We start from the raw sequence: 72089 nt of genomic DNA on the forward strand, positions 1-72089 counted from the left end.
TAGATTATATATTAAGAATTTAATAAAAATAAAGGGAAAATAATATATATATATATATATGTTTTCTCAAACAATTTACTTACACTTTGTTTGATCTATAGCTATCATGGCCCTCCATTAATCATTGTAACAAAACTTTTAGTTTAAATTTCTTTTTTATCTTGTATTCTTTGTAATTTAGTTAGAGAAGTGTCAAAATAGATTAGGTCTAGAATATTAATACCGACACAATTAAATAATGCGTTTATATAGTAACACATCACAATACAATTCGATTTATATAATCATTTTTAGAATGACAAGAGATGATTTGTAAATATGTGTGAATCATTATAACATGCCAACATTATATGAATTCATAATAATAGCTTATCACTTGACTTTTGTAGGCATTAATTGATTGCTCTTTTATTTTATTATTGTATCTAGACATGAGTTTAGTAATGCTTTATTTTAAATGATCAACTTCTTTATCTATTTATGAGAGTTTTGTTACATTATTTGTTATCACAATTTTGAGGCTTGGATCTTAGATTCAAGTTTACTCCACCTATAGTTAGATTTAGTTCTCGATACGAAGTATAAATCGATAAAAACAAAACGTGCATAGATCAACACGACCTGATCCAATTAATTAACACTACTAATAATTTAGAGTAATACTCATTTCTTCTACAAATTAATAACCTATAATTTAAAAGTGTTCACACTCTATTAGAAGATGAAGATATTAGGAATTACATAGAAACACAAATTAGATGAGTGGAAGTGAAGAGTGATCATAGTGAGACCCACAAAGTGATTTGAAAATAAGCATCAATTTTTATTTTATTTTATAACTAAACATCTGTGGTCATAATTTATCAGGGTTGTAATAATGGGGGGTAAATAATAATAATCATAATGAAACCAATAGAGCATGAAGAGAATGTGGTAGGACTATAAGGATAGAAGTTGTTGGAAAACGAAGGAGTACAGCCATATGATCAAGTTGAGAAAGAGGCCAAATAGAAGATGATGATGGTATATGGGAATAATGATAGATTTGGAGAGTAGTAGTAAATAGTAGTAGACTATAGTAGGTGGCAATTCCCATTAATGAGTAATCATGTTTGTGTTGTGTCGATGATAATGTTTAACTCAAATCCGACCCATTTATTAATCGTGTCGAAAACTAAAACACAAATCCAGCCTATTTATAAATGACCGGTTGACCCGATATGACCCATGTAACCCGTTTATATAAAGACCGTGTTAAGTTTGAGTTAACCTATCAACCAAATAACATGTTTGTGACACATTTAACATAATTATGACTTATTTAACACGTTTAATACAAACAAATTAGCATATTTTCAAATTACGCGTATATTTTAAATACATAAATATGATAAATAAAAGTGTATAATTTTAAATAAGTCATTAAGAGATCAGTTTTGTGTTAAGCATGTCGACGCGAACCCAACTCGTTTATTAAGCATGTTATTAGACGGGTCAACCCAAAAATGACCAAAACTCAAACTCGTTAACTTCATGCAAGTTTCAAGTCGTGTTATCATGTGTGACCCATTTTGCAACCCCTACACACATACATTGACGAATGGTGATGAAGCAAAACCAAGACCAAAGACCAATGTGAAATCAGCACTCAATAATAATAGCTATAGCTAAAGATATATATATATATATATTAAGGAGAAACATGAGTCAGAACAGTGGGTCATGTTTGGCATGTGGCCTGTCTGGTCGTGTAGACATTGGTCTTCTACGTACCTAACCCCTCCCACATCCCATTTTTCTAAAATCACTAACTTATTCTGATCTCCTTTGTCCTATATATGTGAACATCATGTGACACTTTCTTTGACACCAAACACTCCCTCTCATCTCACATGCAACCACACTACACACACAAACACTCTTTCGTTAACGGTCGTGCCATTTCTCCAACACACCCCCACCCCCACCCATTCAGATCTCATTATTCTGTCACTATTTTTCTCTTCATTTCTCCTACTCCAATGTTCTCAATCACATCCTCCTCTCCTAAACTTAGCTAATAATAATAATGTCCCATGCTTCATTTGAGATCAACTGAAGTCTTATCTTATGTCATATGTTTCACTTAGACTACCTTGAGTGATTGCACACTCGTATCCTCGTTTAGATCTTCTTTCACATTTTCACTCAACATGACATTGAGATTGTACTTTAGAGCGTGTCCGAGATGAGTGAGGCCGAAAACAAATAAAGAAAAAAAATGTTATTTTTCTAAAATTTTGAGACTTTTTTGTTCGTAAAAATTTGATATTTTTTCTAAAATTTATGAACCCTTTAGAGTGGGGCCCTTGGCGTGGCACAACCTCTCTAAGTGTAACGTAAGATAGTATTTTTGGCTACAAGCGGTTACTAATAAAATTTTAGTTATAATTTATTGTGTAATGAAAAAAATTATTGTAACTAATTCTTTTAGTTTTGAAGGTTTTTATAATGATGTTTTTTTTTTTAATTACAAAATGTGTTTGGGTGACTAAAAGTGAATCTTTTTGTAAAGATTATACATAAATAATTTTTATTTTAAGTAGTATAACAAAATATACATATCCATATTGTGAACTTGTTCTAGACAGTACTAATTAATAAGGCATAAATTATTGAAATTAATTTAGTGCGTATAATTGTAATTGAGTGATTCTATTTATATATGGTGCGGTGTTGTTGATTTGCAGCCGCAAAGTTCATCTCTACTCATTTTTGGTGTTAAAAAATTGATAAGATAAGTTAGCTGAAATGGCACAACGCTATGGCAGCCAAATAAATTAATAAATAAAGGGTTTAGTTAATAACTTAACATCCTATAAATCTATCTATATATATATATATATGAGTCTAGCTATGGCCTGTATTATATTCTGTTATTTTTTAATATGAAAAGTCTGAGGTCTAACTCAAGATTTCAGCCTTATTATACGAAACATGTCCCGACATTAATATTCTCTAGACTTACTCTTTAATTACCCTAACCCTAGCTAATAAAAAAACCATATAGCCATATACAAAACTCTTATATTTATAAGTGTTGTTATTTGTCATTTTAAAGTCTCCAACAACACATGAGGTGACATTCTATAATTGGTTAGCAATACCTCATAATACTTATTAAATTCAAATAAGTAGAAACCGATATTGGAATGTATCAATAGCAATATGCCACCTCCTTGTGGTGTTGGGTACCAGTGGTGCTCTTTAGAGGTGGCATACTGCTATTAGTGCATTTAAATATCGGGTCCCACTTATTTTATTTAATAAGTATTATGAGATAACGTTAACTAATCATGAGGTATCATCTAATGTGGTGTTAGACGGCGTAAGATGACAAATAGCAACAATTATTTATATATGTTATTTGCCAAAACCACGTATTTATTAGCAATTAGATTATTTTAGTGATAATAATATTTTTTTTCCTTCACGCTTTGAAAGGGACTCTAGCTATATAGCTCATATATATACTAATTCTCATTGCATTTGTTGAACTATAATTTGATATTGCAATTTTTAAATGGCAGATAATCCTTAATCATTACCATATTTGACAAGTTGATCTACCTATTTGACAATTTAATGTTTAGATTGTCTTCATGTACTTAACATATATATTATTTTAAATAATAATATATTAATTGTGCTATTGGCACACCGTGGTGATTAGTCATGCTAGGCTTGCCCTTAATACCACTAGACATATTAACTTTCCTTAATTACTAGCTATAATATTCTATTAAATAATTATAATTTTATCATTATTTTAACACACGTGATTGCTACGGCTTACCAATCTATAGTTGTTTTTTTCATTAAAAATATTGAAATTTATTTGATTACAATCCCATATAAAAATGCTAATTTTCTTTTATAAAACATCAATGATATAGATATATATGGACAATTATTGTATATGGGTACCAATAGTGCTCCTTAGAGGTGGCATACCGCTATCGACGGGGCTCTTAGTGTTCTCGACCTTTGAACAATTTTTGGCGTGATTTTTTTTATGACCGTGTATATTGTAGTTATTTAGAGCATCAGCGTGATTTTCAAAAAATTCTGAATAGTTTACAGTACCAAAAACTAGGTTTAAACATGTTATTGCACGCGTGACTAATTTTTTTTATGCGCGTGTAAAAAAACATGTTTGAACCTAGTTTTCGATACTATAAACTATTTAGAATTTACTGAAAATTTGCAAAATGCTTTAAATAACTACAATATATACTATCATAAAAAAAATCGCGCTGAAAACTGTTCACGAGTCGATAACACTGAATAGCCTCACCGATAAGACTTAAAGTGAAGCTCATATATGAGAAATCTCTTATATTTATATACACTATACTTTGATGGACTTAATTTACAAAAATATTTGTTATTAAAAGTAATATTTAATCACAAATTATCACTAATATAATTTCAGCCACATTCTATAATATATAGTATTAAAATGTGTTCTGCATTTAATTACAACAAATTATATATTTTGTGAGTAGTAATTTTAGTCACGGATTCATTAATGATAACACAGTGAAATAATATTTTTTTTAGTCACAAAATTTGTATTTTTAGAGACAAAGTAAGTTTTCTGTGGTGATGCTGGAGACAAAATGCTAAAGATGATAAATAACATTATTGATTTTTCTTTTCACACCAATATTAATACAAGAAGGTCTTTTAGTGAAAGTCTATAAACTCGGGGCTTTAGCTTTCATTGATTTTTGATTTAACATATAATGGTGATATAGTTAATTAAAAATATTCAATAGATTGTACCAATATGAAGATGAAATTATTAAAACTTCTTGTTTATATAATAATTTGTATGAAGACTGTAGGAATAATTGGTCTCACATGTGAAGTTGTTGATTCAAATTATATATATATGACAAATAAATAATGAAGAAATGAAATAATGATCCTTAAATCAAATCAATCAAAGATTGCTTTGATTTTGAGCAAAGGAGTTTTATTATATATGCATATTTTTTAATTGTCTTAATCTAAGATGCATGAGGGAAGATGACACCTAGGTCTGTTTTTGAGTTTGTATTACTTTAATTTATTTATTTAATTTTAGATTTTTGACTTAGATGAAGAAAGAAAAGTGGGAAATATGGGCCGAGCAATTGTATAATGGGCTTTATGTTGAAGCCTTGAGCCGAATGGTGGGAGCCCATTTAGTCATCCAAAGGAGGAAACAAGAAAATTAAAAGGGAAATATGAAATTACACATGATATTTTTTCTTAAGATTTTTACGGCATTTTTTTTTTTTACATATTTATGGGAGTTTTTTCCGACATATTTATAATATTTTATTTTTATAAAATTTTAATAACTAGTTTTAATATGTTTTGATGTTATTTTTATAATTTTTGTAATATTTTTTATCATTCATATTTTGTAAAACGTTTTTTTACATTATTTTTTGAAGAAAAAAAATGAAACATTCACCATGTTTTTTATTTCTATTTCTTTTTCTTTTTTTATTCTATTTTCTATCTTCTTCAACATTTTATTTGCAAAAACCGGTTACCACTATTAAAAAAAATTTGATTTTTTTTATGTGGTTGTAATAGTATGTCATTATCAACTTTTTTTAGTGATGTGTGGTAACTGGTTACCACTATTAAAATCAATTTTATTTTTTTAGTGATGTGGTAGTAACTAGTTACAACTATAAAAATAATTTTGATTTTTTTAGTAATGTACCATTATCAAAATACTAACTGAATTGTAACTGGTTACTTAGTGAGATTTGAAAAAAAAAACTGAAATTAAAAAAAAAATCAAATTGATCGTGAAGGTGACTGGTTACAGTTAGGTTTGAAACAAAAATAGATCTGAAAAAAAAAAGGAATCAGTTGCGATGGTAACCAGTTACTTAGCCAGACTTTGAAAAAAAATAGGATCCACACAAAAAATCTAAACTGATCATAATTGTAATTGGTTACTTCAAGGTTTGAAAAAACAAAAAACCATTCAGTTGTGAAAACAAAATCAGATCTAAAAAAAATCATATCAAAATCAGAACATAATCGTAACTGGTTATAGCTAGGTAAAAAAAAAAAAATCAGAAATGAATAAAAAGAATTAGTCGCCATGGTACCTTATTACTTAAAAAGGTTTGAAAAAAATCATATCCTAACAAAAAAAATCTTGGTGGTAACCAGTTACAGTTAGAGCTGGAAGAAAAAAAATCAGATCTAAAGTGTAAAATCATATGTGAAAAAGAAGAAGAACAACAAATAGAAAAAAGGATAACATTAAAACCACAAGGAAGAAGGAGATTGAATAAGGTAACTGGTTACAACTATGTCCACAAAAAACTCAAATCTGAAAACAAAACCAAATCGTGACAGTAATCGGTTACTTAGACAATTCTAGAAAAAAAAGCCAAACCTAAAAAAAAAAAAAAGACGAAGAAGAAGAATGTGAAGTAAAAGAAGAAGACGAACCGGAGATGGCGTCGGCGGTGATCGGAGGTACGACGTCCATTTTTGGTTTACGGTGTGAGAGACCTCCCATTGTTGTGAGAGAAAATAGTCCACTGCCATTGTAATGAGAAAAAAATGAAGAGAGTGAGTGAAAGATATGTGAGGGAGAGATGAAAGTAAGAGAGAGAGTGTGTGTGTGTGTATTTTTGTTTATGGTATTTTGTTTATAATATTTAGTGGGATTCTCATATTTTAAACATTTTTTTTTGCTAGAGTTACCATATTTTGTGGCATAAGTTTAATGCCCATAAATATAGAAAGTAATTTATTTTTTCCCATATTTTTGTCAAGTGCCCAAAGAGAAAAATTACATCTAAATGCACATTTTTTTAAAAAGAATTACAAGACTAAATTTTTTTACAACGAACACCGTCATATAAAAAAATTTGGTCATGACTTATTTGTTGAGATTTATTAAATATAATGGTTAAGTAGTTAACACAACGTGGTGCAAAATACTTAATGTTTTTTTTACTTAAGTTGAAGTGAAAATATGAGCATCTATAATTGACTTTTATGGGTCTAAAATGATACAATGAGGTATCAGTTTCCCCTAAAAGTTTGGAATCATTTGGAGGTGTTTTGAGTGATTTTGGGCACCCTAGGCAGTGACGACATGTCGCCACAAGGCTTACATGGCCTTATGCTGAAATGCTGAAGGCGATATGTCACAGCATTTCTAGCGACACGTCGCCTGACCATTTCAGAATTTGCTATTTTAGCTCCAAATGAAGTGTTTAAGTAGCCTATTCTTATTGGCTCATACCTTAAAAGGAGTTTGAGTGGTCTAATGATGGTGCATACACCATAAAAGGGGTGCTTTAGAGTTGTAAAGTCTTGATCACACTTTTCAACAATCCCTCTAGTCCCTAAGAACATTCATTTTCTCCAAGGAACTCATCAAGCATTGCTTGATTTGCATGAGTTACAAGGCTTGTTAAATCTCACTTCTCATTCTACCATTATAGAAGTTTCAAGAAACTTTGGGAATGATTAGAATAGAGATTTTTGACAATAATGATCCTTCATGTGCAAGGTTTAGGGTTCTACTTATAAGGGGTTTATCTTTCTAATCCTAACTTTGTTTTTTGATTAATTAATTGTGTTTTCATCTCTCATTTTGTGTATATTCATCATGTTTTATTTTACAAAGGCTAGTGCCACATCATCAATCCCTGACATGTGGCCAGATCACACCGGAACATTCATTCCCCCAAGAAGGGAGATCGGAAGGGCAAATCAGAAGGACATTTGCGTGTCGACTCCTCGAAGGGTCCGAGAAATCTCTTCAAGGGACACGTTAGTGAATTCCCCAGAAGATCGGGGACCATTTTTGGCACACCAATTCTTTGCGCAGTGTGATTCAAGCAGTGGTACCACCATCCCGTGGTCCCCCTCACCTTTTACTTAGCATGAAGGGACCACTCTTTTTCCTAAAAAAAATGTTCGTGAGGCCAGCGTCACCCATCTAGCCTTACCAAATCAAGCATTACACCTATTGGGGGAGAGTGGGATTACACCACCACAATATTATGAATCTACACAAGATTATACTTAATAGAGACTAAAGAAAGATTGAGTTAGATGATGCAAACCCTAGTTGTAGAACTAAATCCTTAAGCCTTCTTGGAGCCTTAAACCCTAGCCTTTAGAAGAGAACTTTGAACTACTTCTTCCTTTGTAAAACACAGCCAAGGCTTATACATGAGATGTATCACTATTCTAATTCTCTATTATCTGAGATACATCATCGTGGAAGAAACTTCTTCATTCTCAACTTTGAAATACTTGACACATGATTTTGTGAGACTAGATAGATTTGATGGTACTAACTTTGTCTGTTGGCAAGATAAGATTAGGTTCTTGCTAACCACTCTCAAGGTCTTCTATGTCTTGGATAAAGACCTAAAGGCTATAGAACCTGCTAAGGAAGATGACATACTAGAAGTCATCAAAGAAAGAAAGAAGTGTGAAGAAGATGAATTGATTTGTAGGGGCCATATTCTCAACGCACTCTCGGACCACTTGTATGATCTCTACACCAATACCAAGACCACTAATGAGATTTGGAAGGTTTGGAGAAAAAGTACAAAGCGAAAGAAGAAGGTACAAAAAATTTATTATTACTCAATATATGAAATTTAAATTTTATGACATAAAACCCCTTCTTCCCCAAATACCTGCGTTGCAAATAATTGTGAATACGCTATCTACCCAAAATATTGTCTTGCCAGAGCAATTTCTTGTTGGTGCCATAATAGCCAAGTTGCCTCCATCTTGGAGAGGCTATAGGAAGAAAATCGTCCCCAAGAATGAGGAGATTTCCTTGGAGGAAATTCTCAAACACTTGAGGACTGAGGAGGAATCCTGGTCTAGAGATAAGAACAAGGATGAGTCTAATGGAGAGACTTCAAAAGCCAATGTGGTGGCTAATCCTCCTAACAAGGGCACAAGAATTGGCAAGAATAAAGGCAAGGGTCAAAAATCCTTAAGGCCTAAGAAGAATGATAGACAATTCAAAAGTTCCAAGGGACCTTGCTTTGAGTGTGGCAAGAATGGCAATTTTTCTATAGATTGTAGGTTCAAGAGGAACCATAACAATGAAGCAAGAGTCAACTCAACCGAAGAAGAGTTAGTGGAAACACTAAGCGAAATCAATGCCATACATGGAAAGGTGAATGGATAATGGTATTATACTTGTGTCACCATTCATGTTATCCATGATAGGTCCTTATTCAAGACCTCTGAAACTTTAAAGGAAGGGCATGCGATTCAAATGGACAATTGGAAAAGGTCCAAGGTTGTAGGAAATGGGACTACAGACTTATTCTTCACATTCAACAAAAAGATTTTCCTCACTGATGTCTTGTATGTACCGAAAATGAGTAGAAATCTTGTGAGTGGCAATTTTCTTGGTATACTGAGAATCAAGGTTGTAATAGAATCCAACAAGCTTACTTTCCCAAAGAGAAATGTATTCCCTCTCGCCGTTGTGTGTCATGCATCCCATGCATGATCCATATCTAATCGGAGGATTAGTGTTAACCTCTTTATTTAAAATGAGTTATTTGAAAAAGATTTGAAATTTTATTTTTGAATCCCCATTGTTATCTTAGAGCAAGACTATCATCTGCACAAGTTGTAAACCATAAAAGGCTTGCGATTTCGGTGAGCCTTCATCAATTCAAGTAACTCGTGGGCTAGTTCTCATTGGCGACTAAATCACGTAAAAATCCTTCAACTCCCTTTGTTACTTTCTACAAGCTTTTCTTATTATTTTGTAGTTGACAAAAATTTGGGTCAACACATCATAATATTGATGATTCTATGTGATAAAATTATGTTATGATCTGTTGACGCTTGATTTGGTTAATGACACGAAGTCAAGTAAAACAACAGAAATGAGATGAATTTAAGCCAAAAAGATAAATGACACAAAGATTTATAGTGGTTCAGCCCCAGTGTTCTTATTGATATGATGAAAACTTGCGATCATCAAACTAGGGTTTACTGAGTTTCACAAGCTCAACAAAAGATACAATGTATTGCGTAAACACAATAATTCTCTCATCCAAGATCCAAAAGCCCCTTCTCATGAACCCTTTGAGTCTTATTTATAGGCTCATGGATCTCCTTATGGGCTGGTGGGCCTTGATTACATTTAGTACAAGCGTATCTCAAATAATAATGGAAATTACAATTATTACATAAATGCCATATCACATATCAATAGAAAGTATCTGATATACTGCGACCAGCCTGGTCGCCCATAAAATATGCCTTTTGCCAAGTGAATTCTATTCTGGTCGTTGGTCGACCAGGATGTAACTGCTTAAATGGTCACACACATCCCACGTGTGTACTGGTTTTCCCATGTCATCAGATGAATCTTTTTTGGGTAAACATTTGCCCCCCAAGTTTATTTAATGCGACCAGTATTTAATAAACTTACTCGACCAGCGATTCGTCTAACTTGTCACATTTGTTAGCGGCTTTTCGAAAAAGTAAGAAATCATGACCTTTACAGGTTCCCAAAAATATTTCGATGGCTGATACGATTTCTCATGCATCGAAATCTTACCCCCATTATTACCTCTTTATTTGCACCACGATTAGTATAAATATATCTCATTTCTCTCTTTTCACTTTTTACCGAATCCTTATTTGTCCTCAAGAACTCACAAGAACTTCACAAGAAAAACCCAAAAAGCTTCGGTAATCTGAGATGTGTTCGATCAGCTCCGAGCAACAACCTTCGTGATTTCTCTAAAAATCGCATTCCAAGTAAGTTTTGAACTCATCTTCTATGTTGTATAGCTTAGAATAAATTTCGTAAGTTTTTTTGTTTGGGTTTTTAATGTTCTTGAGAAAAAAATTTGAGTGATTGGGTTCGTATGCAGAAACATGATAGAATAGGAACTTTTAGGTAGTAGAAAACATTAGGTGAGGCTTAGAGATTAATGTGGGAAAAAGGAATACTGTTTTAGGGCCCAAAATCAAGGTAAAAATTCGATTTTACTGTTTTCAGAGAAACTGGGTTTTTCCCGCCTGTTTTCGGAGTCGAAAAGTTTTCTTGAAAAAACTTTTCACTTCCACTTTTTGATTTGTTTTTCCAAATTGCTCGCATGTTTTTAGTGTTTATGTTAGGATGCTGCGGGTCGTATAAAAACTTAACTTTTATACACGAGCAACATTATCCTTACATTTCTCCTTCTTCTATCTATTGGTCGTAGATTCTCATTTCCCCTTTACTCTTCTCAGATATTCATGCACGATCCTTGGGGAGGTGAGAGGCCAATACATGAAGATCTTCTCGTGTTTCTGTTCGAAGATCAAGAGCAACTGTCATTTCCTTTCTCTGACTTTCCATCTTCACAACGACGGACTTGGTCGCCGACAACCTGGCCTTCACACAAGGAGGTAAATTTCTCAATCTCTGGTCGTTTCTTTTTATCAGTTTTCCCTTCACCATCCTTAGAACATTGGTGTTATGTCTAGGTCCATGGTACCGACCAGACCCCATTCCAGAGATGGAGATGAGGGCTGCAGCTCTAGCCAGCATGATGAATATTGAGAAGAGCATCAAAGAGATGGTTACCGAGAACAATCTAAGACTGGTCGGCCTTTGGCACCTCACCAGGAAGTGAGGGAGTCCATCGCGGGGAGTGCCACTGGAGAGGGAATCCCCGAGCAACAAGAAGATGTGTCACAACCCCTAAGGCGGCGGGCAAAGTGAGTGACCATTCGGGAACCATCCTGCAACACTCGGGCTGCTGCTGCCCATGCCCAACATGGGAGGGGCAAGCAAAAACTACGGGAGTACACCGACCCCGTACTTGAGTCTTCTGACAAGAATGGTATAGACTTCTCACTCTTAGATAGCTTGCCCATCCCCTTGTCATTTATTTGACAAGGATGGAAACTTTAACTTTACGACCAGTAATTTTAATTGAGACTTCTTCGAGGCAGAGAGTGAGTGTAACAGTAGTTCTATTAATAATATATTGACCAGTAATAATAGGTTGGGTATATGACTTAGAATTTATCTCTCATTATTCGATTACTCCTTTGGATTACATTGTCCGATTGTTTGTTTTTGTCTTGGAGTCATGCCTTCTGAGGAAGCCTTTGACATATACACAAACGCCGAAGCTCAACAAAAAGAAAGCAAGTAGGCAACACCTTGGGGAGAGCAGTAACGATCCCTCCAAGAAAAGGGTTCAAAAAATAGATCCTCCAGCGCCCACTCCATCCAGAACTATGACACCTCCTCCTCCTCCTCGCAATAGCCCTCCCCAGAGCAGGCGAGGAGACCCACGACCAACGACCTGCTGAGTAGCGCCTACAACGCTACCCATGAGAAGCTGCAAAGGCTATCAAAGCACCGCTGTAGCCAGGAAGCTTTTTCGCACCTCCCTCTGCTACAGAACAGCCAAATCATCAGTCGCGAACTGTCTGGAGTCCTCAGTGTAACTGTGTTTCTTCTTTTTTCTTTAACCGAGCAACATTTTCTCTAATTGCCCCTGACTGGTTTACTTTTATTTTTTTGTTTGCAGGGTATCCTGTCCATAGGCCACAGCTAGCGCCGTGCTGAGAAGACCGAGGCCAGACATGCTGAGGAGTTTAAGTTGGTCGAGGCTAGAATTGCCAAGGAGATTAACGCGGCCGAGGCTAGACGTGCCGAGGAGATTAAGATGACCGATGTTAGAATTTCCAGCCTGAGCGAGGAATTAAGGAAGTGCCAAGGGTCGGTGGCCAAAGTTACTGCCGTCAATGAGAATTTTAAGGAGGCTTCAGAGATTAATTTCAAAGAGGCAACCAAACTTCAAGATGACCTGGTGATCATCCAGAAGGAAACCGTTGAGCTAGAGGGGTGAGTTAAACTGCTCGAGGAAACCAACTCTCACAATCTGGAGAAGTTCAAAGGAGCGACCTTCAACTAATTCTACTAGTTCTGGAAAAACAATCTAGAGGCAAACTTTGGCTATCTTCCAGAGCAGATAAAACAAGCTGAACTGGCGAAGTGTGTTGCTCGCCTAGAAGAAGAGAAGAAAGCTCAGGAATCTCCTGAAATCTCCCTAGCGACTGGTATCGAAGGCACCGAAGAGGATGCGGGGACCATAGTCGACCAGCAATCCCAGCCAGATCCTCCTATTGCTCAGTGATTAATATATATATATTATTTATTTTTGTAACTGGAACATACGAACTATGGTTCGTAATGTTGAGACAATTTTGCTGCTCAAGGCAGCTTTCCTTTTAATTTATTAATTACATCCGAGCAGTAACTGCTCGTGGTGTAAAACATTTCGTTTTGATATTATAATATTTGGTATTATTATAACATCTGTTTGTATGACCGAACTTAGCATAACACTTTGTTTTGATTTTACAAAACTTTAAACTAATTTTTTTTTTAAATATCCTAAGTACCGTAGTATGCTTTCCCTTATTTCGCTCGTGTGTTTACATATGCCTATTGATATGATTTTCTTGCTTGGTATCTTATATGCCCCCCAAGTGATCGAGGAGCTTAGGGTGCTCGGTCACTTTCCATGACCAAGTCCTGTTCGAACATTACTACTCGCGCACTCATAATCAATAACGATAATATAGCAAAACAACACACGTAATGAGAAAATACTTGTAATAAATACAATAATTTGGCAAGAATAACTGGCTGCACACATTTCCTTTTATTTCTCGTAATAAATAGACAAAATCGTGTTTGTACGAGTGACCAAAAATTGATCTTACACTTGTAAGCGACTATCCTTTGTTCATAAACTTGTAAAAAGTGAAATTAATACAAGTGAGTTCTTTAAAAAGAAATGTTTATTGATAATACTTGTGCAGGTGTTCTCCATTCCAAAAGTGAAGAATGAGATCTCCATTTAAGCGAGCAAGTTTATGTATGCCTGGTTAAGAATTTCTTCAATCTGATATGGACCCTCCCAGTTTGGTCCGAGCACTCTGGCAGCCTGATCGTGAGTGTTGAGAAAAGCTCTTCTAAGTACCAAATCTCCCACGTTAAACTTTCTTTCACGTACTTTAGAGTTAAAAGATCGAGCGACCTTTTGCTGGTAAGCTGCTACTCGAAGTTGGGCTTGCTCGCGCCTTTCATCGACCAAATCCAAGGACTTCATCAACAATTGATCATTAGTGCTTTGATCGTATGTCAGCCTTCCATGTGATGGTGGGTTGAGCTCAACACGAAATATGACCTCATACCCATAGGCCAATGAAAATGGAGTATGGCTTGTTGATGTTCGATGGGATGTTCTATACGACCAAATGACTTCTAGTAATTGTTCTGGCCATGCCTCTTTTGCTTCTTCGAGCCTTTTCTTCAGTGTGTCCTTTAGAGTCTTGTTGACATCTTCAACCTATCCATTTGCTTGTGGATGAGCTACTGATGAAAAACCATTTATAATCCTATGCCTTTCACATAAATTAGTGAAAAGATCACTGTCAAATTGTGTGCTATTATCCAAGACAATTTTCCTTGGGAACCCATAGCGACACACGATGTTTTTGATGACAAAGTCCCATACTTTCTTGGTCGTTATCGTTGCTAATGGCTCAGCTTCGGCCCACTTTGTAAAGTAGTCAACAACAACTACTGCATACCTGACATTCCCTTTTCTTGTAGGTAAAGACCAGATCAAATCAATCCCCCAAACTGCTAATGGGCACAGGCTTTGCATCTGTTTGAGCTCATTTAGGGTTGTTCGGTATCTTGGAGAATCTTTGACACTTATCACACTTTCGAACGAAATCCATTGAGTCCTCGTTCATGGTAGGCCAGAAATATCCTTGCCTTAAGATCTTCTTCGACAAACTCTACCCCCCAGCATGATCTCCACAGAAGCCTTCGTGGACCTCTTGCATCAATTCTTTGGCTTTCTCCTTGGAAACATATCTCAACAAAGGCATCAAGTATCCTCTTCTATACAAAATTTCACCGACCAGAATAAATTGAGCTGACTATCTCTAAAGCGTCCTCGCCTTGTTTCTATCCACTGGTAACAATCCCTACTTGAGATATTTGATGATGGGCGTCATCCACGTGTTTGTCACTTGAATCGCCAGTGAAGACTCTTTTACTTGAATGCTTGGTGCCGACAAGTGTTCAACTGGTACTATGTTCAAAGTGTCAGCATCTTTCGCGCTCGCTAACTTGGCCAAGGCATCAACATTCGAATTTTGATCGCGAGGCACTTGTTGGAGAGTATATTTCCAAATCGTGCCAATAAGCCCTTTGCTTTGTTCAAATAAGCAACCATCTTGAGACCCCTAGCCTGATATTCCCCCGTAATCTGATTAACTACTTGCTGGGAATCGCTATATATTTCGAGTGACTTTATATCTATGTCCTTAGCTAGTCTTAATCCTGTGAGCAGAGCTTCGTACTCGGCTTCATTTTTGGATGCTTTAAAGTCGAATCTAATTGCATAATGGAACCAATGTCCTTCGGGTATGATTAAGATCAAACCTGCTCCTGCATTGTGCTCATTGGAAGAGCCATTTACGAACAAATTCCAGGGAGGAGTTTGATTTTGACTTTCAGTTTTTTCCATCAGCTCACTAATTGGGATCCCGGTGAATTCTGCGACAAAATCCGCTAGAGCCTGCCCCTTCACAGCTACTTGTGGAGAATAAGAAATGTCGAACTGCCCTAGTTCGACTTCCCATTTTAATAACCGACCAGCGACTTCTAGTTTCTGCAAAACTTGCCGTAATGGTTGGTCGGTGAGTACCACGATGAGGCGAGCTTGAAAGTAAGGTCGCAACTTTCTTGAGGCCATAATCAAGAAAAAGGCTAACTTTTCAATGGGTGGATACCACAATTCTGCTCCCACTAACCTCTTGGTCACATAATATACTGCTTTTTGAGTGTTGTCTTCTTCTTTGATTAAAATAGCACTAGCAGCATATTCAGTGGCTGCCAAATAGATAAACAAAGTTTCTTTTTCGATCGGCTTAGACAAGATTGGTGGTTGTGAGATGTGGGACTTTAGCGCTTGAAAATCCTGTTCGCACTCTTCTGTCCATTCAAACTTCTTGTTACCTCTGAGTATATTAAAAAATGGAACACACCTGTCCATTAACTTGGATATGAATCTACTCAGGGTGACAATCCTCCCAGTCAGGCTTTAAACATCTTTAATCTTGGCAAGAGACTGCATCTCGATCAGTGCTTGAATATTTTCAAGATTAACTTCGATTCCTCGTGAGTTTACTATGAATCCCAAAAATTTCCTTGATCCAACACCAAAGGAACACTTGAGGTAGTTTAGCTTCATCTGATATTTGTTCATGATGTTGAAACATTTTTTAAGGTCCTCAATGTGTACTTCAGCTTTCTTTGACTTTACCAGCATGTCATTGAGATATACTTCCATGCTAACACCGATCAGTTCTTTGAACATATGGTTGACCAGTCACTGGTAAGTCGCACCAACGTTTTTCAAACCGAAGGGCATTCCTTTGTAACAATAAAGTTCTGTATCTATTCGAAAGCTAGTGTGATCCTCATCAGGTGGATGCATATTGATTTGATTGTACCCAGAGTATGTATCCATGAATGATAAAATTTCATGCCCTGATGTAGCATCGACCAGCTGGTCGATCCTTGGAAGTGGGATACGATCCTTGGAAGTGGGAAACAATCCTTCGGCTTTATTAAGGTCTGTGAAATCCATGCATGTCCTCCACTTGCCATTCAGCTTGGGAACCAGTACGGGATTAGAGACCCAAGATGGATAAAACGCTTCCCTAATGAATTTGTTTTCCTTTAGCTTCTCGACTTCATCTTTTAGGGCGCCTTCGATCTGTCTTTGTCAAGAAGCCTTCTTTTTTGTTGTATAGATGGAAAGTTTTTGTCTATATTTAAGATATGGCTGATCACCGTTGGGTCCATCCCAGCCATATCATTATGCGACAAAGCAAACATCTCCCGGTTCTCCTTCAAAAATTCCACTAGTTTGTTTTTTGTTGTTGTCTCTAAGCTTTTACCGACTTTCACAACCCTGGTCGGATCTGCTTCTTCTAGTTGGACCTCCTCGAGGTCCTCCATGGGTCCAATATTTTCTTCAAAATCCCCAAAGTGAGGATCTAAGTCTCTATCCTTACTTTGGGCAACACCCTATTTGGTGACCTATCCACCTGATTGGGCTTGTACTCCATTTGTCAACAGCAACCTTTTCTTAGCCTTTTCCCCAAATCCGCGTCTCTTTGCCTTGGTGATCGAGGAATTATAATATTCTTGCACTTCTCGTTGGTTTCCCAACACGCATCCCACTCCTGCGTCGATTGGAAACTTCATGGCCAAGTGTCAGACTGAGGTTATGGCTCGTAGGTCGACTAGAATAGGCTTTCCGATCATAGCATTATATGCAGAAGGATAGTTAGCTACTATGGAAGTAGCGAGTAATGTCCTGTTTGCAGGTGCGGCCCCTGCTGTGACTGGAAGGCTGATCGACCCGGTTGGTGCGAGCCCTTCGCCAGAAAAACCATAAATGGTTTGGTTGCTTGGTTCCAAATCTTGCTCTGACGATTTCATCCTTTCCAATGAAGGTTTATACAGAATGTTGACTGAGCTTCATGTAGCTACATACACCCACTTGACCATCATATTGGAAATCTGGACGCCCACGACCAAAGGATCTGAATGTGGGAATTGAACATGTTGAGCGTCAAGCTCGGAGAAAGTTATTGATTCTTCCTCTATTCGAGCTTTTTTGGGAGTTCGCTCCTCCACGTTCAGCATTTCAATATCCTGGTCATGACGTAAGGTTTGGGCATATCTTTCCCTCGTCTTCCCACTGTCACTTGCTATGTGTGGTCCTCCGCAGATGGTCAGCAATGTACCAGCGACTGGAGCTGACAGTAAAGGGGCGAGCATTGGTGTACAGGTGCCTACTTGTATCCTCCTTGAGCCTCTCGCTGAGAACCTCCAGCTGCTCACACATACCTCCTCAGGTGTCCTTGTCTAATAAGGAACTCAATCTAATCCTTAAGCTGGTTGCATTCGTTGGTGTCATGGCCATAGTCGTTATGAAAGCGACAAAACTTGGTAGTATCTCTCTTGGATATGTCCTTCCTAATTGGGGTTGTTCGCCGGAAGGGAACAGTTGTGTGAGTGGCTTGATACACTTCTGCTCTGCTATCGACTAGGGCTGTATAATTAGTGAACCTCGGCTCGTATCTATTTTCTTTCGGGTGCTTGTTATCAGATGTCTTTGGCTCATGATTTTCCCTTTTTCCCCCATTCTTCCCATTATTTTTGTCGTTTCTGTTGGTCTTCCCAGACTCATTGGCAGCTTTGGCGAGATATTATTTTGGGCCCCAGTCGTCTGTAGGAGACTTTCCTTCATTGGCAATGGCCTTCTCGAGCTTGATGTACCTGTATGCTCGATCTAGAAATTCTTGAGTACTCTTGACTCCATTCTTCTGCAAATTGTTCCAAATAAATGAGTGGTGTCATACCCCGGTAGTAAGAGCCATCATCTTTCCTTCATGTATAACCGTCTTAGCCCTCGCAGGTGCTCTCATGAAGCGTTGAACATACCCGTTCATGGTTTCCCCTTCCTTCTGGCATATTTCGACCAACTGATTGACCTCAGTTGGATGTACTCGACCAGCATAGAACTGTCCATAAAACTCCTTTACGAACATTTCCCAAGAAACTATACTGGTCGAAGGGAATTTGAAAAACCACTCATGAGCAGTTTCAAATAGGGTTGCGTGAAAAATTATGCACCGAGCATCGTTTGACACCTTTTGGATGTCCATCTGTATCTCAAATTTGTTAACATGAGATACATGATCTTCTAGTCCAGTAAAGTTGGGCAAGACTGACATTTTAAATATGCTTGGAGTCTTTTCCATCGCAATTCTTTGGACAAACGGAGTGCCCTTTCTCCGATCAAATTCTATATGAGATGTCTGGTTCCCAACCAGTCGCTGGACGACCTGATTTAAAATATCGAGCTGGGCCTGTACAACATCTGGGACTATTGGAGCGACCGGTACCGAGGGTAAATGCTCATCGTGTCTTTCCCTTCTATCATTGAGAACATCCCTCAGATCTTCCTCCCTACGCCTTTTCTCGCTCACGCCCAATCGATCAAAGACGTTGGGCTGTTTTGGTTGCCCCCTAGCATTTTGGCTTATTGGCCAGTTCTCCCTTGGTGGAGGGTTCTGCTCTTCACCCCTCTCTTCTGGTCGTCGACCAGCATTCCTCCTGCAAGAATCTGCCTCATTATAATCATGGCCATCTCTAAATTTTGACCGATGACGGTGTGACCTGCTGTTCGCACTATTTCCTTCTCTCCCTGCTGAAATGTCCCAATAGGTAGCTAGAGGCCTGCGTTGGTCAGTAGGTCCCCGGGCATTATTATTTCGTGGGGAATCCCTGACCGCAGAGCCTGATTCCACCTGCCTTCTACTCGTAGAAGGATGTTGTCCTTTGCTGGTGGGTTTTATTCCTCATCCGCTTAGCGTCTAGGGCTTCTAGGACGCTGCTCGGCCCTATTATGTCTTTGCTACTGGGGATTATCTCGACTAGCGCGAGATGGTGGCTGCTGCTCAAGATTCTGGAACGGACTCTCCTTTTGAGAAGCAGAGGGTTGTTTTGGCCTCTAAGGGTTTACTAGTTGTGGCGGATTGTAGTAATGCTGGGGATGATCTGATTGTGGATTTTGTTGCGGGTGAGTAGTAGGTGGCTGATTCAATTGGGAGGTAGGCGCTGGCTATCCCCGGGCCAACTGTATGGCTGCCTCCAAGGCAGCGGTGGCATCCCTCTACCCGCGGTCCATGTCAGCTTCCCGCTCATTCAGCTCTTGGCAGTGCCTATCAATTTCCCTTTGCTGTGACACCATTGTTTCAGCCACATTCTCTTGATTAGCCCTCAAATTGGCTAATTCTTCTTGCAGCACAATCAGAGTCGTTCTCAAAGTTTCAACATCCATCTCCTCCTCTTCCAATTCTACTTGTGGCTCATCCTCAGCCACCCCTTGCAGAGGAGGTTGGGTTGACGCAGTACCAGAAGTTTGCCCAGTTTTCCTAGGTTTTTTCGCCATTTTTCTTCCCGGAGGTCTTGAATTCAGCTCTCAACGAAAGCACCAAAATTTTGACCCTTGGTTTGGTCAACGACACAGAGTCAAGTAAAACGACAGAATTGAGATGAATTCAAGTCAAAAGATAAATAACACAAATATTTATAGTGGTTCGGCTCCAGATGATTGAAATGACCTACGTCCACTTAATGTTCTTATTGATATGGTGAAAACCTGCGATCAACAAACTAGAGTTTACTGAGTTTCACATACAAGGTATTGCGTAAACACAATAATTCTCTCTTTCAAGATCCAAAAGCCCATTCTCATGAACCCTTTGAGTCTTATTTATAGGCTCAAGGATCTCCTTATGGGCCGGTTGGCCTTGATTACATTTAGTACAAGTGTATCTTAAATAATAATAGAAATTATAATTATTACGTAAATGCCATATCACATATGAATAAAAAGTATCTGATATACCGCGACCAGCCTGGTCGCCCATAAAATATGTCTTCTACCAAGTGAATTCTCTTATGGTCGATGGTCGACCATGATGTAACTGCTTAAGTGGTCACGTGCATCCCACGTGCGTACTGGTCTTTCCACGTCATCAGATGAATCTTTTTTTGGTAAACATGATCACTCTATCTTTTTACCTTTAATTTTCTCAATTAATATTTGATTATCAAGATTTCTATTCAAACTTTGAGTATAGTTATTTAATTATCAAGATTTGCTTTTATACTATGAATATATCTCTTTATTAATCTTTAGGGTTTTGTATTATGTAATTAATTCATTTAGTTATTGTTGATAAATATTTATTTGAGTCTTGAATTCCCAACATTGTTCACATGTGTGAAACTGGAGTGTGCATCGTACAAAAATGTATCGTATTGTAGACATGCCCAAAATTATAATATCGGATCATATTTTTTATTTTATTGTAGAAATGTACCTTACTGTAGACATGCCCACGGGGGTTTAGAGAGAAACCGAGAGATTATATGGGTACATTTGAGGGATTTTTTTTATTCAGTTTCGGGACCGAGCGGGTGAAGGAGAGAGACAAATGCCAATGGTATTTTGGGAACAAATGAAAACAATAGGACCAATTTAATATGTGAATAGAGAGTAGCATATTTTTGAGTTAGTACCCCATATAATGCATAAATACTCAAATTTCCCTTTGATTTTCCCCTTTGTTTATTAAAATGTATTTTATTTTTATTCAGATTATATTAAATTGTTTTCATATGTTTCAAATAAAGGAAATACATTAAATAGTTAAATAATCGAATTAAAATTAAAATTAAAACATGAGGGCATTTTAGCCATATTAAATTTTTTTTTTTTTACCAAAATTGGGTTCGGGGTATTATTATAGTCTATTATGCAAAACACAGGATTCGATTTGTAATTTTTTTAAAACAGATGGGTCAATTGATAACTATTGCAAAACACAAGATCTAAATTGGTATTTTTCCTTTTTTTTTTAATTGCATTGCTTTTATTGTTTATTTTTAATAAGTTTTTGTTGCTCTATTAATTGGTATCTAGAAACTAATAAAAAAACCATTAACATTGTTAATTATCAATTAGTTTCTAATGGTTAGTGTCAACTATACACACTTTGTCTTCTTCAAAAATAACTTATTAAATGTTAACAAAAATAAAAATGCAATATGGTCTTGAGTTTTTTTTTAACTTGGTAAATGGTTTTGAAGAGACCTAATAACCACTAGTTTGAAGAGATCCCTTATATTTTATTTTTAAATACTTTACTTCCCCATAAAAAAAAGTTAAAGGAAATAAAAATCCAATATTTTTTTATTAAGATTTCTCATACCCACTAATGGACTATCGGGGCAGGCATATTTATATATTTAAAAAAAGTGAAAATTATATTTTATATGGGTTTTTTTAATAAAGTTTTAAAAAATATGGATTTTTTTTTACAAGTATTATTTTATGGCTTTCTAAAACTTTTATTCCCTTCTATGAGATTTTTTTCCCATATTTTTGTAAAAAATCATTATTATGCCATATTTTGATTTCTAATTATATCTATAAATGTAGAAGGGTAATTATGTAATTTTGTATTCATTTATTTAACTTATTTTATTATGTAGCAAAATTTATCTTTTCAGATTTTTTAATTTAATTTTATATTAGTTACAATTTACTTTTCACTTTTCCTCTTTTCGATTTCACCGAAAGGGTTTTGACCTTTCTTCTTCTCCAACAGTGGCCGAACGGCGTTGCAACATCTTGGCGAATGGCGGTCGTCGCAGGCGAACGATGCGGTGTGAAGGTGGTCGAGCTGTGGCGTGTCCCAATCTTTGTTGCAGCTTTGCAAACAGAGGCGGATGGAGGTAAGTGCGGTGGTTGGAGGCCATCGATGCAGTGGTTGTCATTTTGTGTAGTTAGTATTGTCAAATGATCGATTGATTTTACATAATGAGTAAAGTATATGTATACGATTTTCATAACAATGTTGTTTCTTATTATTAGTGTGTTAATTACTTTTTATGTTCACATTTTCTGTATATGAATATATATATATATATGTACATGCATTTGTATATTAATTTGAAACACCCAAATTTTTAACAGCCACCATTTCAATTTTTTTCTTTTTCGTAAAACAAAGGTAGACTCTCGATTGAGCTGTTTCGAGTCTCCACTATCATTACTTAGGGACCGCAAAATATTGCTTTCTGATTTAGAAAATAAAAGAAAACAAACAAAATCTTGACATATATAAATAAATAACTAAAAGATAAGAGTTTAATAAACAAGCTTTTTTATATACGATTTTCATAACAGTGTTTTTTCTTTGTTTCATAGTACAGTTTTGTTAAACGAATATGTGGCATTTGTTTGTTGTGTGCTAGTATGTGATATTCTTAATTGTTGTGTTTGAGATTGAATTAGTAATTCGTTATCAATTGAACTGACCTAAGGATATTTATGTAGCTTTGCAAGTGTCAAACTATTTTTACTGTGAAAAAGGCTATCTACAGATATGTTGCATTGCATGAATTAAGCACAAATCTTTGGTTGATATTCATTGTGAGATTATTACTTCTAATTTGATGGCTTTGCCTCTTGTCATTTAGATACCTGACAAGTGCATTGTATACGTTATTTGGGGTAAATACCAATATCACGTGTTCCTGTCTCTTTTTTTTTAACTCTTTATCAACAATTTCAATTTCTTTGTTAAATATTGTCTGCTACATTATTTGGGTTTTGGAATAATGATAATAGGTTTGACATGTTATACCCATGTAGTATGTTTTTATTTCACTTTAAGGATTGAGATTTTTCTGTGTTTTGTGTTTGTGTAGAAATGGTTCAAAAGGGAGGGGATGCTGGCTCTTCTAAGTCCTCTGACTAGGCTGGATCAGTAAAATTGTGACATTCTCCTCGAAGTCCTGGGGGAGGATTGAAGCCCTATGGACCTGTGATTATCGATGAGACAAACAATCAGGTATTTTAGTTTCTTATTTTCTCGTTTCAATGTTGTTGTTTTATTTAGTAGGGTGTTTAGTTTATTTATAGTGAACAAATTTTTATATGCTTAGTAACCGGTTACTATATTTTTGGTTTATTGTGATTTATTTGTATCTCTTTCTGTTATAGGTAATTGGTTCCTTTGAGGTTATTGATATTTTAACTGTGTTGTTTAATTGTTAAGGTAGCCGGTTACTTTGGTAAATAATTTGTTCATTTTTTTCGGTGTCTGTTTTTAAGGATTCTAAGTGATCATTTATTTGTGATTTTTAATTGTTCTTGTTTCTATATTTGATATGTTTTTGGTTTGTATAGGTTGCATTCTTTTCTCATGTGTTGTGTAATTTTATAGGTAACTGTTCTTGTTTCTATATTTGATATGTTTTTGGTTTGTATAGGTTGTATTTTTTCTCATATGTTGTGTAATTTTATAGGTAACTGTTCTTGTTTCTATATTTGATATGTTTTTTGTTCTTATGGGTTGTATTTTTTTTTCACATGTTGTGTAATTTTATAGGTAACTGGTTACTTTAGTCTGCAATTACATACCTTACTGAAAAACTTAATTGAAAAAAATGACAGTTTTTCAAGGTTTTGACGCGGTTCTTCTGCAACAGATAATTATATGAATAAGGAAAGGAATTAGTGCTAAATAATGAACCGTAATAGATGAATGATCTCAAAGGAAAAATATAACTCGAATACTTTTTTTTAGGTGGTTCAAAGGTTAAAATCCTTCTAGTCCACCAGCCAATATTATAGATATCTCTCTGATATTCTTTACAGGGTATTTCTTTACAAATTAGAAGCCAACCCTTTGCAACTCCCAGGGTCTCCATATTTATAGGGAGAGGGCACCTGGGTGTTGGCAAAGGAGGTCATCCCGTGACCTTCTTACCCATCATGTCACTTCTGTGATAGTCATGATTAATTCCTAAAACCTGACAATGAAGTGTGGTCTAATCAATAGGTAAGGGGGATAATGGGCTGCATGGCCCAACCCAGTCGTGGTTGCCTGAACACGCACATTTATGATGCGTGTCCGAGAATTCAGGAATGGAGTAGACACGTGATGTCTGATATATGCACGTTTACATTGTGTGGTTGACTTTATAAAAGGTCAGAGGTGTCATCTCAAGCTCGTATCCCGAGCTTGATATAGCCTCAGCCCGTGGTGTCCATACTGCTGATCTGACGCCTTAGTAATCTCACTAAACCTTTTGTTACCTCGAGCTAAAGAGGTAGAGCCTTGTAATCAGCAGCTCCGGGTAGGTGTCTTCCACGTGACTGATATAATTATGCCCTTTCTCAGCTCGCTAATAACCTGTGGATATTTAGGGCGTACATTTGCCCCCCAAGCCCCTGCTCGTGGCATATGACGTCACCTGGGGCCACAGTGGGGGCTTTTAGGCTTCTTTGTGGACTCTTCACATTCCGCCCATTACACTGGTATCGAATACGTGGAGCATCATGGTTGGTGACGGTCCGTCTTCCGAGAACCGCATTAAATGTCCTAGCCTATCTTCGGCCATCGTTTCTTCTTTCGAGTAGTGATCCTCGTATCCTACATCAAGACGATCGAACGGCCCTCATCCTTTGGCCTTTTACGTATATAAAAGGTTGGCTACCCTTTGCATGAGCCACCCTTTTATTTGAAAATTTTCTCATCTTCTTCTTTCTTCTCAATTTCAAAACCCTTTCTTTCCTCCGGTCACTATTCCCAACGTTCCTGAAGTTCAGACACGAGGGCTCTTTCGTGACTCCGGTACCAGCGATTCCAATAGGATTTCAACCCAGACGCTCCTTTCAGTCTCTTCATAGCAAAAAATTTCTGTAAGTCCTTCGTTTGTTGCATGCTTTAACTGTTTTCCCATTCTCTTGCTTAGGTAAACTTTCTCTTTAGTCGCATGTAGTAGGTTGCTTGTCTTTTGCTCTTTTTTACTGGTATTTTATGCGTAGGTTTTTATCCTAGGGGCATCGACCGTAGAAAAAACCACTTAGGAGCATGACTCATAGGATACAACTTTTGGGGTGATTTTTTGGGTAAAAATTTTTATGCCTGCTTGGAACAATAAGTTTTTAGGGTGCAAAAACCGGGTAGCTTAGGGGACACGCTTCACAGGCGGTTTTTCCTATTGAAACTTTCCTTCCAAGGCAAACCTTTATTCTGACCCTCCTGACACACGGATTCCGAGTAATCGGGGAGCCGTTGGGAGCACAGGCGCGTGTTCATAGAACCGCATGGTCTCACTCACCGCGGGCTAAGATTACCTCAACCCGTGTAAAGGAAACCCTTCGCGCTAGATTCTTTCTTATGCTTAGGTCGCCTTTTCTAAATTTTCTTCTTTGTTCGCTAGGCGACCAGATGGGACCCAAGAAGAGCGCACCCAAGAAGAGTGTTGGCAGTTCGTCTTCCCAGCAAACCAGTAAGGGGAAAGAGGTGGCCACGGACTCCCCGATCCCCAACTTTGGTCCCACTGTGGAGAAGGAAGTCGAGGTGGGGCCCGACGCCTTTTTCAAGGTCGAGAGGATCGCCTCGAAGGTCACCACACAAGGGAAAGTCAACAAAATTATGCTTTCCCATAACATTGAGATAGGGAGGGGTGCCTTGGATGCCCGACCTCCCCTTGAAGGCGAGCGGAGCTGCGTGCTGCTCGACGAGGAGAACGCCGCCTGGAGCGATGAGCACCTCAAGGCTAGGACCTTCCTCCCACTGGACCAGTACTTCGCGGATTTTTTAAATTACGTGAAGCTGGCCCCCTTCCAGCTCCCCCCTAACTCCTACCGTCTGTTAGCGGGGTTGAAGTATTTATTCCTGAAGCAGGAATGGGAGGTCCCCACGTCGGTGGACATCCTTTACTTCTTTTGCCTCAAAGCCAGCCCGGAGCAGTGGGGGCGAGGCGACGGGTTCTACTACCTGACCCGTTTTCCAAATTCGGCTGCGGTCATCGAGCTGCCCAGCCACCCCAATTACTTTAAGGATCAGTTCTTCATGTCAAAGGGGTTTCGCAACTGCGAATACCATTACTTCAATCGTCCTTGTAAGTTCCTTCTATCCTCAGCTCGTAAGTTGATTGCTAATTAGCCTATTTTTACTCGTTCCTGACTTAGAAATTATCATGCAACTATTTTCGCGAGGACGGCCAAGTCAGTGACCCTTGGGGGTTAATACGAAACCTTGGCGGGGCTCCCCCCAAGTGAAAAAGACTATCGCCAGCTCGTGTCTGACGAGACGATGCTGGCGTGTAAGTTGATTTCTCCGGGCCAGACTCTGGCCTTGAGGAGACCACGGACCATCCCCGCTGTTCGCGAGATGGCGCCCATCCCCGAGGAGGAGGCCGCGGGTGAGGATGAGGACAAGGAGGACGAGGTGCCCCTCGTGCAGCGGAAGCGGGCTCTGGAGGTCACCCAGGAAGCCAATGTAGAGAGGACCCAGTCCGGGGCAGCATCCAGCCCCTCCGGGCAAGGTAACCCTTATTTATTTAGGGACTTAGATAGGGCCACTGCAGACCTACGGCTTGCTAGGTTTAACCCTAGCCAACCCATTCGTCGCCACCAAAACGACCCAGACCGCGACATCACCCTACTCCAATGCGTCGAACAGCTCGTGCTGTGTTATGACATGAGCCGCGCTAGGGGTACTATAGTAGTAGATAATACCTTGACCTTTAGGTCGGCCTTTTTCGAGGAGTATGGGACCAATCTTAGGTTGTGGCCCTCCCTCCTGGAGGGTGTAGTACCTCCGGATCTTAGGCAGTACGTAGAAGAGTCCAGTCCCGAGGCGGATCCGGACCCAGAGCCTCCTCTAGCTCGTGAAGTCGTTATCTTAGACTCCCCCGCTGAAGCTCCGGGGCCGGAGGTCGTGACCATAGATTCCTCCTCTAGCTCGGAGGGTAGGACCCCTTTCAATACATACTTAAGCTTTGCTTTCTTTTTTTTGTTTCGCACAAATATTTTTACATGTATATTAATGCTTTGCTGTCTTAGTTTCAACAGAGGAGATGTCGCAGCCCGGGGGAAATGATCTTCGAGGTATGTTCCTTGGAGGAAACCCTTCCTCCGGGTCTTCCGGGCCCATGGTGAAGAGGCTCCAGATGGCAAAGGAAGCTATCGGGACTACCTCTAAGTCTCTTGCCAAGGGGAAAAACCAAGCCCCTGCTGCTCTAGAGAAAGTGCTTCCACCCCCTCCTGCAATGGAGAGGATGATGGCTCCACCTCCCCTGCGACCTCCTGTCTCTACTCGGGAACAGGAGGCGCCCACTGGGACCTTGTCAGCTCCGACCTCCGGTGTGCGCGTCCCGGTCAACCCCCAGGCCTTAGAGAAAGTCCCCGAGGCCTTTAGGGGGACGGTCTACGAAACCGCGACCTACATGGTGGACCACTGCTATAACTGTTGGTTTTTATTGATCAAATCAAAGATTATACGCAGCGAAACAACAATCAAATTGTCAATTTAATCCCAAAATATTTCTAGATCTACTTCTTCACATGCATATATATATTGAATCAAAGACAAGAATAGAAAAAATACCTCAGGTCCTTCCTTGCTGCTATCTTTTTGTATGGCTAAATCCTTGAGATCTCACACCAAGATCTTCCAAAATGTTCTCAGCACACAAAGAACGAGTGTGGGCTCGCTATACAAACAATAGACAAAAAATTATTTATCAGATGTTCTCAACACATGAGATCTGATAAAGTTTGGACCTAGGTTTTGTGAAGAACAATGACTTTTGTTTGTGTCACTGTTCTCTTTCTCTAAGAGAGATTTCTAGATATTTTTCTATCCCTGAAAAGTTACGTTCTGTAAAACTGATATCCTATATTTAATATATCCAATATATTAAAATATTTGTTATTTCAAACAATTTAAAATAACTGATCAGTTATCAGATTTTTGTTTAAATAATAATATTTTAATCATATTAAAATATCTCATTATTTATTTAATATTTAAATAACTAAAATTGTGGAACCAAGAAACTGAACACAATCTCTTATGTGTGTAGCACAGTGACTGTGCACTGTGCCACACGTGTACCACATGTCAGTGATGGCATGTGATTTTTCCCAATTTTTATTATTATTTAAATACCAAAAATCCCAAAAAATAAATTAATTAAAAATTAATTATATATATATTTTTAAATCAAATAATTAACTAATTGCACATAATTAAACAACAATTATGTTTGATACATAGAAAAATATTTTACTTATCACATAAGTCCTTTTTGCCCATTTTTGTGTTTACCTTTGTTAGTGTTTATTTGAGCCATTTTGGGGACCATGGACCTATAACATTATGCTCCAATAAATAAACTAAATAATCAAACTCTTTAATTATAATAGTTAATTTATTAATTCTGATATTACTCCACTATAAATTCATAATTGCACTCTTTATGTTATAGATATACTTTTACAGAAATCTTTTCTTAAGTCGTCCATTGATATAACCATCTTACAATAGTTCTGTTATATTATTTCATATAATATAATATTAGATTAAATAATGTGACAAAATGTGATTTGTCACACAAATGTGATTTGTCACACCTTGTAACATATTATTGAGAGTCACAAAATTGGACACATGTGTGTGCCTAAATGTGACATATTTTGGAGTTACAAAATCAGTTACAAATTTGTAACTCCCAAATATTACCCAATAATGTGTATATTATATGTTACACATTTGAGATTGGATTTCATAAAGCCATATGAGAAATGGCTGATAGAGATGTGATTTTAACTCCCATATTGTGTATGGAAGTTACAAAATCAAGTGGGAATAAATTGGAACGTTTTGGAAAAGCTGAAAAAATTTGTTGCTGAACTTGACTGCTCGCCACGGTGCTTGGAACAGGCGCCGCGACCCTAGTGGCTGAACTTGACTGAGCGCCGCGACGCCTGGAACAAGTGCCGCGACCTTAGTGGCTGACAACTTCTTTGAATTTCGGTTTTTATCCAATTTTGAATGTTTCCAACAACCAAGTAACTTCCAAATCTCTATTTTAATTCCATAAAACATCCAATTAAACATTGGTAACAGCCATGGGAGTTGGTGGAATTTGAAATTCAAAGGAGTATCTCAAACTCTATAAATAGGAGCCTAATGCTCACTTGTAAGACACACCATTTTTCATCCATAAAGCACTTGGCTGAAAAATACACCAAAAGACTTGATAATTCCAGAGAGCTATTTCCTAGAGAGATCCCTTAGTGCTTAGAGAATAGGGGGAAATAAGATTTTGGACAAAGGTCTTGAACCTTGTTCAAGTTGGTGATCCCCACTACTCTACACTTTGGTTGTGTGAGAGTTTGTTTGTGTTTTCATTCTTTTGTTCTTCTTATTTACTTGTATTGTTATAGTATTGAGTTTGTAATCTTCTTCTTCTACATCTTTTTATTTACTTGTATTTTGAGCAATTGAGTTGTAATACTTATTTAATCAATATTATCTTGTCCATTGTATTTTTGCATAGAGTTGTATTTGGTTTTTCCATAATTCCATTGAGCAATAATATATATTCTCTAGCAAGTTCAACCCTCTAATTAATTAGTTCATAAATTAGAATGGAAGAATTACCATTTTACCTTTCTAATTTACTTCTTATTCCTTAAGTATCCTTAATTCACTAGTGAATAATTAATCTATAATATAATTATAGATTTGAGCTCAAAATCATTCGGTTCCAGAATTAACCATTAAGGGAACTAATATACGATCCGTTAGGAAATATTAGATTCCGTATTGTTGATACATGTTCCCAGCCATCCATGATATTAAATCTCCAAAACAAAAGTCATTAGCCTCATTCTTTGAAGATACCTTAACGAATGAATCAAAAGATTTAATAAACATGAACAAGAGTTTATGAACACTCAGGATTTAGGTTGATCTATAAATGATCATCAGTTATGATATGAATTACAAGTCTTTATTGTTAAATGGTTTTTGGATAAAGACTTTAATTCATATCGGTCCATGTCATATATAATCATATTATATAAAGCACATTTACCGAGATGTCTTTCCACATCAATAAACCGAATCTAGATTATTTGTATCATTATGATACTTAGTAAACCGTACTTACAACTCCAATTAAAGAATTCCATAACTTTAATTTGTTGTTGTTGACTATTTTTATTCATTCATGTGATATTAATTCTCTTGTACTAATACAAGATCACATCCTCAATAATGAATATGGAAATTTTCTGATATTTACAAAATTATTCAAACAATAATTTAACAATCTAAATATAACAATAATAATAAACCGTTGTATTTATTTATTCACAAAAAAACAAATGTCTTTACATGCTTTTAGGACACACTCCTAACAACAACGCCACCTCGAGGGACTTGCGGGAGATCGAGACAAGGAGCCCCGAGAACGTGATGGAGTCTTCATTGAGGATGACCCTCACGGTAAGTTTGTCTTGCCACTGGTTCTCCTTGTTTGTTTGTATTTTTTTTTTCTAAGGCATTTGCCTCATTATCTTTTGGTCTTGCAGGCGGCTTTGGCCCTCCACCGGAGCATATCTCGGTCCAGGGCCAGGATCGAGGAGATTAGGGGCGAGCACCAGGCTGCCCAGGTCGCCCTTGCGTCTGTTCAACAACAGGAAAGGGATGCCAAGGCGGCCTAGGCAACTGCCCGAGAAAATGAAAGGGTCGCGCAAGCCACTTCAGTTGCTGCACAGACCAAGCTGGAGGCATCTCAGACCAAGCTGCAGGAGGTTGAGGCCACCAAGGTCTCCCTAGACGCTGCGAAGATCAAGCTTGAGGAGGCCAAGGCTGCCCGGGCCGCACTAGATGTTGCGAAGGTCGAGGTCGAGGAGGCCAAGGCTGCTCTGGCGGCGGAGAGGGCAGCTTCCAGCTCCTCCATGGAGGCCATGCTGTACCACTGCTGGGTCTTCAACCCGGATGGTGACTTCTCCTTCTTGGGGCTGGACGTGTGGGAGTCCTTCTTGGAGAAGTTCAAAGCTCGCCTTCAACAAGAGGCGCCCTCCGAAACCGGGGAGACTTCCACCGCGGCCGAGGAGGATGCTAAGGGGGTGACCTCATCAAAGCGGCCTGGCAGGGCTTAGGATTTTTCTCCTTTCCTTTTATCGTTTATATATATTTTTTTTTTGTAATTTTTCATCACGAGGTTTTTATCCTCGAAACAATTGGTATCCCCAACTTTATTTCAATTTATTTGCATATTTTTGCCTCGACCTTATGGTTACTTTTCTTTAATGCATTTGCTAACAATCTTAGTTTCTGTTGGTGTTGTGATTGACATCTTATGCTTTTCTAGGAAAAAGCATCTGATAATCAACCTGAACCAACTTCTAAGACTTAAGCCCTGGTTGTATCCAGGACATTAATTTAAAAACTTAGTTCGTGTTAATCCTTTATCGATATCTCGTGCTTTTTAAGAAAAATATCGATTAACCAATTTGAACTAACTTCTAAATTTTAGGACCTGGTTAAATCCAGGACATTATTTGAAAACTTAGTTCGTGTTAATCCTTTATCGGTATCTCGTGCTTTTTAAGAAAAACATCGATCAATCAATTTGAATTAACTTCTAAGTTTTTAGGACCTGGTTGAATCCAGAACATTAATTTGAAAACTTAGTTCATGTTAATCCTTTATCGATATCTCGTGCTTTTTAAAAAAAACAACGATCAATCAATTTGAATTAACTTCTATATTTTTAGGACCTGGTTGAATCCAGGACATTAATTTGAAAACTTAGTTCGTGTTAATTCTATATCGATATCTCGTGCTTTTTAAGAAAAACATCGATCAACCAATTTGAATTAACTTCTAAGTTTTTAGGACCTGGTTGAATCCAGGACATTAATTTGAAAACTTAGTTCATGTTAATCCTTTATCGATATCTCGTGCTTTTTAAGAAAAACATCGATCAACCAATCTGAACTAACTTCTAAGTTTTTAGGACGACCTGGTTATATCCAGGATACAACTTAGTTTGCGTTGATCCTTTATCGATATCTCGTGCTTTTTAAGAAAAACATCGATCAACCAATTTGAACTAACTTCTAAGTTTTTTGGACGACCTGGTTATATCCAGGATACAACTTAATTCTCGTTAATCCTTTATCGATATCTCGTGCTTTTTAAGAAAACATCGATCAACCAATTTGAACTAACTTCTAAGTTTTTAGGACGACCTGGTTATATCCAGGAGACAACTTAGTTCGCGTTAATCCTTTATCGATATATCGTGCTTTTTAAGAAAAACATCGATCAACCAATTTGAACTAACTTCTAAGTTTTTAGGACGACCTGGTTATATCCAGGATACAACTTAGTTCACGTTAATCCTTTATTGATATCTCGTGCTTTTTAAGAAAAACATCGATCAATCAATTTGAATTAACTTCTAAGTTTTGGGACCTGGTTGTATCCAGGACATATGCCCCCCAAGTAATTAGGAAAGGGTCTTTCGTGGTTACTTGACTTTACATCCACAAATATACACAATAATGTAAAAAGATTTAATTCTCATTACTTAATAAACAAAAGATGGCTTTTCTGGTTAAGCCTCACAAAGATATCATTGATAATATTTCTTCAAATGGATAGCGTTCCAAGTTCGTGGGACTGCTTCTCCATTTAGCCGAGCTAACTTGTAGGTTCCTTCTTTAATGACCTCGGTTATTTAGTAGGACCCTTCCCAGTTCAGTCCCAATACTCCGTCCTTGGGATCCTTACTGGCTAGGAAGACTCTTTTGAGGACCAGGTCGCCAACGCTAAAGGCGCGTTTTCTGACCTTTGAGTTGAAATAACGAGTGATCTTCTCGTCTGTGAATCTTCTCGTCTTTCATCAATCAGGTCGAGGGACGCGCAGAGTAATTTGTCATTGCGGTCTTGGTCAAATGCCTGGACTCTATGCGAGGCTACCTTTACTTCGACAGGAAGGACTGCCTCACTCCCGAAAGCCAAGGAGAAAGGAGTATGACTCGTTGGTGTTCGATGCAAGGTCCGGTTTGCCCACAACACCTGGGGGAGCTATTCTGGCCAGACTCCCTTGGCTTCATCCAGTCTTTTCTTATGGCTTGCCTTTAGCATCTTATTGATGGCCTCGACTTGCCCATTGGCCTGGGGGTAGGCCATGGAGGAGAAGCTCTTAGCAATGTCGTGCCTCTCACAGAATTCGGTGAAGAGGTCGCTATCGAACTGTGTTCCATTATCCGATACGATCTTCTTTGGCAGCCCGAATCGGCAGATAATGCTCTTGACCAAGAAGTCGATGACTTTTTTTGAAGTGACTGTTGCCAGGGGCTCTGCTTCTGCCCACTTTGTGAAGTAGTCGATAGCCACCATCGCGTAACGAACTCCTCCCTTTCCAGTAGGGAGGGCACCAACCTAGTCAATCCCCCAGACTGCGTGTAGAGTCCAAAGAACTTTACTTAGCTAAGTTAGATAGTAGTATAATAGTAATTATAGTATTATTTTTATCACTGTGGATTTTTGGTTCAGACCGGGATTTATTTGGACACTCATAATAGTACTTGTAGATTTTCTAAGTTTAACCTATAGTTTAGGAATATTAATTTTAACCTAAGGTTTGATTAATTTGACTGATATTGAGGATAATATTTAATATACTATAAGGTTTAGATAAGAACCAATTAGATAATAGCATATGTTATGTATAGGTTTATTAATGATTAAGTATTTTGGGGATTAAGTTTATTAAGGTTAAAATTTGAATACTCTAAGGTCAGTCAGCAGCTTTGAAAGCGTTAGAGGGCTTAGTCAAGGTTGTTTACTCAATTCAAATTAAGCTAAAAATGTGTAATTTCGTGTTTAAATATTCAGCGTATGCCGATATATCGCAGCTATAGGGGGCGATATATCGCAGTACGAAGATACGGAAAATACGAAACGTTGCACGATTGCCTCGAGCATAATGGCCCAGGCGATATATCGCCTATAGGGGGCGATATATCGCCTCTCTCAGCATATTTTGAAAGTTTTCAAAAACGTTCTCCATTCAAACCTTCAACCTCTTGATAAGTCCAGCACCTTTCTAAACGAGTCTTCAGCCTCTGCTGAACGATAATTCAAATTATTTTCACTTAAAAAGCCATTATTTTATTCAAGTTAAATGAAGATCTTTTCATTCCTAAACTCTATAAATAGGACCTAGTACCCAACCATTTATTCATCTATTACTCTAAGTTCAGAGGCTGCAAGTTGCTAGGTGAGTGTGAGAGTGTAAACACTTGGGTTGGGAATTATAAGCTTATCAAACACTTGGGGAAGTAAGGTTTATTCACATTTCAGTTCAAGGTTTAGATTGGTCATATAAGTCTTCAAGGTATTTCCAAACTCTAGTCCATTTCTGTATTATGTTCTTTAAAAATTCTCATAGTCTTCTACTCATTCTAACCTTATTCTTATTCTTGGTTAGGAAATCCAAGTTCTTAAGCACAAGGTTTTTAGTAAGTATATTTTGATAGCATAGTTCCTTTTTCACTTTCATCCATTTTCTTCAATATACTCACCATTTTATAAATGGTTTTTAGGAGTGTTCCAAGGTCCCAAATCAGTTCTCATATCCCGGTTATTTTGGTAAGGAAAATAGGATAGGATTTATGTGTTATATGCTTTTATATGTTATCTTATGATTTTATGTTATGTTAAGTATGATTGTAGACTTGGGCATATGACCTATATGACTAATAAGCCCCAAATAGATTATGGGAATATGACTTGCTTAGCTAGCAAGACCCTACTAATCTAATGGGCATATGACTTGTTTAGTTTATGGGACCCCAAGTAATAATGGCCATTATAGTATGTATGTGACATAAGTGTTATAGTATGTTTTTATGTTGCATTATGAATTTGTATGTATATGGCTATATGTTAGTGTTGCGAAAATTATAGCAATTAAAATACGCAAGTATACGTAGCCGCACAAGTAATATAATGTAAAGTGAGATCATCTCCACAGGGATTTTAAACTAAATTATTGTAAAATCAACTAAGAACAATTTAAAAATATAAGAACAAAATTTAAAGGAATAATTGGGATATGAATATGAAATTTAGTGTGTATATGTAATTTCAATTAAAATAAAATAAAAAAAAAACAGTAGAAATTAGTTTGAGAGAAGATCTATGTGAACAAGTAGATCTGGGTAGTTAATCCCCCTATAATTTCTTTCCAGTTGTTATAGCAAAGATTCAGCAATGGTTCAGCAATCGAGCCCAGAGTTAACAGATTTCACAAATGCCCAGTAAGCTTTTTCCAAAACCAACTGATAAACATTTACAACTCAACTCAACACATTCTTGTATTAAATCAGGTTGTACACAGTCATTTAAACACCAAATCTCATGTTACACAAGGCAGCAAAACATCCCTATTTTACCACTAAGATTTACCTAAAAACAAGGTATTTCTCTTGCATCAATTAAGTGGGTTCAACTAGCCTAATTCCTTCCAAAATTAGATCTAGTTAATTAATTGTTACTCATGGCCAGTAAACAAAAATTAGTTAACATTAACAACACTTAATTGAACAATGGCACAATTACTACATCCATGCATCAAAATATTACTTCATTATATAGGGTTCATAACCACCCAAATCCTTAGAATATTAGTTCATGTCTGAAATTAGAGGTACAAAACCAGCAGCAATTAAAGTATCCATGAATTTTGTTCACAACTTAGATAAAGAGAAAATACAATACAAAATGAAGAAGGGAGAAGAAAAAGTTAGAAGGAATTGTTGTGCTCAATCCCCCTAGTCGTCAGCTCGTGGTCCTCTTCCTCTTCTGTATTCTCTCTGTTTTCTTGCTCTTTTTTTCTCAGTACTTCTCTTTTCTCCCAAAATGGTGCTCAGAATCAGCCATCTTCCAAGAATGGGGTCCTCCTCCTATTTCGGCTCCTCCCTCCTCTTTTTTTTAGGGTACTTTCTTTTACCCTAATAGGAAAGTCATTTCCTACTTTGTCCTTCACACGCCACCTCACCCAGCTGACTTAATCCATTAAAATAATTGCCATATAGGCGCTGATGTAATTCATTAAGTCCAGCTGGCTTCTCTCCCCGTCATCTGCCTTTTTCCCTTGGAATGCTATGTGGTTAGCTTACAGCATCAAGATAGCAGCACGCCCAGTTCAGATCTCGTTTCCTTTTTCTCCCAAAATTTCCCTTTTATATTTTTCAGTTTCCTTTCCTGATGAACACAGAACACCAAATTACATAAAACACTTAATAATAATACATTAACATGACTGACTTCTAACATAGACTCACTACCTAGAAGATAAGGATAAAAACTAACAAATTCACATTAAACATGGTTTCATTACTCTTTTTAACTCAAAAAGCAAGCTCAAAGATTATAAAAATAACTCTAAATCCTAGAGTTATCAGTTAGATTTTCCTTGCTGGGCATTAGGCTCATTCCTTTTATGTTTATATGTGCAGGAAAATAGCTATAGTGGCGGGAAAGGTTCTTGGATGCTTGGGGAATGTGTATTGAGGCGGAATGGATTCAAAGAGCCGAGAGTTTTGATTCAAGGATGTAGTTTTTTTTTTTTTTTGTTTCTTATGGTTTTTATATGTATTTTTCCGCATTTTATTATGTAATCTCTTTTTAATTATCATTATGTCATGTTTTGATTTTAAAACAATGGGATCCCATATCCTGCTTTGAGTTTATGTAAGTTTAACATTTGTTTTTACAAGTTTTTAATAAAGTATGATTATTTCACTTGTAAGTATTATTAGGGATTAGTGTCTATGCTTAAGTTTTCATTAATGGTCCATAGTCTAGAGTAGTTGGGTCATTACACTGCGAATGGCCACGGGGACGAGATCATCTTCAGCTCGACCGAGGGAGCTCGGGCAACTGTGGCAAATCGCTGGCACTTGTCACATTTTTTGATGTAGGAGATCGAGTCCTTTGATAGAGTGGGCCAGTAATATCCTTGCCTTAATATCTTCAGGGCCAAGCTTTGCCCCCCAGTGTGATCTCCGCAAAAACCCTCGTGCACTTTCTGCAAAATGGTCTTCGATTCGCTTGGCAGAACACACCGTAGGAGAGGTAAAAAGTGTCCACGCCGGTATAATATCCCATCTACCACTGTATACATTGGAGCCTGGTAAAGCACCCGCCTTGCGTCATTTCGCTCTTCAGGTAACTTTCCTGCTATGAGATATTCGAGGATAGAGGTCATCCAAGTCGGCCTGGCGTCAATCATCTCGACCTCCGCTCTGACTTCCTCTAAGCTTGGTTTCTCTAACAACTCCACCGGCACTAACCCCAAAGTCTCCGTCTCCCCAGAGGTAGAGAGCTTTGCTAGGGCGTCCGCATTTGCATTCTGCTCCCGCGGTATCTGCTCAATTGAGCCATGCTCAAATGCAGACAGCTCGCTTTTTACCTTGGCCAGGTAAGTAGCCATCTTGGTTCCCCGTGCTTGGTATTCCCCTAACACTTGGTTTACCACGAGTTGGGAATCGCTGTAACACTGGACGGAGCTGGCCTTGAGCCCCTGGGCCACCCTTAGCCCGGCCAGTAAAACTTCATATTCGACCTCGTTGTTGGACGCTTTGAATCCGAATCGCAATGTCGAGTGGAATCTATATCCTTATGGGGATATCAATATGATTCCAGCCCCGGATCCATTCTCGTTAGACGAGCCATCTACGAAGACCTTCCATGAGGCCTGGGGTAAGGAGGCCTCGGAATCCCGTGCACTCTGCCACAAAATCAGCCAGGGCCTGGCTTTTTATTGCAGTTTGCGATATGTACAAAATCTCGAATTGACTGAGCTCAATAGCCCACTTCAACAGATGTCCCGATGCTTCAGGTTTTTGCCAAACCTGCCTTAAAGGCTGATCGGTTATGACATGTATTGAATGGGACTGAAAATACGGACTGAGCTTTCGGGAGGCCGTAATGAGACAGAAAGCCATCTTCTTCATCAATGGATACAGGGATTCAGCTCTGAGAAGCCTCTTGCTAATGTAATAGACTGGCTTTTGAGATCAGTCCTCCTCTCGGACCAAGACGGTGTTAGCTGCATCTTCCGTGACAGCTAGGTAAAGGAAAAGAGGCTCTCCTGCCGTTGGTTTGGATAATACGGGGGGCTCGGCTAAATGTGCTTTCAAGTCGAGGAAGGCACATTCACATTCCTCGGTCCACTCAAATTTCTTATTCCGCCGGAGCAGGTTGTAGAATGGCAGACACTTGTCGGTAGATTTTGAAATAAACCGATTAAGAGCTGCCACCCTTCCTGTTAGACTTCAAATGTCCTTTCGCGACCGGGGTGAGGGCATCTTGAGTAGCGACCTGATCTTATCGGGGTTTGCTTCTATTCCCCTGGTATTGATAATGAAACCCAAGAATTTTCCTGCCACGACCCTGAAAGTGCATTTTTGTGGGTTAAGCCTCATGCCGTATTCTCTCAGTATCTTAAAACATTCCTCCAGATCGGAAACATGGTTATCGACAGTTTTCGACTTGACCAGCATGTCGTCAACATATACTTCCATGTTCTTCCCGATCTGGTTGGAAAACATCCTATTTACCAACCTCTGGTACGTAGCTCCGGCGTTCTTCAACCCAAAGGGCATGACCTTATAACAATAAACATTAGTTGGGGTCATGAAGCTAGTGTGCTCCTGATCCGCTGGATTCATGGCGATCTGATTATAGCCCGAGTATGCATCCATAAAGGACATGAGCTCGTGTCCCGCCGTGGAGTCTACCAATTGGTCGATCCTCGGCAAGGGGAAGCAATCTTTGGGGCAAGCTTTGTTCAGATCGGAGAAGTCGATGCAGGTCCGCCATTTCCCGTTGGGCTTCGGGACCAACACAGGATTGGCGACCCAGATCAGGAACTCCGCCTCACGGATAGAGCCGCACTTTAAGAGCTGGGCTACTTCTTCTTCTAGGGCCTCAGCTCGGATTGTTCCTAGGCGCCTTTGTTTCTGGGATTTCGCAGGCACCCTTTTATCCAAGTGGAGGGTGTGCATGATGACGCTCGGACTGATCCCCACCATGTCTTCATGAGACCATGCGAACACGTTCAGGTTCTCCTGCAGAAACTTAATCAGCTCCACCTTCCTTTCGCCACATAGATTTTTCCCGAGCTTTACCATCCGCAAGGGATCTTGTGGATTGATATTTACCTCCTCAAGCTCTTCGATGGCTTGGTGCTCGGATTTATCCTCGCCTATTCTGGGGTGGATATCATCACTTAAGATGATATTCTCCCATTCGGCGTTCTGAGGATTTTCAATCTCACGACTAGGCACAAGTTCCTGAGATTCCTCATTCCCGCTCTGGACGGTCATCGTTAACTGCCCGGGTTTTAATTTTCCCTTCATAGAAATGTTGTAGCATTCCCTGGCAACAAGTTGATCGCCACGGACCATGCATATCCCTGAGGAAGAGGGGAATTTTAGCGCGAGGTGGCGGATGAAGGTAATGGCTTCAAACGCTATCAATGTAGGTCGGCCCAAAATAGCATTGTACGTGGCGAGACAATTGATGACCACAAACTCGAGGAGTTTCGAGACTGTCCGAGGTCCCTCTCCCAAGGTGATCACCAGCTCGATCGTTCCTATTGCCGCCGATCCTTCTCCAGAGAATCCACATAGCATCATGGAGGTGGCTTTCAGCTCAATGACAGATAAACCCATCTTTTCCAGCGTAGACTGAAATAGTAGGTTTACCGAGCTCCCATTATCGACCAGTAATCTCCTAACCCTCCAGTTAGCAAGCTGAACAGCTACGACCAGAGGGTCGTTATGAGGGAACTGGACGTGGATGGCATCTTCTTCAGTAAATATGATTGGTTGCCTCTCCAATCGTTGCTGCTTTGGTAGATGCTGCTCAGGGATGAACTCCACTCCATTATGAGCCTTAAGTTTGTTGACGTATCTCTTTCGAGCACCTCTGCTCGTGCCAGCCAGATGGGGGGCATCGGAGATAGTGGAGATCTCTCCTCCTATCACGGGAGGAGGGACGTCCTGATCTATCCGAGACCCGGGCTGACTTATCGGGACTTCCGGAACTGGATGGCCGGTGGGAACTCTATTCCGCGCGTACTGAGCCAAGGGTCCGGCTCTGATGAGAGTCTCGATCTCATCCTTCAGGTGCCTACAATCATCGGTGTTGTGGCCAATGTCGTTGTGGAACCAACAAAATTTGGAAGGGTCTCGCTTACCCTTCTGGTGCTTCAACGGCTCCAGGTTCTTCCAGGGGAGGCGAGCGGAATTTGCTAGGAAAATGTTCACCCTAGTGTGTGTGAGCTCAGTATAAGTCGCATAGACCGGCTTAAATTTTTCTACGGACTTATTCTTCTTTGGGCCGTGTTGGCCGCCCTTTCTGCTCCCTTTTCTCTTTCCCCCGCCAAACTGGTTATTCTGTGTAACGGTTTGTGTCGCTATCACGACATCCGCTCCCACTCAAGCGGGCTGTTCAGGGGCATGGCTGGTTCCCGCGGCTGATGCTTGCGCCTCCTCCAGGTTGATCAATCCCTGGGCCCTATTTAGGAATTTGTTTACGGTGCTAACTCCCTTTCTTTGTATTTCTTCCCAGAGTCCGCCTCCGACGAGGATCCCAGTCCTCAAGGCCATGAGCTTGGAGCTGTCATCAGCGTCTCTAGCTCGAGCAACGACGTTCGCAAATCTGCTCAGGTAAGCCTTCAGAGCTCGTCGGGCTGCTGCCTTACGTTCGCTAGGGTGTCGGCCTTGACGCAGGTAGCCTGAGAAGCTCGGAATGCTCTCTTGAAGTCAGCAGAGAAGGTTTTCCATGAGCTGATTGATTGCTTCTTACTCTGTTTGAACCATTGCCTGGCCGGCCCAGTCAAGGTGGAAGGAAATATTAAACATCTCAGCTTGGGACCAACGTTGTGGGCCATCATCAAGGTGTTGAACATACCCAGATGATCTGACGGGTCCCCGTCTCCGTTGAATTTTGACAAGTGAGGCATGCGGAAACCAGGTGGATACGCCGTTGCTGCTATGCTGGGGGCGAAGAGCTCGAGTTCGTCCCCTGAATCATACTCATCTTTTTCTTTTTCCGACAAGAGCTTCCTCATCAGCTCCTCCATCTGAGCCAGACGCTCAAGGGTTTTGTCGTGACTTCCTTGGTTTTTCTGGGGCTGTTCAACAGCTCTGGATCCATTGTACGCGTTAGGCGGGTTATTGTCCCTCCTATCTCGAGATAGGTTATATGGGAATTCCCGTTGTCACATACTTCGGACAGGTCTTCCCTTTGGCGAGCACGGCTGCCGTTTCCAACCGGGTCTCCTCTCTGAGCGTTTAGGCGATCTCGGAGGTCGCCCCTCGGGGCGGCCTGAGGACTTTGCGCCGAGCTTAAGCATTGGCGCAGGTCTCCGCCGAAGATGTCACTTCGACGAATCCCAGTCCAGTAGCTTCCATTTGAGAAGCTCGGAGCCCGCCGCTGGGGATGAGGATCCGGGACTTCTCTGGGCGCCCGGCTACGATGGGAAGGTCTGACGGAAGGAGGATTTCTCCTGCTGCTCCCATGAGCTAGAATGTCTCGGACTGGATGGGTAGGAGACGGGTATCTTATCAGTGAGGGAGGATGCCTGATCGGGGATGCGATCCTAGTCCCGTCAGGGCGGATCAAGTTAGGTCGCAGCTGCTCTGCTCTACCATCCTCCGCGTCCTGTGCTCGGTGGTCTGAGCGGGACGCAAGACGGTTGGCCGGGGCAGGCTGTCATCACGAGCCCTCCCTGGATATCCTTCGCGAGCTTCCTCGAGCCCTCCTGGATGCACTCGAGGGCAGAAGTGAGCTGGGAGTTGAGGTCCAGACCGATCGGCTGAACTGCTGCTCGGCCCTAGGAAGTTCCTCAAATGTGGTCTCCCGATGGTGTGACGTGGGAGTAGAATTTGATGTTGGGGGTCTGAACGATCGATTGGGTCTGGACCGATTCCCCCAGCAGGACTTATGAGTCTCACCTTGCCTCTTTCCGACGTTAGCGTCGGTTGTAAGAGGGGGTAGTCGGGCCAACACCTCTTGAATCTGATGGTTTGCTTTTGCCAGCTGGCTCCTCAACTGTGCATTTTCCATTTCTACTGTCGTGTAGAAATCCAGGTTCGGATTGGGCGGCCGAGGAGCCGAACTTCCAGTGTCGTCTTGGCCCACTAGCTGCTTGCTTGGCCACTGCTGAACCTTAGGGTTCTGATCATCGGACATGGCTGCATGGTGGGCCTCATGCCCATCACGTTGGTCTGCCTCGTCACCATGCCTTGAGCGAGTGCCTACCATGGTTGGTTATTTGCGATAGCCCCAATCTAACAGCTCTCAATGAAAGCACCAAACTATTGACGCGGTTTTTCGGCAACAGATAATTATATGAATAAGGAGAGGGATTAGTGCTAAATAATGAACTGTAATAGATGAATCATCTCAAAGGAAAAATATAACTCGAATACTTTTTTTTAGGTGGTTCAAAGGTTAAAATCGTTCTGGTCCACCAGCCAATATTATTGATATCTCTCTGATATTCTTTACAGGGTATTTCTTTACAAATTAGAAGCCAACCCTTTGCAACTCCCAGGGTTTCCATATTTATAGGGAGAGGGCACCTGGGTGTTGGCAAAGAAGGTCATCCCGTGACCTTCTCACCCATCATGTCACTTCTGTGACATTCATGATTAATTCTTAAAACCTGACAATGAAGTGTGGTCTAATCAATAGGTAAGAGGGATAATGGGCCGCATGGCCCAACCCAGTCGTGGGTGCCTGAACACGCACGTTTATGCTGCGTGTCCAAGAATTCAGGAATGGAGTAGACACGTGATATATGATATATGTACGTTTACATTGCGTGGTTGACTTTATAAAAGGTCAGAGGTGTCATCTCAAGCTCTTATCCCGAGCTTGATATAGCCTCAGCCCGTGGTGTCCATACTGCTGACCCGACGCCTTAGTAATCTCACTAAACCTTTTGTTACCTCGAGCTAAAGAGGTAGAGCCTTGTAATGAGCAGCTCCGGGTAGGTGTCTTCCACGTGGCTAATATAATTATGCCCTTTCTCAGCTCGCTAATAACCCGTGGATATTTTGGGCGTACACAAGGTAACTGGTTACTTTGTTGTTACTGAATGCTTTGATATTTAGAATTCAGATCAATATCAAATGATTTTTTATTGAAAAGATAAATTAGAATCTAAAATAATCATAGTTCTTGTTTTTTGTCTATTTTTGGTCAATGAATGTAACCATATTAGTAGGTTTAAATATTTTTTTTTCAAATTTCAAGTTAATAAAAAAAATTTAAAAAAATGCACATCATGAACTTCATCATTATCATTATAATCAGTAAAATAGCTATGAGAAATGTTGACGCGGTTCTTCGCCAACAGGTAATTAAGAAAATAAGAGGAAGGGATTAGTGCTTAACTATGAACCGAAATAGATGAATGATCTTTTGGAGATGGACTGGTGACACAATTACGTTTTTTAGGTGGTTCAAAGGTTAAAATCCTTCTACTTCACCAGTCAATATTATTGCTATATGCTTGGTATTCTTTTACAGAGTATTTCTTTACACCATAGAATCCAACCCTTTGTAACTCCCAGGGTCTCCATATTTATAGGAGAGGGCACTTGGGAGTTGGTAAGAAGGTCATCCCGTGACCTTCTTACCTATCATTTCACTTCTGTGACATTCATGATTAATTCCTAAAACTTGACACATGAAGTGTGGTCTAATCAATAGGTAAGGGGGATAATGGGCCGCACGGCCCAACCTAGTCGTGGGTGCTTGAATACACACGTTCATGCTGCGTGTCCGAGAAGTCAGGGATATATCAGACACATGATGTCTGATATATGCACGTTTACCTTGTGTGGTTGACTTTACAAAAGGTCACAGCCTCCAACTCTAGCTCGTACCATGAGCTGGATGCTTCTCTCGACATGTGGCCTTCAGAGTCCAGACAGTCAAGTAATCTTGGGGAACCCTTCGGATACCCGAGCTAACAAGGTAGGACCTGACGATAGCAGCTCCGGTCATGGGTGATCCACGTGGCTGATATGATTTAGGTCGTATCTCAGCTCGCTAATAGCCCGTGGGAAAATTAGGGCGTACATTGGCCCCCCAAGCCCCTACTCGTGGTACACGACGTCGTATAGGGGTACAGTAGGGGCTTTTAGGCTTCTCCACGAACTCTTCATATTCCACATTTTATGCAGGCGCCAAATATGTGGAACATCGTGGTTGGTGACGGTACGTCTTCCGAGAACCGCATTAAATGGCCTAGCCTACATTCAACCGTCGTTTCGTCTTTCGAGTGGAGGGCCTTGGATCCCACATCAGGGCAATCCAATGGCCCCTCTCACATGGCCTTTCATGTATATAAAAGGGGTGGCCACCTTACGCATGGGCCACCCGTTCATTTGAAATTTTCCAGAAATTTCCCTCTTCTTCTCTCTTCTTCATCCTCAAAAGAGAAACCCTCTTCTTTCCGGCTGCCTCTCCCAGTGCTCCAGAAGTTCAGGTGTAAAGGCTCCCTTGAAGCTTTGGAGTCAATTATTCCGAAGAAGCCCCAACCCAGGCGATCCCTTCATCCCCTTCTCAACCAGAACACTCCGTAAGTCCCCTGACTGTGCATGTCTTGAAATTATTTTTTACTGTAGTCGCATGCAAGGTTTTGTTGGTTTTTTGTGGGCATGAAGGGTGAAAGCCTTTTAGGTTAAGGTATCGCTTGTAGTAGAAAACCATTTTGGGGCACGGTTTATAGGGTGCATTTTCTGGGGAAATTTTATGGGTAGGATTTTTTGTATGCTTGTTTAAAATGTCCAGTATTTTGGGTGCAAAACCGGGTAGCTTAGGGGACACGCTTCACAGGCGGTTTTGCCTCTCTTGCCTACTAAAACTTTCCTTCCAAGGAAAATTTCTATCCTGACCCTCCTGACACAAGAATTCTGAGTAATCGGGGATCTGTTGGGAGCACAGGCGCGTGTTCATAGAACCGCGTGGTCTCACTTTCCACGGGCTGAGATTACCTCAGCTCGTGCAAAGGAAACACCCCTTTTGATTCTCCCTTATGCTTAGGTCGCCTTTTCTGAAAATCTTTTCTTTTGTTCGCTAGGCGACCAGATGGCACCCAAGAAGAATGCTCCAAAGAGGATCGCCGGCAGCTCGGCCTCCCAACAATCCAAGGGAGAAGAGGTGATGACGGACTCCCCAATTCCTGTCTTCGGGCCGGCCGTGGAGCAGGAGCTTGAGGTGGCGCCCGACGCTTTCTTCGAGTCCGAGAGGATCATTTCGAAGATCACCAATCAGGGGAAAGTGAATAAGATATTCCTTTCCCATGGCATTGGACTGGGGAGGGGCGCCCTGATCGCCCGACCTCCCGCAGAAGGTGAGCGGAGCTACGCGCCACTCGACGAGGAGTTTGCGGCCTGGAGTGATGAGCACTTCAAAGCCGGGGCTTTCCTCCCGTTGGATCAGTACTTTGCCGACTTCCTCAACTACGCGAGGTTGGCTCCTTTCCAGCTCCCCCCCAACTCCTATCGTTTGTTGGCGGGGTTGAGATATCTGTTCCTGAAACAGGAGTGGGAGGTCCCCACTCTGGCAGATATCTTATACTTCTTCTGCCTCAAGGCCAGCCCGGAGCAGCGGGGGCGAGGCGACAGGTTCTATTACTTAACCCGGTTTCCAAATACGGCTGCAATCATCGAGTGCTTCAGTGACTCCCAGCTCGTGGCCAGCTGGCTCACCGGCTGTTTGCCCGGCCGCTACCGGACCTCAGGAATTTGTTCGCCGGAGATGGCCTCATGATGAGCCTCCTGCCCATCATGTTGCTCCGCCTCGTTAACGTGTCTTGATCGAGTGGTCACCATAGTTGGATGTTTGCAATAGCACCAATCTCACTAGCTCTCAGGAGCTGAGGGCGTCACTGAAGCGCTCGATGACCGCAGCTGTATTTGGAAACCGGGTTAAGTAATAGAACCCGTCGCCTCGCCCCCACTGCTCCAGGCTGGCCTTAAGGCAGAAGAAGTATAAGATATCTGTCAGAGTGGGGACCTCCCACTCTTGTTTCAGGAACAGATATCTCAACCCCGCCAACAAACGATAAGAGTTGGGGGGGAGCTGGAAAGGAGCCAACTTCACGTAGTTGAGGAAGTCGGCGAAGTACTGATCCAGCGGGAGGAAAGCCCCGGCTTTGAAGTGCTCGTCACTCCAGGCCGCAAACTCCTCGTCGAGCGGCGCATAGCTCCGCTCACCCTCTGCGGGAGGTCGGGCGATCAGGGCGCCCCTCCCCAGTCCAATGCCATGGGAAAGGAATATCTTATTCACTTTCCCCTGATTGGTGATCTTCGAAATGATCCTCTCGGCCTCGAAGAAAGCGTCGGGCGCCACCTCGAGCTCCTGCTCCACGGCCGGCCCGAAGACAGGAATTGGGGAGTCCGTCATCACCTCTTTTCCCTTGGATTATTGGGAGGCCGAGCTGCCAGCGATCCTCTTTGGAGCATTCTTCTTGGGTGCCATCTGGTCGCCTAGCGAACAAAAGAAAAGATTTTCAGAAAAGGTGACCTAAGCATAAGGGAGAATCAAAAGGGGTGTTTCCTTTGCACGAGCTGAGGTAATCTCAGCCCGTGGAGAGTGAGACCACGCGGTTCTATGAACACGCGCCTGTGCTCCCAACAGATCCCCGATTACTCGGAATTCGTGTGTCAAGAGGGTCAGGATAGAAATTTTCCTTGGAATGAAAGTTTCAGTAGGCAAGAGAGGCAAAACCGCCTGTGAAGCGTGTCCCCTAAGCTACCCAGTTTTGCACCCAAAATACTGGACATTTTAAACAAGCATAACAAAAATCCTACCCAGAAAATTTCCCCAGAAAATGCACCCTATAAATCATGCCCCTAAATGGTTTTCTACTACAAGCGATACCCTAACCTAAAAGGCTTTCACCCTTCATGCCCACAAAAAACCAACAAAACCTTGCATGCGACTACAGTAAAAAATAATTTCAAGACATGCACAGTTAGGGGACTTACGGAGTGTCCTGGTTGAGAAGGGGATGAATGGATCGCCTGGGTTGGGGCTTCGTCGGAGTAATTGACTCCAAAGCTTCAAGGGAGCCTTTACACCTGAACTTCTAGAGCGCTGGGAGTGGCAGCCGGAAAGAAGAGGGTTTTTCTTTTGAAGATGAAGAAGAGAGAAGAAGAGGGAAAATTCTGGAAAATTTCAAATGAACGGGTGGCCCATGCGTAAGGTGGCCACCCCTTTTATATACATGAAAGGCCACGTGAGAGGGGCCGTTGGATTGCCCTGATGTGGGATCCAAGGCTCTCCACTCGAAAGACGAAACGACGGCTGAATGTAGGCTAGGCCATTTAATGCGGTTCTCGGAAGATGTACCGTCACCAACCATGATGTTCCACATATTCGGCGCCTGCATAAAATGTGGAATATGAAGAGTTCGTGGGGAAGCCTAAAAGCCCCTACAATAGCCCTATACGACGTCGTGTATCACGAGCAGGGGCTTGGGGGGCCAATGTACGCCCTAATTTTCCCACGGGCTATTAGCGAGCTGAGATACGACCTAAATCATATCAGCCACGTGGATCACCCATGACCGGAGCTGCTATCGTCAGGTCCTACCTCGTTAGCTCGGGTATCCGAAGGGTTCCCCAAGATTACTTGACTGTCTGGACTCTAAAGGCCACAAGTCAAGAGAAGCATCCAGCTCGTGGTACGAGCTAGAGTTGGAGGTTGTGACCTTTTGTAAAGTCAACCACGCAAGGTAAACGTGCATATATCAGACATCACGTGTCTGATATATCCTTGACTTCTCGGACACGCAGCATGAACGTGCGCATTCAGGCACCCACGACTGGGTTGGGCCGTGCGGCCCATTATCCTCCTTACCTATTGATTTGACCACACTTCATGTGTCAAGTTTTAGGAATTAATCATGAATGTCACAGAAGTGACATGATAGGTAAGAAGGTCACAGGATTACCTTCTTACCAACTCCCAGGTGCCCTCTCCTATAAATATGGAGACCTTGGGAGTTACAAAGGGTTGGATTCTATGGTGTAAAGAAATACTCTGTAAAAGAATACCAAGCATATAGCAATAATATTGACTGGTGGAGTAGAAGGATTTTAACCTTTGAACCACCTAAAAAACGTAATTGTGTCACCAGTCCATCTCCAAGAGATCATTCATCTGTTTCGGTTCATAGTTAAGCACTAATCCCTTCCTCTTATTTTCTTAATTACCTGTTGGTGAATAACCGCGTCAACAAGAAAATTATGAAATTAATGGTTCCAGAATACGTAGAAGAATAAGGAATTTAATAGATTTGAAGTTGAAGAAAATGAGATTAAAATAGTAATTGATAGAGAAAGATTTTACAAACCTTTGTTTCTTGGATGCTTTAGACGTTGGAGAAGCACGTCGCCGGAGATGCACGTTGCTGGAGATGTGGAAGAGTGCAGCAGAACCGATTGTATGTTGTCGGTTGTTGATGGAGTTTGTCGATCGGAGGTGGCTGGAGGTTCGTGATTGTGGCTGGAATTGATTTTGATCTTGAGGTGGCTGAAGGATCTTGAGGATCTCTTCAAAGATTTGAAGTTGTTGCCGGAGGTGAAAGGTGTTGCCGGAGATGGGTGTCGTTGCTGAAGAAAAAATTTATGTTGGGGATGTTTTTGATCGGCTCAAATTTCACCAAATGAGTATTTGCAACTTTAATTACCATAGTACCCTTCTTTTTAGCTGATTTGTTTTTTTTTTTTTCCAATATGGGATAACTTTTCTCATAATCTGATTTTTTTAATTAAATTTGTCCATACAAACTAAGAAAAATTTAATTACCATATTTTTGCACATTAATAGCTAAAAATCCATATTTATGAAAAAAAAATCCCTAAAAAAAAAACATTGAAACTAACTATAACATTAATGATCATTTTTTACTTTAACTTTTCCCCCCTATTTTCTCGCTGAAATCCAACTTTAGATTCATCTTTTCTAGTAAAAGTAAGCTTTTATTTTATTAATCATTTTAAATTTCTTTTTTAATATTTTATTTCTTTTAGAACTTTTGAGGGTTTTTTTTCGTAAATTTTGAATTTTCACACCATAATTTTTTACAATCTTTTATAAGGGAAAAACCTCTTTTGTAATTCAAAGTCGCCTTGTGGGCTGGTCTACTTTTTTTATAGAGCAAATTACACTAAATATGGAATTTTTTATTTTAATTTTGAAAAATATGGCAGTTTTTTTTTCTTAAGTTTCTTAAGATATATTTTTTTTTAAATTTTTATGGGAGTTTTTTCCCATATATTTGTAATATTTTATTTGTATACCATATTCTAATTTTATACAATTTTAGTAACTAATTTTAATATGTTTTAAGATTATTTTTATAATTTTAATTTATTTGTAATAATTTTTTATCATTCATATTTTATAAAAAAAACATTTTTTTTAAAACAAAAACTTAGACCTTCTTTATCATGTTTTTTATTTCCATTTATTATTCTTATTTTCTTCAAATTTTTATCTTCTTCAACATTTTCTCCGCAATAACCGGTTACTACTATCAAAACAATTTTGATTTTTTTATTTGATGTGGCAGTAATCGTATGCCACTGTCAATTTTTTTAGTGATGTGCGGTAACTGGTTACCACTATCAAAACTATTTTTATTTTTTAAGTGATGTGGTGGCAACAGCTTTAAAAATAATTTAAATATTTTTAGCAATGTACCGGTATCAAAATACCATCTAAATTGTAACTGGCTACTTATTCAGATCTAGAAAAAAAACATATATGAAAAAAAATAAATTAAATCGATCGTGATCGTAATTGGTTACAGCTAGGTTTGAAAAAAAAATCTAAAAAAAATGAACTAGTTGCGATGGTAACTGGTTACTTATCCAGACCTGGAGAAAAAATCAAATCCTAAAAAAAAAATCTAAACTAATCATAGTCGTAATTGGTTACAGCTATATTTGAAAAAAAATCAGATCTAAACAAAAAAAATATAAATTGATTGTTACCGTAAATGGTTGCAACTAGTTCTGAAAAAAAAAATCAAATATGATAAAAATAATCAGTCGCCATGGTACCTGGTTACTTAAACAGGTCTAATGAAAAAAAAAATTAGATTTGAACAAAAGAACCTAAGTAAATCGTGATGGTAACTAGTTACAGTTAAGGCTAGAAAAAAAAAATCAGATCTAAAGCACAAAATGAGATTTAAAATGCAAAATGGGATGTGAAAAAGAAGAAGAACAACAAGAACAAAAAAAAAATATTAAAACCAGAAGAAGAAGAAGAAGAAGAACCAAATGGGGGTGGAGTTGTATCATCGTCCTGGGGGTGGGGGGTTGCGTCGCCAGCGGAGGGCGAAGGTGGTGTCGCTGGTGAAGAGTTGAGAAGAATGAACTAGGTGAGGGAGGAGAGAGGGAGGAAAGAGAAAATGAAGAGATGTGTCGTGAGGGAGAGATGAGAGGATGAGAAAATATGAGAAATTTTTGTGTAAAAATATGGTCATTTTTTATATTTTATATTTTATGAAATTCCCATGTTTTAATTTTTGCAAAACTTATAATATTTTGTAGGATTTTTTTTTATCCATAAATATAGAAACTCACCTATTTTTTCTCATATTTATATAAACTTCTCTTTTATAAACACTAGGCCCAAAAGTCATATTTATACTTAAAGTCCATCCAACTCATATGCATTTAGAAAAATGCCACTTTTGGATTAGAGTATTGCAAACAGAGATCTACGATTTGATTTGATTTGATTTTTTTATATATATAGATCTTGTGGTATTTTTATTCTTAACTTAATAATTTATGCAGTTCTTTTATTTATCTGTATCATTGTAGCACATTTATAAAGATTACGAGTAAATATAATATGGTGTGACTGGTGCATGGTGAAATATTTATGAATAAACATAACTTTACATTCAAATCGTTAATGTTGTATGAGAAATTGAAATATTTTATGTATCAGTACTTTAAGCTGGCGTGTTCATCATCAGAATTGGGGTTCACTAATAAGTGTTGTACTGGTTTTGGTGGAAAGAGTGAGAAAAACAGCTTACCAAAATTATAAATTTCAATAATTAAAAAAGATATTAACAAAAGAAAAAAAAAAGCGTTATAAGTTAACTAAAGTAAAACAACAACTTTGCCACAAAGTAAAGCAACAACTCAAGTCATACTAAATAGGGAATTTTAAAAAAATATGGCTTTTATATTATTAATGTGTAAAAATATGGGAGTTAAAATTTTTTTAATTTATATGGGAAATTTATTAAAGAAAAAGTTAAAGTATGGAAAACACAATTAGTAGCTAACTAAAATATGAAAATGTCACATTTTTTTATCATAGTTATGTTTTCTTTGATTTTGAATGTAATTTTATTTTTGTTTTTTTCTATCATTTTTTTATTATTTTTTCTTTTTTTTTTCCTTACTTGTTTTTTCTTCTATTTTTTTCCATTTTCATTTTTTTTTCTACCAATTTTTTCCTTCATCTTTTTTTCTTGTTATTTATTCATTCTTCTTCTTTTTTTCATTTTTATTTATTTATCTATTTTTTTCTTTCATTTGTATTATTTTGTTTTTTTTCTTCATATTTTTTTCAGTTTTTTTTTTCATTCTATTTTTTCTTCATTTTTGTATTTATTATTTTCTCTTTCCATGTTTTTCTTTTTTCACACATATGAGATTTTTTTTCTTCTTCTTTTTTTTTTCTACCAATTTTTTCATTCATATATTTTTTTCTTTTCATTTTTCCATTATTTTTCTTCTTCTTCTTCTTTTCATTCTTATTTATTCATCTATTTTTTTTTCATTTTTGTTCTTATTCTTTTCTCATTATCATTCTCATTCTTTTTTTTTCATTTTTTTCACACATATATTTTAATATTACATAATTATTATACTATTTTTTTATTTATTATATTTTATTATTGTAATTTTTTATAGTTTTTTCCACTATATGTAAAAAAAATTCAAATCAATTTTTTCAGCATTTTCTTTTTATTGTAACACTTATAGGAATACCAAAATTTGGAAAGAAAACTAATAAAAATATGAAAACGTGAATGGGTAACTGGTTACCTTCACATTTTTTGTATGTATATTTCTGAGGGTAACTGGTTACTTTCACGTTGTGGTGTGTGTGTATTTATGGTTTCTTTACGGTAACTAGTTACTTATGTTACCAAAATCATAGTTACTTCTTCTTCCTTTTTTAATGAAGTGTTCTTCCATTTTTTCCTTCAAATTTGATGTTTATTTTCATATTTAATATGAGTAACTCGTTACCCCTCTTAGGTAACTGGTTACCCCTCTTATGGCATAAAGTTACTCATCTCAGGATAACTAGTTACCCCTCCTGGTGCATGTTATTTAACCTAGCTCTAGGATTTTTTTTTAAGATCAATCAAGTAATTGGTTACCCTACCCAGGATTTGAAAAAAAAAAAAACGTACAATCTTAAAAAAAACATGTTTATAATAAATAAATAAATAATAATTTTTAAAAACAATTCATATTACAAAAAAAATTTGCAAAACAACCAAAGAAAAATTTACTATAAAATTAGTCATATAAAAACAATATAAAAAAACAAATAACCTAAAAAAATAATAATCAAATTACAAACATACTCTTCCAAATTTGATTAAGAGTAAAACTATGGTATAAACAAACTTTTATGCAAAAATATGGGAAAATAAACCCATAAAAGTGAAAATTCTTAAAAAAAGCCATAGATGAATTTTTTTTTGAAAAAAAGCCATAATTTTGCACACTCTATTAAAAATCCCATATAAAATGTAATTTCCTCTACTAAATTTGTAATTTTCTTTTAGGGTTATTTGCGGCGTAAATACCCAAGTTATTACATTTGTAGTACTTAAGTGCTCAAGTTATTTTTATGGCAGCGAAAGTAACCTCCGTACATGTTTTGGTGCAGTTTAGTACAATCGTCAACTCTCGCCATTAAGTTTGTCAGTGACATGTAGGTAAAAGTATTAAATTAAATTGAAATTTGCGGCGAAAGTACCTAATTTAGAAGATGTTTGCGTGAAAGTACCAAAGTTATAAGCAAATTTCAAATTATGTGGGTGGACTTAATGACGAAACAGACAACTGCACTAAACTGTATCAAAACATGACGAAATTTACTTTCACTGCCAAAAAAATAAATTAAGTACTTAAGTGCTACAAAAATAATCACTACAATAATTTTCGCTTTTAATAGCTTTCTATAATGACTTACACAAATAATGTAAGACATTAAAAGTAATCAGTGATATTTCAAGTCTAAAGGTGTAAGTCATCAAAAGTTCTTATTTATAACTAAGTGTGTAAGTCATTAAAAGTAGTGAAAGACGTTATTTAGAATAAATTAAAAAATTGAAATAAAATAATTAAATATATATAAGTGTGAGAATGAGAGGCTTCTAACGTCTCCCCTGGGAAGACGTGGACACTTCCAACGTCTCTCCTGGGAAGACTTGCAGACAGAGACATTAAATGTTTACAATGTCTCCCCCATGTAGCCATTAAATACTTATTTTGTTGTAGTGAATAATTTAGATATTTGCACTACAAATATCCATTTTCTTTTAATTAATAAGTTATTAGCAACTTCCAATATAGTTTTACCCTTTTTCACAGTAATTTTGTACACAAAACCAAATTCTTAACTTTGAGTAATTATATATGTTACAAAACTAATATATATATTTCAATTAAAAAAAATTGAGTCAAAGACGGTCACCATAATTTGGTTGGTGATTCCTGTAATTCATAAACATAGTTTCTATTCTTGTATATTTTTTTTTCCTATTCCTTGTAAGTTTCATACTTTTTAAATATAATCACAATAACATAAAATTCTATATTGCAAAAATACAACTTGGGCCCAAAAAACACACTTTCTTAAAAGAATGTTACTTTTGAAAATAAATAGTAAAATTTTGGTAGTTTTAAAAAAATTACAATACAAATCATATTAAATATATATCTGTAACCTTAATGAAAGTGCCAATAACTTGGGCCTCAACTGATTGCATTAAATAGATATTTTCGTACATATTAAAATATTTTTTAAAAGTTGTTCCTTTAAGAATTTTGATTTGAACTTGTTTTATCTTTGTTTTCTATTTTCTCTTTGAGTTTTATAGCTTTCAATATATGTAGAATGGTGATGGTAAAACTAAGTATTGTTGAGTAAATAATTTAGAAGTGAATCGGTTGAACTCTGATGAATACTTTGATTTATCTTTGAAAATAACTGCAAACAAAACTACTAATCAAGACCCTGATAGAAGTGGTACCTTATGAACTTTAGATAAAAAAAATTGATCAACTAATGGACATTATGTAATATTCAAGCTCACGAAAGTATAAAATTTATATAAATTATGTCTAGTTCCTTTGCTGATTTGGTTCTGTTATGTTATAAGTTCAAATGTTTTTAGCAGTAATGCTTCGACAACTTAAATTCTAAAGCCTTGAAGTGGTCTATGGAGATTTACGCAGACTTAGTATGTTTTCAATAACAATATTCTTGATGGAATCAAAGACTTACACTTTTTTCTTTCATAAATCATAATGTATATACCCACACTTATATATTTATGATAATAATTATATAAAAAATATAAATTATAATAATATTTTCTCTTCTCAATTCTAAATAAAGAGTAATAATATGTGTATTTAAAATATACACACAAATACTATACAAATTCACATACCCATATTTTTGTATTAATCAACATATATAACACACATTCAAAATTTATAAGAAAATCTAAACTATACATTAGTTACCATTTGATTACATCACTTTATTTCCTAAAAGAAAAAGCAATTTATGTCCTCATAAAGATTTCTCCCAAAAAAATAATATTTATATATATATATATATATCAATTTATTTGCTCAATATTGTTTTGCTTCTTACGTATCTATGGGTGTATTGAAAGTGAGATGTTTATTTAAATTACAAAATAACATCGTATTAGTGTGTATACTAATACTATTTGATACTACATGAGATCTTACATAATTGAGTAAGGAAATTTGAGTTTCTATGCAATGGGGTCCTAATAAAAAAAAAAGTTAGGCATTTTGAACATTTTAAAATGATGCGAGTTGTTGGTACTATACCTGTAAAACCCTAAATTAACTATCGTAAATATATAATATATTTTATAACTCAAAAGTGTTTTTTGATAAATTTAAAGCAATTGTCTCAACAGGCTTATGATTTATCGCGACAACTTGTTTTTTCCAAATTTATTTTCTTAAGTCTTAATTATCTAGAAATCATCATATTTGTTTATGACAATTTTTTGACTTGAAATCTCATCCATATATATTGATATTTCGTCCATATGTGTTGATATTCACCAAGAAAATATTATTTTATTTATAAGAAGATTTTTCTTTAAATAAAATATACTTTTTCTATTTTAGACTTTGAGAATTTTTATCAACTAGTTAAAGAATATTTTGTGATATTTTTTATTGACAAATTTCGTGGTAATGGCTAGCTGTGAAAAGAAAGATTAAAAAAATGTAGTTTCCTTTTTTGAAAAAAAGGAAACTTTGTGTAATAAAGAAATTTTTTATACATATATCTTTTTATTTAAAAGATGATTTTAAATTTCTTTTTATTGTGATTTTCATAATTAATATCTTGTAATATTTTGTAAGGTTTGCAAATAATTCCTTATTTAGTTTGATATTCTCACAATATGTTTATAAAAGAAATTTCTATCTTTGTTTTATAAAGAAAATATTATGTGCTTATTCGAATTCATTTATGGATTGTCTTTTGATTTTTTTCATTCTGCTCAAGATAATAAACTTTAGGAAATACAATCTTCGAATGAATTAATTGTTATTTCTATCTTGAAAAATTTAATCTGGCGCAGCTATTAGTTGTCCCCGCAAAATCTATATTTGTCGGATCATAATCAACTAAAAATGGCAAATCTTCATTAATCAAGAATATCTTCAAATAATCTTGCTTTTATTAGGAGGTTCTTTCTAAGTCTTCCTGAGCACGAAATTGTCTCTATAAATAGGCTTCTAGGGCCTTGAGAAAAAGTGAACTCCTCGGTGTATAGTTATGTGAGTGAATTGTAATATTTGTGAAGGTTCATAGTTTGTATTCAAGATCATTGTATTCATGTGTTCTTGTAGTAAAATGAGTGTTTAGTTTTGTGGTGAGTCTATATCACATTCATGAGTGAATACAGGTTGTAATTTGAACATAATTCTTATAGTCTTCGGGAAAAGGTTTTTACAAGCCTTGCGTCGGGAGGATGCAAGCACTCGCTGGCCATTGAAGGGAGTTCAAGTGGTTAGACGTTTCAATCACAATCAGATTAGTGAAGAGAAGTACAACAAAGTTGCGGCAAATCTCAAGAGGGAGTCTTGTTTTGTTTAAGTCAATATTTTGTACTTGTGATTCTTTATTAATTGGTTTTATTCTCTGGGCGTGGCCCCAAGGAGTAGGTTATCCGAAAGAGTTTCTGAACCGTGTAAAAATTCGTTGTGTTCTTTATTGTTTTTCCACTGTCTTTTTATTGTGTTCAATTTCTGTCATGACAAGTTCTTATTCTGTCCCGACGGATCTGAAATATGTTTCAACATTTAATTACCATTCCGCACCATAATTAATTCACCTGGTTTAATTAATTTGGTAATTACTAAAAACGAAATTTCATAACTAAAATACCCCTGACATTTTGAACCTCCCACTCCTCTCTTCTCTCCCCCCCCCCCCCTCTCGATTCATTGTCTCTCTCGCTCACGACATCCACCCAGCAGCCAAACCTCACCGCTCAGTGACATCCTTGTCAATTCACAAAAACCCCGAGCGGACGAAGCACCGAAATCGAAACCCATACCCAAAACCAAACTCAGGTCTTCATTGGTCCTCCAAAGCACCTAAACCCCCAAATTCCTATGTCTTCCTCTTCTCTCTATTTGAAACTAAATAGTTATTGAGCTCAAATCTATAATTTGATTATAGATTAATTATTTTCTAGTGAATAAATGGTACTTAAGGATCAAGAGGTAATAAGAAGGGTAAACGGTAATCTTAACCAGCTCTAACTAACGAACCAATAAATGGAAGACACAACTATATTTATTGATTATATTAATGAACTACAAGAGAAAACTCTGTAAATATAATTCTATAAATACTTAAAGTGCAATTCCATATTTATAGTGGAGTAATCATGAAATTAATAAATAAGATTATTGGATTAAAGATTTTGATTAATAATCTGGTTTATTGGAGCTTCGCATTATAGGTCTATGGTCCCCAAATCACCTCTGTCCTAGACTGTCAAGGGTAAGGATGTCAAAAGAAAGATTTGTAGAGAGAATGACTCAATTGAAAATGAATTAATTTTCTAGGGCAATGAAATAATTATGTGATAGTAATGGGCAATTGATTAATTAATTATTTAACTATATAGTTTTTATTTTGAAAAACTATTGGTTAAAATAAATATTAATCTTGTTTGTATTAATATATAAAGAGAGAGTAATAATTATCTTATTTTGTACGCCCTAAATATCCACGGGTTATTAGCGAGCTGGAAAGGGGCATAATTCTATCAGGCTTGTGGAAGCCACCTACCCGGAGCTGCTGTTACAAGTCTCTACCTCTCTATCTCGGGATAACCAAAGGTTTAGTGATTGCTAAGGGATCGAATCAGCAGCATGGACACTACGAGCTGAGAGAGACTAGATTAAGCTCGGGGTACGAGCTTGAGATGATGCCTCTGACCTTTTATAAAGTCAACCACGCAATGTAAACGTACATATATCAAATATTACGTGTCTACTCCATTCCTGAATTCTCGGGCACGCAGCCTAAACGTGCGTGTTCAGGCACCCACGACTGGGTTGGGCCATGCGGCCCATTATTCCCCTTACCTATTGATTAGACCACACTTCATTGTTAGGTTTTAGGAATTAATCATGAATGTCACAGAAGTGACATGATGGGTAAGAAGGTCACAAGATGACCTCCTTTGCCAACACCCAGGTGCTCTCTCCCTATAAATATGGAGACCATGGGAGTTGCAAAGGGTTGGCTTCTAATTTGTAAAGAAATACCCTGCAAGGAATATCATAGATATATCAATAATATTGGTTAGTGGACTAGAAGGATTTTAACCTTTGAACCACCTAAAAAAACTATTTGAGTTATAATTTTCCTTTGAGATCATTCATCTATTACGGTTCATCATTTAGCACTAATCCCTCTCATTATTCATATAATTATCAATTGCCGAAGAACCGCGTCAACATATTTAGAATAAGATATTTATTTATTTATTTAAAATTGATATTTTAAGATAAAATTTGTTTTGAATAAACTAATATTTATTTTGTGATAAATATATTGTCTTAAATATTAATTAAATAAATAAATGAGAAAATTAAGGAAAACCCTAATATGGCTCACACCACTCACTGTACTGCACAGAAAGTGGCGCCAAACAGGAATATTTTATATTCCTGAGATTTTAATTTTGAATTTCAAATATTTTGTTTATTTAATTATTCTTTTTTAAATATGATTTAAATTAAATAGGTTATAACTGATCAGTTTTATTTTAATACAAATAAAGATTAATTAAATTAGTTAATTATCTTTATAAACCTAAAAAGATATTATTTTTAGACATAGACTCTCTCTTAGAAACAGAAGCGATAGTTTTTCCTAACCTCTCTAAATCTCATGTTTTGAGTACATCTAGAGAGTCATAAATCAACCTTTTGAATCCTACGTGCCCACACACGTCCTTGTGTGTTTGAGGACTGGTCTGGAAGATCAAGGTGTGAGTCTTCAGAATTTGGATAGGAAGATCGTTAATTTTATACAAAAAAATTTGATGACACTTAATAGGCTAGAAGAGGTAATCTCTAATCTGATTGTATGTGATTTAATATATATATATATGTATGTGTGTATGATTTTGGCTAGGGATGCGCTAAAGCTTTTTCAAACCGCCCAACGCAAACAAAAAAAAATGACAAAAAATGCAACCCGAATAACCCGACAAAATTCAAACCACCCAATTGTTATATTGGACGGTTTGGAAATTATATCAACCCGCTCAAATAACCCAAATATATCAATTAAGAGTTTTTTTTCTTCATTTATACATGCATATATTACGTATATTATTACATATATTATATGCAATATTAAATATTATTTTAAAATTTTTAACAATGAATTTAGAATAATGTTTGAAAGTTTTAATTTATGATAATATGTCTAAGTTTGGAAGATGTATGCTATACTTTTAGTTTGTTGAATCTAATTATTTGAACATTTTTTTTAAAAAAAACTGAAGATTGGTTTGGGCGGGTTAACCTGACCAAATCACCTAAAACATTGGACGGGTTAAACTTTTTTCTTTTCTTAATTGGACGGGTTAGAGTTGGATTTTTGCAACCCGATTTTTACATTGGGTTGATTAAAATATGTTATAACCCGACCAAACCGACTAATGATCACCCCTAATCTTGGCTGGTATTAATAATGATTAAAAACGGTTTATTCCCCGCTGCGTATCTCTGATTTGCTCTTTTAATACCAACAATTTGATGGTGCTTCGATGGTAACATGCAATTTGTTTATGAAACTTTTTTTTCAAGTGTCGTCCTAACATACATAAGTGCATTCTCTCTGCATCTCCATGTCCTCTCATAACTGATATCAATGCCATAATTTTTCTTCATATCCTACTTTATGTTGTTTGCCATGTTGCTGGTCCCATCAACTGTGTATTTGTTCTTTTTTAGGTGCCCAACGACCCACGGTGCTGCTTGACAATGATCTTTCTATCGTACTTCTAGTGAGCATGTATGTACTCTAGTTTACACTGTGATCTCAAACATGGAGGACAACAATAGTTTTTTCCCTCTCAGTCTCCAGCCACAGTCGGGATCATTGCAAGTGATATACCACACATCAGTACTAGTCTTCTTCACCACAAACTCAAAATTATTTTTCATTGCAAATAGAGCAGTTTTGGTTTTCAAATCAATCTTGTCTTCAAAAGTCTTCCCAAGGTGTAATTCTCCCAGCGGTGCACTGGATGATGAGCTATGTGTTTTACCAGAGGCCTCAATATCTTCTTTTGTAAACATTGGGGCTCTCCATCTGGTGTGATCTTCTCTTGAAATGATTGGCTCCCTCCATCTATTGTTCTCTTTTGTCTTAACATGATGACTACTCCTTGTGGCAGGTGTTCGACGTCCTTGAGTTGGTAAGTGTGCCTTTACAATACGAGGTCCTGCCACTTCTTCAACTTCTTGGACTTGCGAAATGTCTAACCCTTCATTTAACACATATGCACTGTAATATGCCTCTAAATCATCCCTGGAACCATCCTTATTATCTTCAAAGAAATTACCATTCGGATCTTCACTCACATAGGGGTCGTACTCATATGTTATTTCATTAAAGTCTCTCGGGATGACTACTTCAGGAACAACAGTGCAACCTCTAGTAGGGATATCAAGCTGAACACTAGCCATCGAATCTATAACTGAAACAAAAGTGCCCACCTCACTATTAACATGCTTGTAACTGCTACCTGTAGGAGATGGATCAACAATGGCCTTATTCATATCTTTTTTTTGTTCACACTAGGAAAGGCATCTGATATAATATTCTTCATAATTGGAGTCACACATAAGGTAATCTGTTCTTGCGATGTTATTCCTAAGAATACATGAACATCAAGATCATGTATAACATGAATCAGTGAAAATGGTTGGTAGCTGCATGTGTACGGAACCTTAAGTTTCAACCCATACACCTCTCTGTCCACCTGAAATATCTCATGTAATATGTCAAGTGGTTGCAAGTAAGTTACATCATTATCCATCGGTATCACTATACACTGAGCATCCTTAAAATACTATTTCCTACCATCCGTTTCCCAAAAACCATTTTCTGAAACAAATACGTAAACATTAGAACCTGAAATTAAAAATAAATTACCCATAATCAAATGACTGAAAAAAATCATCTACCATCGACTATGCATTGATCAGCCATTGAGCAACAATACACATACATATAAGCAACACCATCGAGCCTGCACTGAGCAACCATCAAGCATACAAAACAATATGTTAATGATTAACACCATCGAGCTTTCATCAAGTGTAACGCCCCAACTCCAGGGACCGTTACGGTGTGCCTTGTAAACAGTGCTAAACTCGCTAATTGAGTCATTTGGCCAAAATCATGTAACTAAGTATGATTAGAGGTTTAGGGATTAAAAATTTTGGTTAAGATGTAACGTTTCACTAGAACGTTTATTATATATACATTGGGATCCCAAAAACATAGTTTTAGAGTCTATTACAGAAAAGCATTTACAACAGGCCATTCTAAGCGGCAAAATAGGGTTTAACCCTAGTTCCACTTTAAACCTCGGCCGTGGCGGACGAGCAGCTGCATATGTACACGTCATCACCTAAGCTCTCTAACTCAATGATGGTCCAGCTTCCTTTTGCCTTTACCTGCACCACATAGCACCCGTGAGCCGAAGCCCAGCAAGAAAACACAGTATAACATGATATAATATCAACAGTAATTGTATTGATTATCCAGAACCAACAGTTCACGCAAATAGGTGACCATCACAAGAGTCACAAATGTGGGGTCAGCACCCTTTAGCCATGTGACGATAGGGTCACCAGGGCTTAACTGGTAGGTTGTCCTTTCATAAGTTCGATCAGGACAGGTGCAAGGTGAATGGTCACCAACATAACCTTCCTCCCAACTCTAGAGTCGTAACTACGGACAGCGTCCCCTAGCCATGTGACAAACAGTCACCAGGGTCATATACCTTGGCTATGAACATCTGGTCTTAGACCAGGCAAGCGCTTATAGTTCTCATTGACATTCCGGTTGGTCCAACATTAATACCCTATATGGGTCATCCAATGCCAACCTCGATTAGATCTAATCTTCATTTGGCCCGGCGTTCACAACGCACTGCCACTTCTGACTCTTGGGTCGGTGAAACACGACCAGTGCTCAACCCGTGATGAACTTAACTAATAAGTCACAGCTTCACAGACGGATCCAACACCATTGCCGATTCTGACTAATAAGCCAGCACCATACACAGGTAAGCCATGCCACCAAACATATATCACATGCCCAATATCTATAAACAAGGCATTCAACATGCTTACTTAACAGGTACTAGTACAATTAGGTCCATGCACAACACAGAGGCTCAAGCTCTGAACAACATCATACCCAGTATACAAAGCATGTCCTAATCACATGTTTCTCGTGCATCACATGCATCATACTTAACAATCCAACATGCACCAATAATCGCCATGCATGTCACGTTCAACAATTAACCAACATGCATCAAGAATATCCATGCATGTCATATTTAATAATCAACCCACATGCATCAAGAATAGTCATGCATGTCACATATACACAGGGTGCAGTTTTCTTACCTCAGATTCGAGCTAGAATGATTTAAAGAATGACCCTTGAGAACGATCAACTTTTAGTCCTTTAGCGGTCACCTAGTCATAACCAAATGTAAGATACCATCAATAAAAATGATCAACATAAGTTCCCAAATCAATATCTAGCCTCCGGGAAATCAATCCCCGAGGCCTAAGGCTTGAATCCCCAAGCTAAAAACACCATTCTGGCCAAAATTTCCCTAAGGTCCGCGGCCCTCCCCAGTTGCGCTGCGGCGCGCCCCTCAAACAGAGGTGGCCTTCTCTATCAGTGCCAAGGGCCGCGGCGCACCTCAGCCTCGTCGCGGCGCCCAGCCCAGACCAGCCAAAATGACAGCACGCACCTCCAATTTTCCCCCTGCGTTTTCCCTTGGAGCCAAGCCCTTTAACCAGCTCCAAACCTCCTCCAAACACTCATTTAACCTCTAAACATCATCTATAACTCACCCTCACCAAAACCCAAGTCAAACATCATGCAAAACCACCTTTAATCCAAACTATTCCCCAACAAGAACATAGGCTGAAAACCAAAGGGAAAACAGAGCACAACCAGAAACCAATGACCAAAACTCACCTTAAATCCAAGTTTGAACCTCCTTCAATGGTTGAACCAAGTCCATAAATCCAGCCCTTGAATTTCCTAGCTTGAAACCCCACTTAGAGCTCAAAACTCCAAAGAAGGAATGATAGACGTTGGTATAAGGGAAGGAAGAAGACAACTCTGTTTTTGCTCTGTTCTTTCTACATCCATCCAAAGTCATATAAATCCAAACCCCAAATGACCAAAATACCCTTAAGTCATTTAAGGCTTCTAAAACCATTCCAAGAGTAAAATTGGTACTTTTTACTTATCCCGTTAATCATAATTAACATTTCCCAATTCCCGCTAATCTCAATATTCTCAAATATCAATAAATTATATCCCATCACCTTTTAATTCCCGGTAATGTTCTAGTCATCAAAATGACCCCGAGACTCACCCCGAGCCCCGAACTTAAACCCGTTATGACTAGACCGAACACTTACATCTCATGCCGATTAGCTCGAACCAATCCACCTTATAATGTGGATATATTAAATAATCACAATCATGCACCCAAAATACACGATTACGCCCACAGCGGCCAAATTACCAAAATGCCCTCATAATTAAAATACTCCCATATGCATGCATTCACCATCATATAATAATATAATTCACATAAACATGCATATAATAATTAAATACCATAATAAATCAATTATGGCCCTCCCGGCCTCCTGATCAAGGTGCTAAACCTTATTAGGAAATTTGGGGCATTACATCGAGCATACAAAACAATATGCTAATGATCAACACCATCAAGCCTGCATCGAGCAAGCATCGAGCATACAAAAAAAAAACATGCTTATGATCAACACCATCGAGCCTGCATCGAGCACACACTGAACAACCATCGAGCATGCAAAACAACATGATAATGATCAGCACCATCAAGTCTGCATAGAGCAACCATTGAGCAGACAAAAACCCAGAAAAATGCAGAAATTGCAAATCCAAAAAAAATCGAAAATAAACCAACAATTTGTACAAAGAATGCTCAGATTTATTCGAAATGCCCAAAAATATTGTAGAAAACATCACTCATCCAAGTATTTAAGAAAAAATTACTTACCCATAAATTTCTACCCCAAGATTTCTCAAAATGTATGTTGCTTTGAGTATTGTATTTATCTCTACAAGATGGCCGAAGTTATGGAGGTTTTTCTTGTGTTGGTGGTGTCGTCGGTGTTGTGGGTAGTGGTGTTGGTGGTGTCGTGAGGTGAGAGAGAGTGAACCAAGAGAGAGAGAGAGGGTACTGGTGTCGTCGGTGTTGTGGGTAGTGGTGTTGGTGGTGTCGTGAAGGGAGAGAGAGAGAGATTGAGGGGGGGGGGGGGAAGAAGAGAGAAGACAGAATAGGAAGTGGGAGGGAAAATTATACCAGGGGTAATTTGGGTACAGTAGCTACAGGTGGCATCATTTTGAAATGTTCAAAATGCCTAGCATTTTATTTAATTACCAACCCCCATTAAGCATAGAAACTCAAATTTCCCATTGAGTATTTCTAGGGTGCCAACACTCTAACATGTTTTCATTGATGCAATTTAGTAGCAAATAAATATGTGAGATCTGATATATTTATTTGCACCAATAGTAATATAGGATGTTAGACACCCTAGACTGCTATTTAGCATTTCTCTACATAATTAGTTACAAGTGGTATCTTCTACAAGAATAATGATAAGCACCCCTAATTTGCACATTCAAATTGCACACCATGATGTGTAATTAATCTCAACCACACAATTAATTATTGTGTGGTCCCTACTTAAAAATATTAATGATTGAAATATTTTACACATCATGATATGTAATTTGAGTGTGCAAATTGAGAGTGCATATATCATCACTTCTTTTACAATATGATAACAAAAAGTATCCTATATATTCTATAACTAATAGCTACAAAATTGTAAAATGCATCATAATTATATAATTTGATTCTGATTGATTTCTAAATTGTATATTATATAATATGATTCTAAATAGTATCCTTCATAGCTACTAAGCGGTAACTTTTATTATGTAATACTAAAAAATATCCTAAGTACTCTGTAACAATTAACTACTAACCAGTAAAATGTATCATAATTATATAATTTGACATTAATTGGTATCTAAAATAACTTAAAGTTATTGCATATATGATACAATCTCATACTATATGAATATCGTACACAATTAACTACTAAGTGGTATGTGATCCCAAAAATATCTTATGTATTCTATGACAAGACTCCAAAATATTCCAAAAATGTTTTACAATGTGATACCAAATATATCCTATGTATTGAATTAAGAAATTATTAGTGATCTCTTGCTAATAGTCAAACTATCATAGATGACTTCACTCACATTGGAGTATATATTTTCCTAAATGAAATGTGTAATAAGTTAATCATTTAGATAAGAAAAGTTGTAATGGTTCTGAGTAATTTGGAGAAGGTGTATCATTTTATTAAATGAAATGAAATAAGTTATATATAACAATAAATAGTATATTTAGGGTATATTATTTTATCACAAAGTAACTTTTTAAAATAATAGTCCAAATTTAGATAAATGTGATTGATTTAAAAAAACTAACAAATAAAACATGAATGGCTCTACTAGTATTTATATATATATAAAAGAGTCCACCGTCATTAGTGTGAATACACTGGAAAAAATATAAAATGAATAATGATATGTGTACTAAAATTTTGCACTAAAATATTACATCAACTGATGTGACCGTTTCTTTTAGTCAATTATATTTATTTTAGACGAGACTCACTATTTTAAAAAATAGTGTCACGTCAGTTGGTGTAATATTTTAGTACACGTATTATTACTGAAATAAAATTAGTGATTGTTGACCCACGATTTGGCCAACGACACTGAGTCAAATATACGACAAAAGATAGAACGACAAGTAAGAAAGACGATCTAATGGAAGAGAAGAAAACATCAAGGATTTATAGTGGTTCGACCCTAAAAGATGGTAATGACCCGCGTCCACTTAGTGCTATTATTAAGATTGAATCTCAAAGTAGTGATCAAAGAACTAGGGTTCTTGAGTTTCACAAGCTTTGAAAGAAATACAATAAAACGATGGATAATTTCACTATAGCTCTCTTTTTTTCTCTATCTTCACAAAAAGATTCAGGAATCAAAAGTCCCTTCCTTGAGCTATTTCATGTATATTTATAAGCTCAAGGAGAGTTACATATGCTAACGTGCCCTATCTTTCCTTAATAATCGCGTATCAAGATAATAATGAAGAAATATTCAATGCAATTATTATAAGATTACAGTTCAAGAAGGAAATAAATCAGGTTATACGACTAGCCTGGTCGTATCTAAAGTTAACCGTTGGCGAAGCGATGTGCCTCTGGTTGATAGTCGAGCATCACTTCTGCCACGTATCAACCACGTAGGAGAAATCATTGCCACATCATCAGTAGCCGTTTTGAGGGTAAACACTTGCCCCCCAAGTTTATTTATTGTGACCAGCAATAAGTAAACTTAGGAAACTGACTCTTCAAATACCCCACGAAATCTGTCAGAGTCGCTCGTGCTTTCTAGAAAAAGGTGACCAATCATATCTAATCAAGTTTTTTCGGTTTCCCAATAACTTGTCTGACGGCTATCACACTTCCCCATGCCTTGAAAAGTTACCCTTTATGATTACCTTGGTAACCGCTCCTCGGCTAATATGAAGAACCCTTCAGAATTAGTTTTTACTTTTTACACTTTAACTTTATGCTCAAGAAAACTGAAGAACCGGGAGCTATATTTCCAGAAACCCAGAAACTCTGATGGATCACGAAGCTCTTCCCCAGCCGAATTAACTTAGTGCCTCAGAACTTTACTCCATCTTTCATATAAGTATGTTTCTTCAAACCTTTCAGTTGTTAATATGCCATGCAATACTTGTTTATCTCTATTTATGATTTCTGAGCTCTTGGAGATTCTTACTGTTCTTGACAGAAACTATTTTGGGGAAATTGGGAGTTAAGAGCCAGTTTGGTAGTCAAGATTGTAGATTTAGGGCGTAAAATCAAAGTAAAAATTTAATTTTTAAGCTAGTTGAAAAACTGGGTTTTTCCCACCCTTTCGGAGTTGAAAAAACTTTTTTCCTGAAAAACTTTTTACTTCCGCTCGTATAGAACTTAATGTTTTTGCTAGAATATTGCTGGTCGTATAAAAGCTTAACTTTTATACACGAGCAACGTTATTTTAACTCTCAACAAAGATTTTTAGGCTTTACGTTCTCACCTCCCCCTTTCTCTGTTCGCAACTTTTCATGCAAGATCCGTGGGGAGGTGAAAGGCCTATCGACGACGACTTGCTTGCCCAACTACTTGAAGACGAGGAACAACCGTCTCTGCTAATACCAGAAATTCCCTTTTCTCAAACCCCACCCACTAGACCTCAGTCAAACCTTCCAGCCATGGGTAGAGTAAAATCCATTGCCCAGAAAAAGAAACCTTCAAACCCTTCAAATCAGTCTGCTCCTCAGGCTGGAGTTCCCTCAACCAGTGGTTGGGAAAAATATATTCCTGACCCAAACATTCAAACTCGCGCTCAACCCCGAAACGCCATTCAACCAGATGTTGAATGGTACGTCGCACCTGTCAGCCGGGTAACGATCAAGATGATCACTAACTACATTAAAAAATATGGACTTCCTGGGGTGACACTAGTACAACCCACTCAAGACCAATGGGCGAACTTGCCTGGAGGCGCCTTCAGTGCCTGGTCGAGGTACCATATCAAGGCAGGAGCGACATTGCCTCTTCATCCTTTTTTCCACGGGGTGGCCAATTACTTCGGGGTCGCCTCTTTTCAAATAACTCCCTACAGATATAGAATGCTTGCTGCACTCTATATCCTCTATAGCCACAAGAAATGGCCCGTCCCCACACCACATGAGGTCAACTATCTGTTCGACCTAAAATCTAACCCCAACCAAGAAAACACGGGCTTTTTCCACTTCTGTCACCAGGAAACAGGTCGCACTTTCCTGACTAACACCACCTACCTCTCAAACGTGGGGAATTACCATCTGGATTATTTCCTAACAACTGACATGGTCGCGAACAACTTGTCCTTCACACAAGGAGGTAAAGTCTTTGTACCACTGGTCGTTTATCTTTCTTCAATTTTTGCTGCATTTTCCTTAGAAATTTAGTGCGTTTCAGGCCCATGGTTGCAACCAGACCCAACTCCAGACATGGAGATTCGATCAGCCCTCCTGGCCAGCATGACTAACATAGAGAAAAGTTCCAAACAACTGGTCACAGAGGCCAATATGAGACTGGTCAGTCTTTTGGCCCCTTATCAGGATGTGAGGGAGTCAATAGCAGGGAGTGCCACGGGTGGAGAGGTTCCCGAGCAGCACCCAGACGTGTCACAACCCCCTTCGAGGAGGTCCACTAGAGTGACGATCAGGGAACCCTCTAGCATCCCACGGGCTGCTACTCCCCCTACCCCAACAGGAAAGGGAAAAAAGAAAGCCACCGAACCTCTCGAGCCCCTCGACAAATCTTCGGATGAGAACGGTACTGATCTCTCGCTCTTAGATAGTTTACCAATTTCCTGTCACTTATTTGATGGGGACAACAATTTTAAGTACGCTCCCAATTTAGATTCAGACTTCTTCATGCCAGAGAGTGAGTGTAACACTAGTAGAGTATATAATGTAGCGACCAATAATGATAGCTCGGGTATTTCACTTACAATTTTATTTGTTTCTTTTCCTAACATAACATACTCAATCGTTTATACTGTCTCACTGTTCGTGTATTTATTTTTCTTACAGACATGGAGTCCGAGAATGTGTTCGACATATACAGTGCCCTCGAGGCTCTCGAAGCTCCCTCGAGCAAGAAGAAAACGTGCAAGAGGCATCCCGGGGAAAGCAGTAAAGTGCCTCCGGCCAAGAAAACCCGTACTACAGACCCTCCGACGGACGGTCTTTCAACAAATACAACACCACCTCCTTCTCCTCTCGAGCACCAAACTCCTCCTGCTCCTGTCGGGTCGAAACCTTCTCCACCGGCCCCAACTGACCAGACTCAGCAGGCTGCTCCTGCTTCCACAAGGGGCGACCTATCGATCCATGCCTTAAGATCGGTCAAAGACAGGGTGGCCAAAATTTTGAAGCACGAACGATGCCGAGAGGCGATGGCTGGGACAGAGATGATGGAAGTCGACCATATCTTAAACTGCGCATTGAACGAGTTTTCCAGTGTAAGTTATCTTTTTATGTGGAGACAACCCTTTTGCACTCTACTCTACAATCAATTTAACTTTCGCTCTAATCGTAGGCAATGCTGACCCTTATTACCGGTCGGCTTTGCTCGGGTGCTATCACCGAGCAGTCCAGGGCTTTGGACCAACGGCACGCTGAAGAACTCCAAGCTGCTGAAGCAAAATATGCTGAACAGCTTGAGGCAGTGCTCAAGGAGAAGAACAAACTGGCTGAGGAGTTAGGGAAGAAGCAGACTGCTCTGGATAAGGCCGTCGAGCAAAGAGACCAGTTCAAGGAGTCTAACCGCGTCAACTTTCACGAGGCTAAAAAGCACGAACAAGAATTGATTGCTAGTGGACAAGTGTGACGCCCCACGTCACTATGGCTGCTTTCTGGAATGACGATTGGCTCTACAAACCAACATGAGTCTTTTCAGCGTGCTTTTGTCCTCACTCACATGCTTCCTAGGAATACTTCCCAGGAGGTCACCCATCCCTAGATTACCCCAGGTCAAGCACGCTTAACTTTGGAGTACTTAAGTGATGGGCTACCAAAAAGAAGATGCATCTTGTTGATATAGGTAGTACCCATCAATCCATTTAAGCCCTCATCAACTGTGTAGTCCCATACCTACACAGTCTTAGAATCATCACACTTGACCTTCCCCAGGCGGTGTGGGATTGCACAGCTTACCCGGTCTTTCCCCTTACAGATCACGAGATTCTGACTGTCACAATCACCCCCCTTACGGGCCCGACGTCCCCGTCGGCCACACTTCCGGCTGGGTTAAGGCTCTGATACCACATTGTAACGCCCTGCTAATTAGGGTCCATTACCAGGTGTGTTTTGAAACCAATGTTGAACTTACTAACAAGTCATTTGGACTAAATATGTGATTAAGCCACTAAGGTTTGGGTATTAAAAACTTTTGATCATTTCATAAACATTTCCATTAAGTTAATAACCAGTTCTTTACATGGGATCCCAAAAACATTAGTTGAAAAGTCTGTTACAAAACTCAGATTACACACTAGGCCGTCCTAAACAGCAAAAGTTGGGTTTAACCCTAGTTCCTCTAAGCATCTCGGCCGTGGTGGTCGAGCGGACTGCATATGTACATACCACTGCTAATGCCCTCCGACTCATGGCTGGTTGAGCTTCTCTTTACCTTTACCTACACCACAAAGTACCTGTGAGCCAGAAGACTCAGCAAGAAAACATAATCAACAGTTCAGTGAATAAAACAACCATCAAACAGTAATAACTGAGTCCAGTGTATTCATTAAACCCAATTGGAGACCATAGAGTCACACAAGTGCATGTTGCACTTTCTTTCAAGTTGTTGGCATCTGAGCCAGTCAAGTGCATGTTGCACTCATAGGGTGGCCCAGCCATGGTGGCCTACACTCCACATGCATTATGCCAATCTTAGCTTATAAACTAAGTCCCTTATGCCCTTGACTTATAAGTCAAGCCACCACATGCCTCCAACTTATAAGTTGAAGCCTTGGGATTTTCAACTATTAAGAATCTCCCAGAGCCCAACATATTCTCAACTAATAAGTTGATACCATTTAATATTCTAATGATACCCTAGCTTATAAACTAAGCCTCACATTCATAACAGATAAGCAGATGTTTCATATAGCATACTTAACAAATAATCACACAATGCATTATAATACATTCACTCAACAATCATAAGCATAATCATAATTATGCACGTTAAAGCATACCTAATCAGACATTCGCAACATAATTATAATCATGTTCATCACCTTAACTAAGCTCTAATCATGCATTCACATAACAGGTGCAGTTTTCTTACCTTTGGTCCGTATGCGGGTTACTAGTGACAACCCTTCGAGCACGATCCCCGATTCAAGCCCTTAGCGAAAACCTAGTCACAACCGTGATAAGGAAGTTCCCGTCAATAACAACTTCCAGACCAACTCTTAGCCTCCGGGACATCGAATTCCACTTAATAAGGAAGTAGGATCGATCCCGAGCCCAAACGGTTAAGTTTCCAACCTAAAAATCCCATTAA

This window comes from Humulus lupulus, chromosome 5 (genome assembly GCF_963169125.1).
Source record: "Humulus lupulus chromosome 5, drHumLupu1.1, whole genome shotgun sequence".
NCBI lineage: Eukaryota > Viridiplantae > Streptophyta > Magnoliopsida > Rosales > Cannabaceae > Humulus > Humulus lupulus.